Source organism: Triticum aestivum, chromosome 3B (genome assembly GCF_018294505.1).
Source record: "Triticum aestivum cultivar Chinese Spring chromosome 3B, IWGSC CS RefSeq v2.1, whole genome shotgun sequence".
In the NCBI taxonomy this organism is placed as follows: Eukaryota; Viridiplantae; Streptophyta; class Magnoliopsida; order Poales; family Poaceae; genus Triticum; species Triticum aestivum.
Window position 1 is genome coordinate 818589872 of NC_057801.1, and position 71549 is coordinate 818661420.

At 47.0% G+C, this 71549-nt stretch overlaps 4 protein-coding genes across 4 annotated transcripts; 2 read left to right on the top strand and 2 right to left on the bottom strand.

Annotated features, from left to right (window-relative positions):
* The first annotated feature begins 3396 nt into the window (after positions 1-3396).
* LOC123066838 (polyubiquitin-like) lies at positions 3397-4682 on the top strand. The gene is made up of 2 exons (XM_044489840.1): positions 3397-3515; positions 3806-4682. The coding sequence occupies exon 2, from the start codon at positions 3810-3812 to the stop codon at positions 4230-4232; it is 423 nt and encodes a 140-aa protein (XP_044345775.1). The 5' UTR covers positions 3397-3515; positions 3806-3809; the 3' UTR covers positions 4233-4682.
* Positions 4683-11297: 6615 nt separating this feature from the next.
* On the top strand, positions 11298-12326 carry LOC123066839 (polyubiquitin-like). The gene has a single exon (XM_044489841.1). The coding sequence runs from the start codon at positions 11618-11620 to the stop codon at positions 12290-12292; it is 675 nt and encodes a 224-aa protein (XP_044345776.1). The 5' UTR covers positions 11298-11617; the 3' UTR covers positions 12293-12326.
* A 12159-nt stretch (positions 12327-24485) lies between these two features.
* On the bottom strand, positions 24486-25723 carry LOC123066840 (uncharacterized). The gene is made up of 3 exons (XM_044489842.1): positions 25477-25723; positions 25293-25377; positions 24486-25192 (listed from the first exon to the last, which is right to left on the bottom strand). Exons 1-3 carry the CDS (start codon positions 25628-25630, stop codon positions 25054-25056), a joined length of 378 nt encoding a protein of 125 aa, XP_044345777.1. The 5' UTR covers positions 25631-25723; the 3' UTR covers positions 24486-25053.
* Positions 25724-27107: 1384 nt separating this feature from the next.
* LOC123068009 (receptor-like protein 7) lies at positions 27108-39927 on the bottom strand. The gene is made up of 3 exons (XM_044490540.1): positions 38685-39927; positions 38238-38615; positions 27108-28903 (listed from the first exon to the last, which is right to left on the bottom strand). The coding sequence occupies exons 1-3, from the start codon at positions 39925-39927 to the stop codon at positions 27108-27110; spliced, it is 3417 nt and encodes a 1138-aa protein (XP_044346475.1).
* Positions 39928-71549: the final 31622 nt, after the last annotated feature.

Sequence of the window (71549 nt, forward strand, 5' to 3'; positions counted from 1 at the left end):
AATTTTCTGTTGACTGATTAAAAGGAATAAAATGGCAGCACGTGATCTGATTCCTCTTCTATCTCTTGCCCCTGGGAAAACTGCCTATCCCTGTGCGACTCAGATAATAACGGGCGTGACCTGAGTCTTCTTCTGTACTTGACTGAAGAAAAGGAAAAAAATCAAGTCTATCTGAGATAATCACGGGCGTGACCGCGCGTTCTTTTATTTTCTCTGTTCTCCTCTACCTCAGGAGCGGGAGAAGGTTGGCAAGGTGTGCTCGTCCGTAGTGGCTGCGCGGATCTCACGGCCAGAGCAGGATGTGGCCAGTGGCCGCGCCGACGAGAAATGGTCTGCAGCTTCGGTCCGCTCGGTCGGACCGGTCAAAGACCGGACCGGACCGCGGAAATTTCGGGCCGAAGTTTGGTAACCGGACCGGCCAATTTCTGCAGCGAGCCAGGACCGATCGGTCGGTCCTGAACGGGCCACGAGCCGGCCGAAAAGCCCGCTCGCGCCGTCCAGCCTGAGCTGCACCGGCTGGTAGACCCCTGGGGCGAAGCCTGGAGCACCTCCCGACGGAGAAGGATCATGTGGCTGGACGGTGCTTGGAGTTGGGTGGGGCTGGTGACCGGTGGTGAGGCCGGGCGGCGCGGCCGGATCGCCTTGCGTCATAGCAGGAGAGCGGACGACGGCCGCGAAGGTTCGAGTGAAGTTAGGGTCCGGTGCTTGCCCTACCCGAAACCACAAGTGGCCAAGCCAACGACTGAGATTGACCATACGGAGTGGACGTGCAGGATTCGTCCGGACCCGAGTCTGACCTGGCCCTGCCGCAAACGTCGGATCGAAAGTTTGAATTGGCTCCGACAAGGTGGTCCGCGCTGACTGGCCTGAGGTCCGCGCCGGCGAACTGGACTGCGGCGAGGACTCCTTTTCGCCGAGGCACACCTGCGGCAGAAGATCACCGATTGTCCGTGAAGGCGAGCTCCAAGGTGGCGGGATCGGACCGATCCAAGGCCTGATGAGAGCCCTAGACCTAGCAGGAACCCCGAAGACGCCGCGAGTGGCCGTCGCAGGCGTCCTTGGTGGATCATCCGGAGTGATCGTGTTGGAAATCGCGGCCACCTCCGGCAAGACCGAGGACTCCGATTCCCTGTGCTCCTCCGACCCACACACACGAGAAACCTCACCTGTCTGTCGACATGACGGCCGCTCCCACACCCTTGACGCTCGGGTAGGATATCCAATGTCCGTCCAAAACTCCTTAGCCAACTCCTCGTCGGTCTTCCTCCGGCGAGTCGCACACGACAGGGAAGTATTGTCGTCGGCTGCGGAGACCTCACTCGCATGAAAAGCATCGCCTGGATCAATCGACAACGAAGTAATGTCTGTCAGTAACTGCTAGCATCATATTCATACCCTCCAAGTAGTTCACGTGGCCAGGCGAGTACGTCATGGTAGGCAGTAGAGATATAGGCGTACGTGACGATGAGGACCAGGATGTCATCCAGCAGGCCACGGTACCCCAGGAAAGCTGGAAACAAAACAAAAATCATCATAGAGAGACGCTCTTGGAATTCATGGAGATTTTTTGTCGGAAGGAGATGGTTGAATCAACAGGCCGCCTTACCTTCGAGAATAAGATCCATAGGGCTCACGAGGTACAACAGAGCCAGGGTTGCCTACAAGCCATCCATCAAAGTCGGTTCAGAACATCAGAATGATGTTATTGGCAATACTAAAACATTACTAACTGTTAAACCAGTGGCCGAAACTAAACAAGTACAAGGTTCATATTGAAGTAACCGGTGTAGCATCATCGGTGGGCGTGTGGAGGTGTGTCTCCGGCGGATCCGTCTTTGGTGGATTTGCTCGGATCTGTTCGTTGTTCGTCTTCGTTCGTGTGTCTTCAGTTTGGATCCTTTTGATCTACACTCTTCATCTGCGGCGGTTGCTATTCTGGTGCGTTGGTTCCATGGGGCCTTAGCACGACGACTTTCCGACTGTCTACTACAACAATGTTTGCCCGGCTCTGTCGAGGGAGGGGCGATGACAGCGGCGCGCCTTCGGCTCGCTTCAGTGTTTGTAGTCGTCGCTAGGTGGTCTACGGTTCTGGATGTAATTTTTATTATTTTTAGTGTCCGTTGTACTACCATGGTTGAAGATGAATAGATTGAAAGTTTTTCCGCAAAAAAAAAGAAGTAACCGGAGCACACAGTATAGCTATACTATCTAATCTGGGCATCTGGCTGATAAAACCAACATCCTACACTGTCCTAAGCAGACCAACACCTAGAAAATCCGGTAACGGTTGTTTGTATGATTCTTCAACCCTTCATCATCGTTCTTCTCATCTTCAAGACAGTCTAAACCTTCACAACAACATGCTATTCTATATTCAATTTCATAAGCTTTTCATGGCGGGTTTTCAATAGAGTGTATGATATTACCGGGTCGGGGGTCCTGTAGTTGCAGTCGAATTACATGCTTACCGTTCCATGTCTAGTGGTTGATATACAATTTGCCGACAACAGCCCTACCGGCACCATTGTAGTCATGTTGGGGGTCATGCAGTTGCAGTTGGGTTACAACACTTATAGTTGCAAGTCTAGTGATGGACATACAACTGGCCGACAACCATCTACCACTCCAATTGCAGTCATTTTAAAGGTCATGCGGTTGCAATAGGTTTAAAATAACAAAAGTTTCAACTTGGTTGTTAGGCATACATCTGGTCTACAACCCCAATTGCATGCATTTCATGATTTACCATGGTTACCGCATATTTCAATGCCCCCCGATAAATGGGCATTTCGAGCAAATAAATTCTTATCTAGAATCGAGTGCCCCTTCTTGCACTTTTTTACTTTTTTTATTACAATATGTAGGTACAAAAAGTCAAAAAATGCAAAACGTAAAAAATAAACGAGTAGTAGAACTCACGACCTCACAGCCTGCGCGTAGACAATGTTCTACTAAACTAGAAGCTCTTTTGTGATAAATATAAGTTCGACTGCTACCTATATCCATTTGAAATAATTTGAATTCAAAATTTAATTATAATTTTCCTTCGAAATTTGCTCGAAATTTTGTGGTAACCATGGTAACCACATTTACCGGTCCCCCTCGATAAAAATGCCCCTTTTGGTAACTAAAACACTGATTCTATGTCAACTCATCAAAATTGCCTAACTGGCATGCATGATAGTAACTATGATACTTTCACTACGTTCAGTCTTAATCATGTGATCCTAAGTTCATTGACGCCGGTGGGCCTTAGTGGACGTACTATTATTTTTGTGGCTGAAATAAGTTAAGGTGGATATGTTTGTAAAAAAAGATAAATAAAAATGAATTACCTCGTTTAATCGTTTGTATTGTAAAAGAAAACAGAGCCGATTAGACGGAGACCCTATAAATCCAAGGGTCGCCATCTATCCTTCCCGAAACCCTATTTCTTCTTCTACTACGTATACCCCGATCGATCTCCCACGGGCGGCGGAAGCAACAGGCATCGACGTCGATCCATCCACATCAAGGTACGTACGGAGCTGTTTTGCCTATCTATACTACTAGTACTAGCCTCGTTCATATTCCTCGTGTGATTCTCAGCTAGGTTAGATCTTAGGACAATATGATAAATTTTTCATCTTTGTCTTGCGGAAGAAACTATTGCTAGAATTTTTATGCATCTGACTACTAGATTTCTCTAAGTTACTTCTGCGGTCTGTTGGATTTGTGAATGTTTCTGTGCGATTGTTCTACAACGTACTTTATATACATATGTAAGTGTCTAACAGCTGGTGCTCTTTGGTTTTCGCACATTCAGAACAATGTATGTTTTGGTCAAGAACCCAGCCGGTAGGACAATCCGCCTAAAGGTCCATGAATCAGATACATTGGGTTCAATCAAGGCAATGGTCCAGGAGCGGCAATTCCTAGTCTCCAACGGGGTGCAGCTAGACGACAACCGTACGCTGGCTGATTACAACATCCAGCATGAATCCACACTCGAGCTCCAAGAGAAGATGCAGATCTGCGTGACGGAGACGCTGATGAATAGGACTTTCCCCCTCGACGTCGACAACCTGGATACCATCGACAACCTGAAGGCCAAGATCGAGGACCTTGAGGGCTTCCCCAAGGCTCAACAGTGCCTCATCTTCGACGGCAAGCGACTGGAGGATGGGACCAACACCTTGGCGAGTCAAAGATTCTCCTCATCCTTCTCCCGTGTATTCCTAGAGGAGACATGATGCAAATTATTATGAAGACGCTAGAAGGGAAGACCATCACTCTCGAGGTTGGGAGCTTTGATACAGTCGATAGTGTCATGGTGAAGATGTACGAGATGAAATACGCCCCTTACCTGAAGCAGCAGCGCCTCATCTTTGCAGGCAAGCAGCTGGAGAGAGGACGAACCCTAGCGGACTACAACATTCGTAAAGACTGTATCCTTCATTTGGTGTTTTGCCTTTGCGGTTGTTGAGATGCATGGCATGCGATTGAACAACCTGTTTTTATTTTGCCACAGTCTAAGTTCCAGTAGTGCTACCAGTTAAACTATCCTAGTAAGCAGTACCTTAGTATCGCTCCACTCATATTTCTTGCACTACCGTGTTATCAGTAAAACTGGGTATTATTTAGTAGTAGGTTTTCTTTTTGACAAAATTATTTAGTAGTAGGTTAATGTGTTGAGTGCTTCTTTTTACCTGTCAAGAGGAAATTTAGTTTAGCAGTCCCCGAGTCTTCCTTTTGCACATACTGTAGTTAATTTCTGTGTTTATCCATGTGTTTCCTCTATGCCATCCAAGTCCAAAGCATGACAACCTGGCGTGATTGCATGTCTTTTAAATATAGAAGATTAATATTACATCTTGTGAGCCACATGAAGGTGATTCCAAGTTGGGATTTAGGTTTGGAAATCAGTGTTGTAATCAAATCTAGTGAGTATCACCCTTAATTGCATTATGAAGAGGAGAGTTCATCCAGATAATGAAGAAAGCCGGATACAAAATCCAGACATCAATGCAACAAGCCTTGCTAAACTAGGCCTGAGTCGTCGTTAGACAATCCAAACGATCACTAGTGCACCTGATAACCACCATCTCTTCCCTTGCAATTTCATCGCCAAAGCAGCTAGGGATCACTGGGAGACCACACCAGGGCAGAGCATATCCAACTAATGTTTAAAAAATCTCCCTAAAAGTGATTATACGGGGTGTCCAGATAATTTATGGGATGTTTACATGTGATCATCTCCCGCATATCCCCATAAAAACTCCGCGTAAGTAGTTTTGGCTGTGGCGTGAAGGCGGCGGTGGGCACCAGTGGTTGGCGGTGCCAACTGAGTGGGCAGGTGGCGATGGTCGGCGATGGTTGGCGGTGGAGGGCGCCAGCGGCGGTGTGGTGGGTATGGCGGTGGCTGCCGACATGGCACTTTTAGGGAAAGGTTTACGACAAGACATTTTCCCCTTAGATAGACGGGAAGATGGAGTGATCATCATGGAACGCTTTAAAGAGCCAATCTCTATGTGGACCATCACAAGAACCAAGCACTTGAGTAATGTAATGCCATGAGAGTAATTGTTTTGTTTTGGCCACTACGAGGCTTGTGTGTAACAAACATCATATCAATTAATGAAAATGGCAAGTTTTTTTTGCCTTATTTCAAGAAAAGAAAAACGCTACGTTTGTACGTGTGCCTGTTTTGCTGAGTTCACAGCGATACAGTGCCATTGCCCGCTCAGCAGCCAATCGCCAACCGCCGGCTTCTCTCCCTACTCTCCCCAGCGCTAAACAATGGGAGGAATTAGGTATGATCACCAATCTTCTTCAAGCACGTGAACCTATCTTAATTTTAGCTGATTCTTGTTGTCTAATTGTATGACTGGGGTTTTCAAATTTAAGGGTAGTACATTTGGGAATCGAATTGCTGCGATTTGACAATTTCTCCTAGTGATTCACATCTATTTGAATTATTTATTGACCACGCTCGATAGAATGACGAGTAAGCTTAACTTCCTAATCATACGGTTCAATCATATGCTTTACTTAGTGTTTTGATTCTTATTTTGTTTTTATTGCTTGAGGTTTCTTAAGCTTTATTGTTCAACTTTACATGATCAACTAGTATTTCAAGTCTCTCGCCCCCCCCCCCCCCCCCCCGCCCCCCAAAACACTTCATTTCAATTAAATTTCTTACTACCGGACATTTTAAGTTGTTCAGTTTGTTAATTTCATGTATATTATGGGGGAGAGCTGTGTGAGATCTCACATTAGGTGTGATAAATGAGATCGATTTTTTTGAAAAAAAATTCAAACATTCTCAAACAAATTATACAGAAATAAATGTTTGATGTACAAGCTCAAAAAGTTTCAGCTCCTAATTCGACCTACATTAATAGGAACAAAACAGACAAAATCGGATGGAAATATTGTTAATGTACTATTCACCCAAAGCTGCCACTATTCACATTCAAAATTTCTTTTTTGAATCTCTAAATTACATCAAATTTCGAGCTGATATTTTTCGGAATTGTAAACATACCCCACAGGGATGTTGTCATATAATTCCATTTTAAAAAAATAAGTAAATATGAATTATTGATTCATCCATGTCTTCCCCTGTATATTAGTGCCTGGTACCCGTGTAATGTGTACACGTGGACACCGGTAGGTTTTGGTTCTGGGTCTGCCCCTTTGGAGGTGATATAAGTGATGCAGAACGAAGGAAATTCTATAGGACCAGCGGTGGCGATATATGAGGATTGTACTGTTCTTTGTGGCAACTTTACTTGTGTTACTTTTATCCATTGTCAACATGGCTGCTGATATCTTGGCTAGTAAGTCTGAGGGCTCAGAAACTACTGTTTTGGGAAACTGAAACGCCAGATTTCCTGGTCGATATAATTTCAGACAATATATATAGGCTTTCGCTAAAAAGAAAGGAGAAAACAAGTTGTAGGTAGCTAGCAAAATGCATCAAATTACATTCATATTCCAATTGCCAAAAAAAATAGATTACATGCATATTCCTGCAAAAATGATCTAGTTTCGACCTGTTTCAAACTTTGAAGATGTAGTAACTGTGTAACCTTTTTTTTTTCTCAGAAAGATAATATTTGTGTAGGCCACTCTGCCCTAGTTAGTTCTTGGGAGAACTGACATCCGAGGAGGCATATTGCTTTGCGTGCTGGTAAGCTCTGAACCCTGATTCTGACTTGTAACATGCAGACAGACCAGCCCCAGCCAATGCAACCGCTGCATAGGGAGCACATCTCCTGGCAGTCAATCAAGAAGAAGAAATTGTTTAGCTGAGAAAATGGAGAAGAACCAATCAAGGCAAATACTGTACAAAGTAGTAGGGAGCTGCAGAGTACGTACCTACCTGCAGGCGCGGAGGATTACTTGACCGGGCTTGATGCCAGGCCTCGAAAACAAATTGTACCACACCCCCGCCGCGCACAGGCCCCCTGGTTTCACATCACAGCTTGGATCAACCACGTATGGCGACGAACCCGGGAAATCATTAGAGCATCTCCAAGGGAAGATCAACCTCTGAAAGTTAAAGGAAAGCTGTAAGGTAGTACGTACCGGCGGCGGCAGGCTTGTGGTGCTCGACCCAATCCAGCGGCAGAAAAAAATAGCGCGCCACAGCAAAATAGCGGCGACCTCAAAATATGCTATTAGCGTGCTATATCGCGCTATAGCGTGCTATTAGCGAGACGTTGTACACAGATATATTTAGGGAGGCAATTCTCAATACGCTATAGCGTGCTATTAGCGACGCTACAGTGCGCTATTTTTTCAATGATATTCACACATATATAGTGATTCAACGCTGGTTTACCAAACGCCGAGAAAATGTGTGGTCAACTCAACTCGACACCGATTGTGGGTGTGTCTTTTAGGCAACATGTTTTGTTTCATGCTTCTGGTATGTTTCTTTTGTATCGCCCATGTAGCATTGTAGTCCTTTTTTCGTCCTTGTATTGTTAGGTTTGTGTTTTTTCTGTTAGTTTTCAAATTTTTTGTGACATAAAAAATATTTTGGATTTTAATTTTTTTTTCATGAATTTTGAAAAGATGATCGTGAATTTGAAAAATGTTCGGACCTGATAAACATTCGCAAATATGAAAAAAAGTTCGCAAATTGAAGAATGTTCATGAATTTGAAAATATCATGATTTTAAAAGGTTAACACATTTTCAGATAAAGTTCATGCTTTAAAAAAAAGATAACATAAAAAAACTAAAACCGGCCAAAACGTACTCTTGCCCCCCTAGTTGCAGTCGTGTTTGGGGTCATGTAGTTGCGGTCGAGTTAAACTTTACAGTTGCAAGTCTAGAGATGGATATGCAACTTGCCGACAACCCAACTACCGGCCCCATTGCAGTCATGTTGGGGGTCATGCCATTGCAGTCGGGTTACAACGCTTGCAATTGCAAGTCTAGCGGTGGGCATGCAACAGGCCGGCAACCGCCGTTGCAGTCGCATTGGGGTCATGTAGTTGCAGTCAGGTTGCAACACTTTCACTTGCATCTCTAGTGATGAACATGCAACTAGCCGGCAACCCTCCTACCGACCCCGTTGCAGTCTTGTTGGGGCCATGAAGTTGCGGTAGGGTTACAATGCTTGCTATTACAAGTCTAGTGGTGGACATGCAACTTGCAGACACCCCATTTGCAGTCATATTGGTGACCACGTAGCTGCAGTCGGGTTGCAACACTTGCAGTTGCATGTCTAGTGGTGGACATGCAACCGGCCGTCAAACCCTACATGTCTAATTGCAGTCATTTTAAGGGGCATATAGTTGCAATCGGTTTAAAATAATTAAAGTTGTAATTCAGGTGCTGGGCACGCAACTGGTCGACAACCCCGGTTGCAATTACATATTAAGGTCATGTAGTTGTACCCTCAAAAAAAAAAGGTCATGTAGTTGCAGTTGGTGTGCAACACTTTCAATAACATGTCTAATAGTAGACATGTAACTTGCCGATGTCCCCCTCACGACCAATTGGAATCGCATCGTGGGATGATATGGGACGTGACCGGGAGACACCTATAAAAAGGCTTCTTTGACTCTTCAGTTCATCCCCAATGCACACGCTTTTGCGAAATGGAAAAAAAATAGAATAGCAGGCCACAAACAAACACGAGAAAACAACGCACATGACATACAAGCAAAAAGAAAAATTGTGGTCCGTCAAATGACAAAGCACATAGGATTGAATCGGACAAAACAGAGAAATAACACCGTATCGAGAATTCCCCACCTGAATTGTATTCATTTTGCCTATAAGGCTTCGCAGCCCGTGGCAAGATAGGTTCAAGTGAACCAGAAGTACAGGGGGCACAAGGAGTAGAGATAAAGCAAAATAACACACACTGACCACACACATAACAGGGGAGAACAATGAGGGAGAGCTCAACACCACACAACACACCAAAGAGCACCGCCGGTGAAATCGAAGGGCATCAGCCAGCCGAGACCAAGCCACGACACTGCATCGTCGATGCAATCGAAAGGCTCCGCGCATCCGAGACTGCACAACGCCGCGACACCACCTGTGTCGAGGGGCGCATTCGAAGGGGCACGCGAGGCCGAGACGACGCCACGGTACCTGTGTGCCAGCAGCATAGTCGAAGGGCATCGCCAAGCAAACCAAACCACGGCACTGCACCGTCGACGCAATCGAAAGGCGCCGCACATTCGAGACTGCACAACGCCGCGACACCACCTGTGTTGGGGGCACATTCGAAAGGTCACGCGAGGCCAAGACGACGTCACGGCACCTGTGTGCCACCAGCGTAATCACTGGGCACCGTACTAGCAGAGACACACCAAGAATCACTCAGCGCGAACACCACCGAAGAAGAGCACAAAACTACCATCGACCCCAAGCCGGCCGCACCACCACCACCGAGCCACCACCACACAAACATCAACGACAGCCACCTCCAACCACTAGTCTCAGTAGCCAAGCCAAGCTCCAAGACGAGGCCCTCATGAGGGAATGTGACGTTGAGCGCCACCATTGTCTGACCCAGGAGACCTGGGCCGAAGTTTCCTTCAGAGCATCAAAGGCAAGGAGATGAGCACAGCAACACGACACCTTCAACAAGGGGACAGTGCAAAGCACTACCGTCGTTGGCTTCGACCGCAACCGAAGCCCGGCTTTCACCGTCTGTGTCACCACCCCCACCCAACAGCCTGGAATCCAGCAAGACACCCTCCGCCAGCAACACAGAAGAGGAAGCCACAGCCTGCCCACGAACAGAAGCTGCCACACCACACGGAGCCTCCAAATGCAGGCACCGAACCGAGCAGAGCTCGATCCAAGGCTAGGCAGACTAGTGCCTGCTTGGCGCCGTGGTCACCGCACACCTCGTGCGTCGACGCCGACGCGAACACGGACCCCATGCTAGGGCCTAGCTGGCCGAAATAGCCGAGTCGCGCCCAACTTGCAGCAGATGAACACCAACCTCCTGCATAGATGGCCCCGTCGCCGCCTTCACGTCCGAGGAAGGAGGCCAACCACCCAGCAGCCGCAGCCGCCATGCGCGTCGTGGGTGCCCCCAGCTTCTTGCGCCCGATTGGATCTGAGGCGCGGCAACAAATCGAACGGGAGCCGCAGGCCCGATTGGATCTGAGGGAGAAGGATGCCCGCCGTGCGCCGGCTGGCCGCAGGTGACAACCGGTGCACACAGAGGCAGAAGGCAGGGCGCCGAGGGCGGCCGCGGCGTGCCGGAGTGCCAGCCAGAGCACGAACGCGTCGGACATCAGGACTAAGCTCCGCCGTGCCCGAGAGCAGCCATGCGCCGCAGCAAGGTCTCCGCCGCCGCCGTCGGCCTCGTGTCTTTGTGTTACGGCGTCGTCCGGCGGTGGCGGAGAGGGGGACGGCCGGATTTTTAGCGGCGGCGGCTAGGTTTTGCAGGTTCCGCCCGAGTCGCCCACACGGGAGCGACGCGGACGGGGGGGGGGGGGGGGATGTTCTGTCTTGCAGAACTTAAACGTGTAATATTAATTTCTTATCTAGATGTGCCCCATTCCCATTTAATTCACACGACAGATTCACGTGTCCTTCACGATTAACACTGACATTGCGACAGTTAATTAGAGCCAGAGGTAGTATTTTTTTTTGTGGCTGAAATAAGTTAAGGAGGATATGTATGTCAAATAGATAAATAAAAATGAATTACCTCATTTAATCGTTTGTATTGTAATAAAACAGAACCGACTAGACGGAGACCCTATAAAAACAATGGTCGCCATCTATTCCTCCCGAATCCCTCAAAAAAAAAAATCTATTCTTCCCGAAACCCTACGTACTTCCGATCGATCTCCCACGGCGGCGGAAGCAACAGGCATCGACGTAGATCCATCCTCGTTCGTATTCCTCGTGTGGTGTCCACCTCGGCTAGATCTTAGGGCAGTGACAGTATGATAAATTGTTCATCTTTGTCTTGCGGAAGAAACTATTGTTGCTAGAATTTTTATGCATCGGACTACTAGGTTTCTCGTTGTTGCTTCTGCGGCCTGTTGGATTTAGTGAATGTTTCTGTGCGATTTCTACAACGTACTATATACATAAGTATCTAACAACTGGTGCTCTTTGGTTTTTGCACATTCAGAACAATGTATGTTTTGGTCAAGAACCCCGCCGGTAGGACGATCCGCCTCAAGGTCCGTGAATCAGATACATTGGGTTCTATCAAGGCAATGATACAGGAACGTCACTTCCTCTTCTCCAACGGGGTGCAGCTAGACGACAACCGTACTCTGGCTGATTACAACATTCAGCATGAGTCCATGCTCGAGCTTCAAGAGAAGATGCAGATCTGCGTGACGGAGACGCTGATGAATAGGACTTTCCCCCTCGACGTCGACCGCCTGGATACCATCGACAACCTGAAGGCCAAGATTGAGGACCTTGAGGGCTTCCCCAAGGCTCAACAGTGCCTCATCTTCGACGGCAAGCGACTGGAGGACGGGAACAAAACCTTGGCCGACCACAATATTCTCATGGAATCAAAGATTCTCCTCATCCTTCTCCCGTGTATTCCTAGAGGAGACATGATGCAGATTAGTATGAAGACGCTAGAAGGGAAGACCATCACTCTCGAGGTTGGGAGCTTTGATACCGTCGACAGTGTCATGGTGAAGATGTACGAGATGAAATACGCCCCTTACCCAAAGCAGCAGCGCCTCATCTTTGCAGGCAAACAGCTGGAGAGAGGACGAACCCTAGTGGACTACAACATTTGTAAAGACTGTATCCTTCATTTGGTGCTTTGCCTTTGCGGTTGTTGAGATGCATGGCCTGCCATTGAACAACCTGTTTTTATTTTGCCACAGTCTAAGTTCCAGTAGTGCTACCAGTTAAACTATCATTCTAGTAACCAGTACCTTAGTACCGCTCCACTCATATTCCTTGCACTGCCGTGTTATCAGTAAAACTGCATCTTATTTAATAGTAGGTTTTCTTTTTGACAAAATTATTTAGTAGTAGGTTAATGTGTTGAGTGCTTCTGTTTACCTGTCAAGAGGAAATTTAGTTTAAGAGTCTCTGAGTCTTTCCTTTGCACACACTGTAGTTAATTTCTGTGTTTATCCATGTGTTTCCTCTATGCCATCAAAGTCCAAAGCATGACAACCTGATGGGATTGCACGTCTTTTTAGATATAGAAGATTAATATTGCATCTTTTGAGCCACATGAAGGTGATTCCAAGTTGGGATTAGGTTTGGAAATCAGTGTTGCAATCAAATCTTGTGAGTATCACCCTTAATTGCATTAGGAAGAGGAGAGCTCATCCAGATAATGAAGAAGCCCGGATCCAAAATCCAGACATCAATGCAGCAAGCCTTGCTAAACTAGGCCTAAGACGTCGTTAAACAAGCCAAACGATCACCAGAGCACCTTATAACCACCATCTCTTCCCCTTGCAATTTCATCGCTGAAGCAACTAGGGATCACCGGGAGACCACACCAGGGCAGAGGATCTCCAACAAATGTTTAAAAAATCTCCCTTAATACGGGGTGTCCAGATAATTTATGGGACGTTTACATGTGAGCATCTCCCCAAAAAAACTCTGCGTAAGTGGTTTTGGCTGTGGCGCGAAGGCGCCGGTGGGCAGCAGTGGTCGGCGGTGCCAAATGAGCGGGCAGGTGGCGATGATCAGCGATGGTTGGCGGTGGAGGGGGCAGCGGCGGTGCGGTGGGTATGGCGGTGGCTGCCGACATGGCACGAAAGGTTTACGGCAAGACATTTTCCCCTTAGGTACACGGGAAGATGGAGTGATCATCATGGAACGCTTCAAAGAGCAAATGTCTATTTGGGCCATCGCAAGAACCAAGCACTTGAGTAATGTAATGCCATGAGAGTAATTGTTTTGTTTTGGCCACTTTGAGGCTTGTGTGTAACAAACATCTTCTCAATTAAATGAAAATGGCAACTCTTTTGCCTTCTTTCAAGAAAAGAAAAACGCTACGTTTATACGTGTGCCTGTTTTGTTGAGTTCACAGGGACACAGTGCTAAATAATGGAAGGAATTAGGTACAATCGCCAATCTTCTTCAAGCACGTGAACCTATCTTAATTTTAGCTGATTCTTGTTGTCTAATTGTATGACTGGGGTTTTCAAATTTAAGGGTATTACATTTGGGAATCGAATTGCTGCGATTTGACAATTTCTCCTAGTGATTCACATCTACTTGAATTATTTATTGACCACGCTCGATAGAATGATGAGTAAGCTTAACTTCCTAACCATATGGTTCAATCATATGCTTTATTTAGTGTTTCGATGCTTACATTGTTTAAGCATTATTACACGATATGGGTTTTGTTTCTTGGACAACGCTAATGCCCACACGTGTGGTGGGAGCCAAACCCGCACACACGTCCTTTTTTTAGGAGAACTTGCAGCTTTATTTAAATTCAAACAAAGGTTGGGACCTCGTCCGCTACAATACGCATAATGCAGTCTGGAGGAAAATCATAAAATAACGAGCTATCGTTGCACACCCCCTCTCTAGCTAAGCCATGCGCCGCTCCATTAGCAGAGCGCCTAACCCACGTGATTTTGATCTCTTGCCGCGTCCTCAGCATCTCCTTGATCTCCTCGACAACCGGGCCAAAAGTCGAAAGGTTCCTGCCATCACCCTGTAGCATGGCCACCACCTCCTGACTATCCAACTCGACATGTAGCCGTTGCACATCCATAGAGATCGCCATTTGCACTGCGCTTTTTGCCGCCAGAATCTCCGAGAGCTGGGGGATGCCGGCACTTGGGAAGCATATTGCAGCCCCTCCTCTAAAGGCACCATGGTGATCCCTAAGGACCACTCCTCCTCCCCCCTTGTCATCCGTTTGTGACGTCGCTCCATCCGCGTTAGCCTTGATCCAGCCCGGGTCCGGTGGAAGCCAAACCCGCACACACGTCCTATAACACATAGACTACATCATGTCACCGCACGCATGCATGTGGAAATCTTTTTGGATTTTCAGTTTACAAAATGTTTTATCTCTTAAATGAAAAATCAGATTGAAGATCCGTTTTCACCATTAAATCCCTCGCAACGAGATCTTCGAAACTAGATCTCATATCAATATATTTCGACGTAATTTTTTTGATTAAAAGGTGCCATGTCTATTGCACATGAATTGCCATGATGTTTACACTGAAGTTGACATGATATGTTTCAACTATTTCCTTCTACATTTAAAAGTAAATTTTGACATATTATAAAACGGAGAATTAAGAAACTAGACTTGCCATGCACCATAAACTAAATTTGCGATGATACATGCACTTAAAATTGCCATGCTTCGTACAAAAAAATATTTTCATGGTCAAAGTACTGAAATTGCCATCATCAAAAAACTAAAATTGCCATGCGCTACAAACTAAAATTGCCACATGGCAACTTTAGTTTAAGCACTATGGCAACTACAGTGTAAACACCATGGCAACTTTTGGGCGAAATTATTTATCGTCCAAACATATCAACATGGGGTCTAGTTTTGAAGATCTCGTCGAGACGGATTTAATGGTGAAAACGGATTTTTAATTCGATTTTTTAATTAGGAGATAAAAAAACTAAGCCAAAAACCAAAAAGATTTCTGCTGATGACCTGATGTCATCTGTTCATCGAACATATTAACGTACGCAGAAAGAGCGTCGTGTCACCTTCGCGATTGGTTCGTGCGCTGGAGAACGAAGAGAAAAAAAGAGAGAAACACATCAGCCAACCCTAGCCCGTCGGTTCCTCTCCCTCCAGCCGCCGCCACCAACGCCCTCCCCCACGGCCTGCACCCCACCCCTAGCTTCTCTCCTCCTCTCACCTTCTCCCCACCACCGGCGACCTCCTCCCCTCCCCCTCGCCCCAAATCAAGCAGCAGGTCCGGATCCCGGCCACGGCGGCGTGAGCACACCGATGCAGGGTCAAGACGTGTGAGGAGCTCGCTCGCTGCGACCTGATGCCGACGTAATGGAAAGGTGAACATCTCTGTCGTGACGCAACCCCAACCCTACCCTTTCCTTGGTGAGCGACGGTGTGGTGCACCCTCAGGATCCACATGTGCCCATCCTCGCCGGTCATCGCGCTCGCCGCCGCTGCCGTGCCTCCCTCGCAGTCTCCCGCCGCAGCCTCCTCGTGCCTCGCCTCGTCGTCACGCGTCAGGGTGGACACGGTCCGAGCCGGTCCGGTCCCGGTCCGAGCCGGCGTTTGGACCGGACGCCGGCGGTCCGGACCGGACCGGACCGAGCAGTGTCTCGGGCCTGTTTGCAGGGACCGGACCGGCAATGGCGGGCCACGAGCCGGACCGAGAGGACCGTCAGGACCGGCCAAGACATGGGCAGAGCGCGCTCTGGAGCTCCGGCGAGAGCTGTTCATCGGGGACGCAATGCTAGAGGAAGCGCAGCTCGTTGAAAAGATGTTTGGGAGCTTCAGAAGAACCAGAGAGAGCTATATGATGAAGAAGAACACCGGAGGGAGCTCATAGGCGACGAATCTGGCACGACGGCCGATGAACAGAGATAAAAAGGACGACGGCCGATGCGGCGTTGTAGGACCTCCCAGGTCGATTTCGTTGATGGGGACGACGGACCCGAGTGTGGTGCGTCTAATGGACATAGTTTCCTAGGCCATCGAGTCCAGTGGCCGCGCGGACGACGGCCCCGTGGCGGCGCACGTAGACGACGGCGGTTTCTTGCGCCCCCGCCACGCCTAAGCCGCCATGCCCTCGCCACGCCCCTGCCACGCCCCCGCCACGTCCCTGGCAAGCCGTCGGCACGCCCCCGCCACGCCCCAGCCACGCTCCAGCCATGTCGTAGAGTGCCGCCTTCGGTCCGCTCGATCGGCTCGGTTAAAGACCGGACCGGACCGAGGTTTTCTCGGGCCTGTTTGGAGGGACCGGACCGGCCATTTAAACTAGCGGGCCAGGACCGAGCCGGCCCGAGCCGAGCGGGCCACGAGCCGGACCGCCGGACCGGACCGTGCCGTCCACCCTGAGTCACGCGCACCTACCGCGCCTCCCCGGAAGTACGTGCTCTTCCTGGTTTGGTTTCCTTTTGATGTCTCGTGGATACTTAGTTTAAGGACTGGACTGAAGTTTTCCAACAGTTTGATGAATCAAAGATTCAACATGATATTCCTCAATTTCATAAGATGCACAAGCATATTTCTATGCTCTTTGTAGTATTATGTCTTTCAACTTGCGTACTATTGCAAAACTTGTATATAATCTTTGTCTCCTTTTTCTACATCATTAGAAGTTCAAAACTGAACCTGCATAAGAATATCATTTAAAGGAAATACAGTGTTGTAGAGGTTAGACTTTGTTGAGCCACATGTGTTCAAGTTTGTGTATAACTATGTCATGTAAAGGGAATAGTCTTAAGTAGAGGTTTACCCTCGATGAGCTACATGTATTCAGTATGCTGTACTGATTGTCTGTTTGCTTTGGTGCAGCGCTGACTAAGCCTATTGATATGTAACTTGAATCTAACGAAGAACTCTTTACTCTATAGAGTTGGTGCAACTACGTTAGGCTTATCAAGACATGGAACTAAAGATTGAGTCCTTTTTCTGCAGATACAGCAAATAGTCGACAAGTGCGAGCGCGTCAACACTGTCGGTGATGACGAGATGGTGGGTCGACTTGCAAACGAAATGGTTACTGTAATGCATTGGTGTTATGGCTGCCACCTTCAGCTACTATGGCATCCGCCGCTCTAAAATTTCCATGAGTGCGATATGATGAATGAGTATCCCGTGTCTGCGGCAACTCGCATGGCCTGATCCGGAAGTACGGGTGTGCTGCAGGCATTGCTTCCGCAGCAACGCCAAGGACGTTGGCTTCATCAAGGTATGAGCCACCCCACTGTTTATCGATTTCCTGAATCGTGTGCCCAAGTTTGATGACTTCTGAGTAGTAATATTTCACTCCATGCTTTGCTTCGAACAATATATATGCTTTGTCTACAAGGCCTCTTGGTATGGCGCACCAGTTTTATATTTTTGGAGACTTCCATCTCGTAGTGTGAGTTATTGCATAATGTAGTGTAATATATGACATGTTAGATTCAGTTATTCATAATATATCTGTGTTTTGCTCTCCTCTTTCCGAGAGTAACCTTGGTTAAGTTCTGCGATCATCACATCATATTCTACCTTGCATTATTTTGTATCTATTTGATGAATGTGTGATTTCTACACACCATAAGGCATCTTGGAATGGACGGAGTTGTGCATAACTACATGATATTAGCTCTGTTTGTTTGCTATTCACACCTATATAAGTCTTACTCTACTGCATCTATCTCCGGTCTCAGCTATTTTTACTAACCGTCAACTACCATGTTTTTTCTGAGCATATCAGTCCATTTCAAGGCATAACAAATTGAGTGTATTGCAATTGCTCATATATTTATTAAGTAGGTATTTATACATTGTATATATTTATTTCCTGAATAACAATGATTTATTAGAAATTGAGATGATTTTCCTTTTGAAGAATGTTGTTTTCATTTCCACTTTTATCTCATTAATTGTAGGTTTTATGCTTCAGTTTTTAGGTTTGGGTAAATTATTTTTCAGATGCATATGTTGTGTCTGAATACCTGAATGTCTGTGTGTAGCTAATTTAATTTCTTGTATTCCTGTTCTTTTGTATCATCCCAATCTTTTTATACTGATAGCTGCATTTGCGCACTTGTTTAACAGTACCATTAAGAATGGAAACCTCAAAGGAAGCAAGGACTAGGAAATTATCATCAACTGTGGTGTTTCATCGAGGACGACCTTTATCAACAATGAAGTAATTGTGCCTGGAAATTGCTTTGAAATTTTCGATGCTTTGGAGCTAACTCAAGTTATAATTTTGTAGGTAAACCACATGATATTGTTTTCCAGTCGCATGTTTTTCCTACACAAACCATACAAATTTTATGAGCTTGCTTCACTACTATATGCAAAGGTATCATCTAAAAGGAATTATGGGTTTCAGATATGCTCCAGCTTTATTGATTTTCAGTATATACATGCTAGGCGGCTGCACCCACATAAGGGACAAAACTTGTTTTTGGCTCACGCCTAGCTGTCCATTGTATGGATTATGCAACAATTCCATCTTCCAAATCATATTTCTGGGTTTTCCCTCTTGCTTACATTTCCATTCGTCTACTTTATGGATTATTCAATCTTATTTGTTTATGCTTGGTAGGAGATACACAATAAAGGAATTGAGGCAAAGCAGTTGAAATTTAAGAACGTCATGTGCTCCTATTACTTTGATCAATCTGCAGTACTGTTTAGCCTATGAGCCAATACGGTTGACCGGCGTGAGAAGATGGGGCAAGGATGAGGTCCCTTCGTTTGGCCAAGGTAAGATCCATGCGTCGACCTCAACCACCCGAATGACGAAGCCGTCGTCGACCAGATCGCGAGTTGTACTCGGTGGATGGCAACGGAAGACTTCCCTTTTCGATCAAGCACGCATGACTAATCCATGGTTGGATCACATACCTCTTTCTTTTTTCATGGATGCTCTAAATTTCAGATTATGCCAACATTTTTCTAGACATTGAATTAAATGACTATGCATGTGTTGTTGCACAAACTGACGCACATCAATGTTTACAGTCAATATGGTTCTGTCAGTAATTTTGTATGCCTACTCCTTTTTTAAAAAGTAGGTTCTTCAATTGTCGTTCAATAGTCTTTATATAATGGCGGTACGACGACAAGGATATGCTGATGTATTTGAGCTTCTTTTCCATAGTTCAAAGTGCGCATTCCAGACTATGCTTTATATATGTTCTTTTTGGCCTTGACAATCCAATAAAAAGTGTGCCCTAAATTATAGATCAGTTCATTCATCTCGCCTCTTTTTTTAGGTGGCAAAGTCTGATGGATTTTCGTGAGCTTCGCCATGGTTTTCTCTTCTATTAGTTTGTGCAGTGCTTGATGGAATTATGCTGAACTGTAATATTTTGGTAGTACAGAATGGATGGTTCTTTTATTATAGTTGTTCGTTGTAGTTTTAGAACCGTGTCATCCGATTATCTTGTTATATTCATTCTCCCCTCTGGTGGCATGTGTGGTCGATGTTTCAGGTTTGAATCTCCTCCCGCATCCCTCAAATCCTTTCTGTATTTTCCGTCCCGCCAAGGAAAGGGAGATAGAAGCATCTACTGGAATTAGTGGTCAAATCAACCTAAGAGAATCATGGTTAGCTACATCTAACTATGTGATTGCATTTGGAGCTAGGATGAAGTTAGGTTCGTCTCTTCCCTGGAAACTAATCAGCTATGTCATCTCCATGATTTGGGAGATTAAGTAAAGAGCTAGGTTGAGGTTTCATGGGTCAGCCTATCAATTTGTGTTAGGCTGATACAAACAATATTTGTTTAGTTTATACAAAGGTTACCTGACAAATTCATCTTGCTCTTTGCAAATAATAGATGATCTTGTTGGGAAACGTAGTAATTTCAAAAAAATTCCTACGCACACGCAAGATCATGGTGATGCATAGCAACGAGAGGGGAGAGTGTTGTCCATGTACCCTCGTAGACCGAAAACGGAAGCGTTAGAACAACGCGGTTGATGTAGTCGTACGTCTTCACGGCCCGACCGATCAAGCACCGAAACTATGGCACCTCCAAGTTCTAGCACACGTTCAGCTCGATGACGATCCCCGGACTACGATCCAGCAGAATGTCGGGGAAGAGTTTCGTTAGCACGACGGCGTGGTGACGATCTTGATGTTCTACCGTCGCAGGGCTTCACTTAAGCACCGCTACAATATTATCGAGGACTATGGTGGAGGGGGGCACCGCACGCGGCTAAGAGATCAAGAGATCAATTGTTGTGTCTTTGGGGTGCCCCCCTGCCCCCGTATATAAAGGAGCAAGGGGGAGGCCGGCCGGCCCTCTATGGCGCGCCCCCAAGAGGGCCCAGAGATACCTCTCCGACAATCGGAGTGACAAAACCTAATCTCGAAATACGCCAACTCAACATGTACCTTTGGAGACACCTGTAGAGCTCCTTTATAATCACCCAATAACGCTGTGACGTTTGGTAGCACACCAAGTGTTCCTCCGGTAAACGGGAGTTGCATAATCTCATAGTTATAGGAACTTGTATAAGTCATGAAGAAAGCAATAGCAACATACTAAACGATCAAGTGGTAAGCTAACGGAATGGGTCAAGTCAATTACATCATTCTCCTAATGAAGTGATCTCATTAATCAAATGACAACACATATCTATGGTTAGGAAACATAACCATCTTTGATTAATGAGCTAGTCAAGTAGAGGCATACTAGTGACATTAAGTTTGTCTATGTATTCACACATGTATCATGTTTCCGGTTAATACAATTTTAGCATGAATAATAAACATTTATCATGATATGAGGAAATAAATAATAACTTTATTATTGCCTCTAGGGCATATTTCCTTCAGATCTAAGTAATGGAACCACTATCTTTATGCAAACAAGAGCGCAAACCTCCACCTGAGACTTGGAGGCGTGCGTCATGTGTTTCAGTTTCTGATAGAAACACATAATTATTCCATCTTTCTCTTTAGACAATTGCATGCACATTGCACTCTTATGGCATGACCGGGAATGGAAATGCACAAAGCAAATGCATTATGACTCGACGCTTTAATTTATAGGAACATGTATAAATTGTGAGTTGCTTTTTGTTTGATCAGCATTGTTTCTCCGTATGCTTACATGGTTATTGATTTGGTGATTATTCATCATTTAATTTTTTCAGTACTTACATGATTAGTGCTTTTGTATATCCCTTGCAGTGAACAAACAGACTAGCAGAGAAAAGCTTGAAGGCACTTCAAATTTTATATAAGAGGATTTTGATGGCCGGATTTACAGGATGCTTCATATGTTGGATCAAATTCTCAGCATGATCTTTGTGTGCTCCTTTTTTTATACGACTATGGTCTAAAAAGAAGAATTAATATTTCCTCTATGACAGCAGTGGCACGATGGTTGAGAGGTGTGCTTTTTTCTTTGATACCTCCCCAATACTACTCTTTCATTCTCTCTCATGTTTCCAAACTCTGAAGTTACCATTCCGTGTTCTATTTCAGTACTTTCAACTCCTAATCTCAATAATCAGAACCTCCATGGCAGATGTGGAGACTGATCATTAACCTCTCCTTTCAGGGGCGGAGCCAGGATTTTGGTATAGGGGGGCGGGGGCAAGTCAAGTTCATAACTTTCTTACTCGACCAAATTTTTTTACCATCGTATTGTAGTATGCGCTACACGCTACAAAACATGGATACAGTTCTATGAGTTCAAATTTACCTCTACAATTACCAATAAGATGACAAATAATTAATGATTTCACAGGAAGAGAACTTACCTGCTAATATTGTTTTGACGGATATGATCATGCAATGCCGAAGTAAGTCTCATGTTTGGTTCATAAAAGATGTATTGATATTTAGAGTGTTCAGGGCTCTTCCCACCTGATATAGTCCCTTGGACATATAAAAATGTCGAGCTTTATCTTGCTTGTCCGGTGGCGGCTCCCAATTTGACATGCTTTTGCTTGTTCTGCAATATTTACCATGTCAGGCATATCGTGATCGTGAGTGTCAATTGTACCAGGGTTAATAAGTTACACATCAGCCTCATTAACAATTTTAGTAGGTTGAGAACTTGAAGCAATCGGCTTAAAAAAGAATCAATCTTAACAACGTTTGGTGGCGCTTTTCTCTTCACAGCTGCCGAATTGCAATCTGCAATTAGCAATATTTGACAAGTTGGACATAGGAAAATTTTGCATCAAAAATAAGAATTCATACAAGATAATGTGCATCACGATCACAATAATTTTTAGGACACCTGCAAGATAGGAATTGTTCACAGAATCATAGCTTCAGAAAGCATACAACCAAAACAAGTAAACGATGAAAGTCTGATGTATAAGTTCAGTATGATACAAGATGAGGATTGAGATTAGTAGATGCATGGTATGATGTACTGATGTGTTAAGCCTTGGGTTCTTGCGTACTTCCCGCTGGTTTGGATCCGGAAGATTTGACAAGTGAAGAAGGTTGCGTAGCGCCGTTGGCGTACGGATAGGATCGGCAACAGCGGGGCTGGGAGAGCGAGCAGAGGCGGCCGGGCATGCGAGGGCACGGAACGGCGGCGACTGATTTCACGCATAGGCTAATCAAATCACACGAGAATGAAATTCCTGCGCCAGGAGAACAAAGCCAATCGCCCAACCTGGCCGCTAGTGGGCTTCACATGGGCCTTTTCCCTTTTTTCTAAAATTAGCGTCCAGATAGGGGGGGTCGAGTATGTATAATCCGGAATACGTGCGTTCGTATCGTTAATTAGGTAGCATCGCTCGATCGTTAGGGGGGGGGGGCAGGCCCCTGCTCGCCCCCCCTTGTCTCCGCCACTGTCTCCTTTCAACATGGCAATGAGAGTCTCCTTTCACATCAGATTGTGTTTCATCTAAAAATATTAGGTATTCTTATTCCATCAATTTTCACTTAATACATATATCTAATAATTAAGCAAATAATTAACACGTATTTTGTTGAATGACTACAACTTTTTGAACTGAATCTACACATTTGAGAATGTACCTTTTGCGTTTTTCTGCAAGGAAGTGAATGTTGTGTTCATGAGTAATGATGAAGCTCTGACATTCAAAGTTTAACAACCATCTTGTGAGAAGAGAGATGGATGGAGCACACAAATTGTATTGATGTTGGAGGTATATGCTATTTTAAGGGGCTTTACAGATTCAGTATAGTATACTGCAATACGATTAACATGTAAAGCTAGATAGGTACGGACACTTGTTGTGAACTAATCTACTTCAATATATCTCAAATATTGATGAACTTCTCCTATGATTTTTGTCTTTTCAGATTCTCAATATCACTTCCAAAGGTTTATTTTAATAACCTTCACTTTTTTGATATTGAGTTGTTTCTTGAACACAGATCCTTGGAAGAGGAAGAGTTTCTATTGCGGGCAAGGAATCAGATCTTGAGGTGAGCACACATCCATTCAAACCAGGTGACCCATACTTCCTTTTATCTCCATTGCAATCTTTATTTGGCCCACCTCACTCCCATCCTAGCTTGCTCTTTTGGGTTCTTGTAGGTTCGTTGCAGGATAGTGAAGAACTGAAATTGCTGAAGAGAACATTAGGAGGTGATGCTAGAAGCATGCTTGTGTGCTACATGCTGGTGTGATTAGAAGGAATTTGCATGTTCTCAAAGAATGGAAAAAGAGGCACTATGATGAGACTTGACTAAATGTAGAGTTTTGAATCCCTTTACCATAGTAATTTAAATATTCTTTTCCTGAGCCAATGATTAATCAGTACTAAAGCTGCTCCGCATATTAGTAAAACAAAATTGTATTTTAGTTGGACAGTATAATTTCTTTACAAACCGATCAATGTTGAATTAGCTTTGAATATTTTGTTGGAGTTCATTGAAGCACTTGTCTGAATCTTTATGTACCAACTATGATTGTTTCAGTATAAACATGAGAGTGGAGAGGGCGCCTCCCACCTGGCACCGCCCCAACCTCCTCTCAGGCGGCGCCACCGGGTGGCGCCCCAACCGCTAGTACGTGGCAAAATGAATGGTGATGGAGGCGTGTGGGCGATGTGCAAACGCCCACACATGTGGGCGATGTGCAAATGCCCACACGTGTGGGCGTTAGTTTTTCCGTTGTTTCTTTTGTATGTAATCAGGATCTATTGTGTACTGTTCTGTTGTTGATCATATTTGTTTTTATTAGTTGAGGTTTCTTATGCTTTATTGTTCAATTTTACATAATCACCTAGTATTTCAAGCCCCCCCCCCCCCCCCCCCTCCTCCCCAAAAAAAGTATTTCAAGTGAAACACTTCGTTTCGATTAAATTTCATACTACCAGACATTTTAAGTTGTTGAGTTTGTTAATTTCATGTATATTATGGGGGAGAGCTGTGTGAGATCTCACATTAGGTGTGATAAATGAGATCGATTTTTCTGAAAAAAAATGTTCAAACATTCTAAAAAGATTATACACATATAAATGTTTGATGTACAAGCTCAAAAAGTTTTAGCTCCTAATTCGACCTACATTAATAGGAACAAAAAAGACAAGATCGGATGGAAATATTGGTAAAGTACTATTCACCCAAAGCTGCCACTATTCACGTTGAATTTTCTTTTTTCAATCTCTAAATTACATCAATTTTTGAGCTGATTTTTTTGGAATTGTAAACATACCCCACAGGGATGTTGTCAAATAATTCCAGTTTTTTTCGAAATATGTAAATATGAATTGTTGAGAAATTACAAGGGGTAGGTAGCTAGCCAAGTACATCAAATTACGTTCATATTCCAATTGTCAAAAAAATTAGAAATTACACGCATATTCCCGCAAAAACGATGTAGTTTCGACCTGTTTCAAACTTTGAAGATGTAGTGACTGTGTAACCCATTTTTTCCCCAGAAAGATAATATCTGTGTATAAGCTGTGATATTTGTGTAGGCCACTCTGGCCTAGCTACTTCTTGGGAGAACTGACATCTGAGGAGACATATCGCTTTGTGTACTGGTGGTAAGCTCTTAACCCTGATTCCGACTTGTAATATGCGGAAAGGCCAGCCCCAGCTAATGCAAGCGCTGCGTAGGGAGCACATCTCCTGGCAGTCAATCAAGAAGAAGAAGAAATTGTTTAGCTGAGAAAACAGAGAAGAACCAATCAAAGCAAATACAAGTAGTAGGGAGCTGCAGAGTACGTACCTGCAGGCGCGGAGGATTACTTGACCGGGCTTGATGCCAGGCCTCGAAAACAAATTGTACCAGACGCCCGCCGCGCACAGGCCCCCTGCATTCACATCACAGCTTGGATCAAACACGTATGACGCACCCCGGGAAATCATTAGAGCATCTCCAACGGAAAGGAAAGCTGTAAGGTAGTACGTACCGGCGGCGGCGGGCTTGTGGTGCTCGACCCAATCCAGCGCCGACTCGAGCGCCGTCTTCCTCACCACCCCGTTTCTTCGGTCTTCCTCACGTTCGTTTAGTTCACAGAGGTACGCCCCGTAGTCACCCAGGCCGTGCCGTTCGCTGCGCACCATCGCCGATCGATCTCTCTCTTGTTCGATTGATCTCTTCTTGTTTGATCTATTCAGCGCGATCTCTTGTTCGATTTTCTCGGCTGACAAGAGAGAGACGTCCGTCCCTTTATTGAGGGGGTGTGGTGAGAAGAGACGTCCTATATATTCAGCGCCCAAACTACGGCTATGCCTTGTCCGATTTTCATACGGTGCAACATCACGATTCGGACAAAGTTCACACCGGGAGAAACAACACGACTGGCCGTCGGACCGCCGTCCATGGGCTAAACATACTGGGCTGGAAACTTCCGTCGGTCCAGGCCCAGACCCATACCCATCAGTCATCTCGTCCGATAGCAATTTTCAGTAATGTTCGATGCCGCTAGTTCATCAATTTTGTGGTCGATTGATTTAGTTTAAGTCATTTACTGGAGGGGAGGAGGTGGATGTGGCAGGATGTGGAGCACAGCCAGGACTTTTTTTCAGGTACCGAAATTAAAGCTAGTGTTATACCGAATGAAGTCCACTCAGGATTGTAATGAAGCTCTGTGTTTGATCTTTCTTATTACTATGAGGATTTTTCAGAGCGCATACATCCACTTAACACCAAAAGACTGAAACAGAAGAATCCCATATCAGTTTCAGAGTTGCGACCCAAACCGTGTTTTACATTTGACCGGGAATGCTACTAATCTCTGTACTCTAGTCCAGAACACAAGCACAAAAGCTTCCATGACAGTCACAATTGCACCTTAAATCTAAGTATCTTAATTGATGGATCAAGCTGTGTTTGTTTCTGTTTGGTATTGCTATTATTATAATCAAGTAGAGCAACTTCCTGTTACGACCAATTAAGACGGTGCAGCAAGTCATCATAATTCAGACAAAATGGTCATCTTTGGCCAGTAAAAAATGTCTGTACAAAACAGGAGCTTCTTCCTTTTTTTAATGTGGGGAGGGTGAGGAATGACGGAGGCTAGATAAAGAGGCCACGACTCCATGGGCATCGCATCGACAAAACTGAGACTGGTACGGAGAATAGGGAGGAGTGATGAGACTGCAACGGAGACAGTGGTTATGGTTGTGGGAGATCCTCAAATGGACATCAGAGCTGCAAGATGCCGAAAAGGCGGATGCAGGCACTTCTGTGGCAGTATTGTCACAGGCAGGGAAGCAGGAATGATTATCAACCTTAATCTGAGAGGATCAGTGCATCTCTCTTCTAATTGATAGTATCAACTAATACTAGGAATTGAGCAATTATTGCAGTTTCTGTATAAGCATCACAATCCTGCTAGTCACAATTATTACAATTATTACAATTATTTCTGTATAAGCATCACAATTATTACATAAACATGACAATGCACGAGTCATGAACTCATGATAGATGTTAAAACAGAAGTGTGAGAAAATAGGGTGACATCTGACAAATTATAGCTCCCTCCAGTAATAGCATAACTGTACTGACAGTGAGTCTTGTGTATTTGGACCATTTTCACACAATTCGGAACCATTTGCCGATTTTACCCCATTTCAGCAGAATACCTGCTGTGAATCCAACGCCAAAGCCCACTCCAACAAAGAGAAACAAAATAATGTCAACATGATCTTTGGATATGCTTACTTGTGCCTCATTTGGGTTACTTGAATTGCCACATGGTTTGGACAAAGGTGGTCCACACAGCCCTGCATTCCCTTCATATGAAGTGTTCTCAAATGTTGCAAATTGACGTGACTGTGGTATCCTTCCATCCAGCCTATTTCCACACAAGTTTAGGGTGCCAAGAAATGTTAAATTTGTTAGCTCTTGTGGAATGTTCCCAGAAAGCCTGTTCCATGATAGGTCTAGTGATTCCAATTGACGCATCTCACCAATTTGTGGTGGAATTCTTCCTGTAAATGCATTATGTGACATGTTCAATATATGTAGTGAAACTAGACTTCCAACTGATTCGGGAATGTCACCCTCCAATGCATTATTTGAGAAGTCAATTGCGGTTAAGGTAGTGAAGACTTCTTCAAAAGTCGCATATTGCCCTTTGTATGTGATTGCAACAGTATTATGGTAGTCTCTGTAATATGTCCGATGCCTTAAGATATGTCCCGTGTCATTGAATTTTGCCATCATAGATGCGAACCTCTCAAACCATTGTGGATCCAAATTGCCAGAGAAATTATTTGAAGCTATATCAATTATTTGTAACTTTGGGAAGTATTCCCTGGATTTTCTATCTCTGGTAGGATAAGTAAGCGAGCCATAGAACAGGTTGGATCCCAGAACGATGATACGAAGATCAGAGAGCCTACCCAACCAAGATGGGAAAGTATCAACCATATGATTGTTTCCAATGTCTAGAACCTCCAACGCAGCGCAGTTGGAAAGAGACCTAGGCAGTTGCCCTTGAATTTTATTGCCATGTAAATCTATTGTCTTCAGATTACAGTGCTTACTAACATGGTAAGGCAATGTTCCCTCTAGGTGATTTTCCCTCAAATTTAATACACACAAATTGCTCTCTTTTACCAGACAAGATGGTATTATGCCACTGAAGTTGTTATATGAAAGGTCAAGGACTTCAAGGTTGCTTAAGTCACAAACTGAATGGGGTATATGCCCACTTATGTCATTTCGTGACAATTTGAGATAGCCAGTTCGGCGAAGATAAGCGGTGAAGTTAGACATAACAGAAGAGAATCTGTTATTTGAATAATCCAAGAATTGAGGGTAAAAGTTAGTTGTTGTCAACAGGTTTGGCATTGGTATCTGGCCTTGAAGCCTATTGGAACTTAGATCAAGAGATACCAAATGATTGTATGGGAGAACATATGAAGTGAGTTGCATATATGTAAATATGTTGTGTGAAAGATTTAAACTTGTAAGACTGTCATCCCATCTTTGCCATATCCATTTGGGTATAGTCCCATGTATATTGTTGCTCGAAAGGTCTAACATTTTGATATGATTTACATGCATCAACAATCTAGGAATTCTTGTCATGTTGCAAGACGCAAGCCCTAGTATCACTAGTTTAGGAAGTAATGGTACCATGGGTTTACTGCCTTCTCCATCCAAAACAGACAACCTGTTGTTTGATAGAACCAAGTGAACAAGCTTTCTTAATTTCCAAAGGGAACTCAGATGTACTAAACTTGTTAAGTTGTTTGAGCTAAGATCCAGTGACACTAGATCTTTTAGTCCCCCAAATTCTTTTATCGGTCCAGAAAGTTGGTTTGATGCAAGATCCAACGACAACATTGCTGGAGAAGCGAATAGAGATGTTGGAATCTCTCCTGAAGTAAAGTCAAAATGAATCTATGTTAAGATGGTAATGAGGACAACACAATGCATTTATTACAGTATAAAAGTATGAATCGCAAGTAGAAATATTTTGAAGAACAAGATAATCTTGTTATAATATAGTACATAACGTGCGACCTTGAATGTTGGTATCTAAGACCTATAACTGAAGTCTTATATCTTATCTTATACATTCACTAATTGGAGGCACCATAAAAGGCTCCATATTAATTCACATCAACAAAATTAATTTAGCCATCAGATTTTATATTTGATGGTCAAGATCTATTAGAAGACGTTGCTTCATTTTAAAGGGAAACTATGTACATAGATAAGATTTGAGCTGACACATACAACAATTTCTGAAAAAAATAGGGAAGGCGTGTGCCTTCTTTCCTGGAAAGGCCAAACAAATAATAAGAAGTCCTCATGCCCCACGTCTCACATGCCTTTCCCCCAAAAAAAAGTATGCACGTACAAGAAAGAGACTTTAAACCTCACATTCTTGAAAAAGGAGAGTCTACTTGATTTTGAAAATGAAATCTAAGGAAAGCCGAGGAAGTTAATTTAGCCATCCAGTTTAAAATTGATTGCTCGAGATCTACTCCCTCCGTCCGAAAATACTTGTCATCAAAATGAATAAAAATGGATGTATCTAGAACTAATATATATCTAGATGCATCCCTTTTATTCATTTTGATGACAAATATTTCCGGACGGAGGAAGTATTAAAATATGTTGCCTCATTTAAAAAAATAAAATATCACTTACATAGACAGGATAACACTTCGGCCTCCCCTAAGAAACAAAAATGTATCCCATACGACCACGTCCAATTTATGAAAAAAAAGACAGGTTCCTTGAAAGGGCAAATAACGATATGTACAAATAAGGGTCAGTTCTTTTGGCAGCTTAAAAAAAATAAGCCACCCTTTTCCAAGCTTTCCTCGTAAACCGCCTCTCTTATTCACTGGGGCTTCTAAACTAGTTAGAGGATAACTAATTTAGAAATCTCAACAAACTTAGATGATGGCTTATTTTTTAAGCTGGGGAGAGGTAGCTTAATTTTTAAGCCGCCCAAAAGAACTGACCCTAAGTCCTCTAGCCCAACGTTTCAGATGCCACTCCAAAAAAAATCCACGCACGTACAGGAAAGAGACCTCAAGCCTTACGTTTTGAAAAAAAAGACTCTTCCTGATTTTGAAAAAGAAATTTCAATCGTGGGACTCGAGAAAAGCTGGACGTGTTGCCGGCGCCGGTGAAGTCCTTTCTGTGTACCCGGAGTTAAACCAAAGAATCATACACTGGGCAGTATGGGTGGCCCAGCCGACCTTGACAATTGAATCAAAGTAGCTGCGCAGGAACGTGTGCGTCTTCAGAGGAGTGCGCTTGATTATCACACTACACCTAGACGAGCTCGCTGGTGATGTACATGGCCAGTCGCGGGGAGGCTGAGTTGGGAGTTGCCAACCGAGATGTTTACGATGATGGCGCCGAAACTATTAGCTATTGTGCTACCCATCTAATGGCCGGAGTGCCATGTTAGGCCGTAGTACTTTGGCCATGAAGTTGCCATCTTTGAATTTTGGCCGGATGGTCGAGACAGGCGCCGGAACCAGAGGAAGAAGGAAAAGAAGTTAAGATGCCATTACAAGCATCACGGTGGCAACCATACATGTGTATATGAAAGTATCTCAGTGTCAGCCAGTTGCACAAGTTTTGCTTGCTAAGGATACTCAATCTGGGACCTGCTCCCTCCCGCTAGGGTTGCCGCCGCTGGCGCCGGTGCCCTAGACCCCTCCCGCCGCCGCCGGCCGCCGTCGCGCGCGCCCGGCCCTTCCCGCCCCCTCTTCCCCCTCCCCCTCCCGTTCCCGCCTGCCCGGGCCGGCGCACCCCATCCCCTTCTTCTAGCCCCTCCGTTGGATCCCCCCCCTAGCCGCCCTCAGCGGATGCCCTCGGCGCTGGCCTGGGTGGTGCCGGTGGCGGCGGGCTCTTCTCTCTCCGCGCGCTCGTCCCCTTCCCGGGGCTGGTGATGGCAGCAGTGCTGCTTGGCTGGGTAGCGGCCCGGCGACCCGGCGGCGGTCGCCGGCGGTGGGCGAGGTGGCGGTGCTGCCCTTGGCGGCAGGGCGGCGTGGTGTCGTTCGGTGGCTGGCGACGCGCCCCCGGCCCAGATCCGGGCCCTCCCGGCCCCATCTGGGTCCTAGCGGGCTGGCCATTGGCGTGGCTTCGACGTCCTCTGCATGGCGCGAAGGAGGAGCGGCTTGGACTCGCGGTGGTGGCGCCGATGGCAATGCCCTCTGCAGCGTGAAGGCGGGAGCTTTACGGGCATCTGCAGACCCGGCCGGACCTATGGGCCCACGAGACCGGTATGCTCCTGCTGTCACGTCCAGTCGGTTACTGTCGTTGACGGTGGAGGTTGAGCCCTCCCGCGTGCCGACGTTGCTGCTGTCCCGAGTCCCGGCTCCGCTTCTTCGTTGTGCAGGCCCCTTTAGCGGTACCGTGGTGAGACGGCGCGGAAGCTTCTAGACCGTTTTGGCGCAGCGTGGTGGTTTGTTTGGTGGCGTGCTCCTGATCGCCCGAGGTGAAGGTTTGGGATCGGGAGAAATCCCTGTCGGCCGAGCCGACTCCGACGTGGTGGTACCTAAGGGTGCCACCGAACCTTCCTGAAGGGCGTCGGGGCTACCCTTCCTCTCTCCTCGTCGAGTACCGGGGGAGACCCTTGGCAGCAGCGTCGTCATCGTCGCTCCGGAGTATAGGTGCTTAGTGGAGGATCCCGGTGGGCGCGGCGGTCGCGAAGCTTCTTCGTTTTTGTTGATCTGCCGGTGTCGGCATTTGTTTCTTTTCTTTTTTCTCTTTCGTTTCTTTTGGGCGTGCCTGTGCTACTTCCGTCCCAGCACCTATCTGGTTGGATCGGTGATGTTTGCTTTGAAATACAAAGCGGGGGAAACCCTATTTCGAGGGACCATACATGTGTATATCGCTTCCCATACGTTCCTTCCATGCAAGAAACATGGCTCCAGGTTGGCCCTCACGTCCAGGTCCAACTTCCAGCAGTAAAGCACTTTTTTCACCAGGTTGGCCATCGGGTTCAGTTAAGGACATAAAGGAATTTGTTTACCAGCTAAGCATACTAGAATTTCAATACGTATTTCTTTTTCTATTGCAAAGTTGTTATAAAATAAAATTTGTCAGAGGTACCGTCATGGAGTATGTATGCTGCTAGAGGGTCCCTGCCCTTGACGTTAATCCCAGAGTCAATAATACTTACCTAAAATGGCATGACAATCCCAGCCGTACACTTGGGCATGTCTATACATTCCCATTCCTCTACTAGGTGACAATAGTATAATGAGCAACCCATGCATATATATGCATGCGTGCGTGCGTGCGTGCGTGCGTGTGCGCGCGCGCGTGTGTTTGTCCGCACACGCATGGACAAACACGCATACACCTTAAGACTCATATTCACCAGTGCACATTCCAATGTTTCCGTACTGTTCCATGCTTACTTTAGTCATGGATCAGAAGGATGTATGGCCTTTAATACCTAATTTTCACTCTTAACTCCCTCCAACATGTTGATCATATACTTCGCTTTCTATCAAACTTATCTATTATGATAATCTAACAACACTCCACGAAGTACAAGGCGACCAGCCTATGGAGCCAATGTACAAAGTTACTAACCATAGTACCAGTCATTCATTTCAGTTTCTTAGTTGCATTTGGTACCGCGGAGATTTCTAAGAGTTGGTATTGAGTGTATTGGATAAAATAGTATATGTGAACAATAATTGAAACACTTTTGGGGTATGCCATAGCACGAGGTGATTCGAATGATTTTATCCAGTAAAGGTATTTTGCAATCGGCACTCATCATGGCATAATTTATTTCAGAAAATGAATACACAGTAAAAAAAATGCCTACAACATCATGTTTAGGATAGAGGGAGATGAATATCGCCAATATTGTCGAAACTCTTGAAACTATATTTTTAATTCAGTTTATTAATTATTTTAATAAACAATGGTGCATTAATGAAGCGAGAGAGAAGGTAGACTCGTATAAAATATTCGACCGAGGAGGAGGCCGGTGTTGCTCTCCTTCTGAAAATCAATTTCATTTATACATACTCTAAAGCAAGGTGAACTAATGGTTTAAATATAAACAATAATTCTGAAAAAGTAGTTCCTAGCCCGTGCGGGTGCACGGGTTGAGAACTAGTTATGGCTAATCTTAAAAGGCCAAAACCTTTAGGTAGTACGACTTGGACTCTGTTGCAGGGGAACTAAATGGATGATATCCATACATGTCATATCATAGCAAATGGAAATAAGTTCAATTTTTGGTGAAGTTGTTTTGAAGTCATGGCAAGCATCAACTAAATAGCTCTCCATCTAAAGTAGAAATTTTAGCACATTCACTTCATTTTGAGTTGCTTGGTAATTGTATTTTGTAATTAATTTCAATTCCTATGTCACCGAATTTTGCTTGATGATTGTATTTTATAAAAATACTTCATATAGGAATAATTATCCTACCATCAGGTGTCACGCGTGTTTCATACACTGGAGAGGTAGTATCAATCATATCAAAGAATATGTATGTGTGGTATGCAGTGATAAAATATTTAGATAGTATATATACTACTTTTTAGGTAGTATGCACAATATATTTTAGCATACTCTCCTTTTTATCTACAAATATGTATGTATTTTTAAAATACACTAACAACTATTGGCTTAGTTGCAATTTCCCTTTCCAGCTAATAGTAGATTTTGATCGTACCATTTGCATTCCCAAAAAGTGTTTTAAACAATAACATGGACACATTTAAATAATTTTCTCCATGATAGTTCCGTGTTCGGTATTTGATCCTTTGATGGTTCAGTGTAGCTTAGGAGTTCTAAAGTTGGTGAGGACTGTCATTTACTAGTAATATCATGATATAGTTCTAGGGAACACTATTGGCCAAATGGTCAAATGCTTAGCTTAGCACGCGACTTTTCAGGTGTTGTCCATCGACGTGGATGCAGGAAGCCTGAATGTGGTGTCGACCGGTGCCCAAACTTGATGCTAGCACGACAGCAAGTGCGACAACCAGATCCAGGAGGAGGCAGCTTTGCAAGAGGAGCATGAGGAGAGGAGCCGTTACGGGAGAAGAAGGCTCAAGGGGGTGGAGGAAGAGAATGGGGCAAGGACACTAGAGATGGTAGACGGCTAAGTTGCACTGTAGCGGGTACAGTCGACCCCTACTCACTTCCTTCTTAGATATGTATAGTAAGTTAACACATTCTGGTAAGAGTTTGGTCGTATTTGTCATTGATACTCTTAATTCATCGCAAGTCTACCATTTGTTAGGAGTAAATATTATAGTTCTTATCCATAACAAAAGATGCATGGCTTGATTTTTTTATGTTTTTTGTTTGCTTCCTGAATGTAGCCAACAATGACAATGAACAAGCTCATAGACAAAGGTTATGCATAGCTGAAATTGTCTTGCTGCTTTTCTGCTCTTTCTCTTCTTTTATTCCTTGACTAAAGCAAATCACACCGCGGCCCCCGCACTCATACCGGATCAAGCCATCCCATGATAAAGTGCACACCCACGGCAGCCTACAAACTCGCCACGGCCCGCACAGCCTACAAACGCTAACTACCAGAAAATGCTGCCATGGCAGCCAAAAACCACTGCAAGGACCTTCACCAGTACCTTTTTTTGAATTTTCAACCGGGGGGGGGGGGGGGGGGGCTCCCCCTCCTGAATCTATTGATATATCATGAACAGCGGCAAAGCCGCGCAGACATCGTCAGGGGCAACAGCAATACATGGGGAGGGGGGGGGGGGTTAGATTACAAGCGGAGCACATGCAGCCAGGCATCGCCATGGTCTTGTTCACCGGGGCGAAACTGCCCACGCCAGAGCACGGCGTCGTCGCAGCAAGCCTTCAATGTCGCGGCGAGGGACGGGGATTCCCTTCGAAACACCACTGCATTTTGTCTTTTCCAAAGGTGCCAGCAGCAGAGTGGAGAGAAGGCGCGGGGGGACGCAGGCCCGACCGCACCCCGAGGTGTCGAAGAGGTGGAGATCCCGAGTAGAGCAGGTACCGTGTCCACCCCAAGCACAGCCTAGAAGGCGCACGCGAACCGGGAGGTGAAAATGAGGTGGTTCGGCATTTCCAACCCCACCCCGCAGTCCGGGCACCCGGCCCCGGACAGATCAACGATGTGCTTCTTCAACAAGGTGTCACGGGTATGGATTCTGCCCATGGAGAGGCGCCCGACGAAAAACTTGACCCGGGACGGTGATGCGGACCCCCAGAGGAAGGCCACGTTTGACTCCGCCTCACCTCCAAGGCGTGACAGCTTGTACACAGCTGAGGAGTCAAGCCCGCCGCCCTTTCTCCCACACAGAGGTAGGGTTTGAACATCCGGGGCAGCCATAGATGTGGTGCCGACCATCGGCACGACCACAAGACGCTCACTAGCTGCAATAGAGGAGAGACGCGGGACCAAGACCGTGTCGAGGCCCGGGCATGCACCACAAACACCGAAACCTCGGGGCAGGTGGTGTGGGTGGCAAGGGCGGGAAAGGCGAGGCGGAGAGGGCCACAAAGGAGCCAGTTATCCTCCTAGAAGGCCGTCATTCTCCCATCGCCCACCACAACCCGGTAGAGAGATAAGTAGAGCGGCATAAGACCATGAAGGCATGCCCAGTGCTCACCGACAGGCACGGAGCCCCGTGATACAAGGAGGAGCCGCCCATCCAGCGTGCCCCAAACCCAGGCAGCCCATCATGACGGGGTAGCCGAGTGAAGAGACGGTGGAGAGTCTTCAACATCACAGCATCGTTTTGCGAGGCAAGGTCATGGACCCCGAGCCCACCCTCCTCCTTAGCACGACACAGGCGAGCCCAAGCCACAAGGCATTGCGCCCCGGACGCGCGCTCCGCGGCGTTCCAGAGGAAGGCACGGCGGAGGGAGTCCAGAGCACGGACCACCTTGGGGGGAAGCTTGAACGCGCCCATGGCATATGAAAAGATGGCGTCGAGGACAACTTTGATGAGGACCAAGCGGCCAGCGGGGGAGAGAAGGAGGACGTGCCAGCCAGCCAGATACCGGTCGACTTTCGCGATGATGAAGTGGAAGTGGGCGAACCCCAGCTTCAAGCACGACAGCGGGAGACCCAGATAGGTCTGGGGGAAGCTCTCCACCCTGCAGCCACCGATCAGCCACCCCCGCAAGAGTGGGGGCTTCAACGTGCATGGGGACGAGCGTGCTCTTGGCGTAGTTGATGACGAGCCCAGTGTCGGAAGCGAAGGCATCAAGGCTATCTCGGAGACGGGCCGCAGCACGGGGGCACGCACGCATGATGATGAGCGTGTCGTTTGCGTACTGCAACACCAGGGAGGATGCCCCGTCCACCAGGTCATGGTTCATCTGGTCGCTGGCGAGGATGAGCCGCTGGAGCACGTCCGCGACCAGGAGGAAGAGGTAGGGAGAGATCGGGTCCCCCCTAACGAAGCCCACATCGAATGGGGAACCACCTCCCGGGGATGCCATTGAGAAGCACATCAGAGCGGGAGGATCGCGTCCATCCAATCGCACCACACCACCGAAAATCCCCGAGCCAGCATGATCATGCGCAAGCTTGCTCAGTTGATGAAGTCGAAGGCTTTAGAGAAGTCAAGCTTGAAGACCAGCGTGGGGGCTTTTCTCTTGAAGCAGCATTGGACCATCTCCGAAGCATAGATGAAATTCTCAGCAATGCTGCGCCCGGGGATGAACCCGGGCTGATCTGCGTCGATAGTCGCGCTGATTTTCTGCTGCAGTTGAGGTGAGCCCTCAATAGAGAGTTTTGAAGTCCGTGTTCTGGAGAGAGACGGGCCGGAAAGCGCCTGGAGTGGGCACCCCGGCACCCTTCGGGAGCAGAGCGATGTAGGCGCGGTTGATCCCGTCGAGGGGAGCGACGCCGGCGTGGAAGTCGTTGAACAGGCGGCAAACGTCCCGGCTGACCGTCGACCAGGCGGCCTGGTAGAACGCCGGACCGATCCCGTCAGGGCCGGGGGCGCTGTTCCGATCGAGAGCACGCATGGCGCTCACAACCTCGTCTGTTGTGAAGGGGCCCACCAGCGATGGCCCGTGGACCCGCGGCACGCCCGCGTAGGGAGCTGCCAGGTCAAAGGCCCAGGCGGGCTCCGTGTCCGGGCCAGCAGACCGGAGTAGAAGCTCAGCAGGGCGTCGACCTTCGCTGCATGCCCCACGACGTGGGAGCCATCGACGTCGAGGATGCGGATGGGAAAGAGAAGAACGCTGGGCGGAGGAGTTCTTGAGGAGGAGGAGGAGGCTGGAAGGACGTGGAGCGCTCGAGGAGGAGGAGGTTGGGCGGAGGGGGCGCTTCCTCGCCTCGATGGGTCGGCTGCAGCCGCCGCACATGAGTGGAGATGGGGAAAACGAAATTTACAGCGTGTTTGGTTGGGGGGAGTTGAAGACAGGGAATGGGAGTTTAAGGTAAGTGGCACTTTAAATCCTTTGATTGACTCACGGACATGGGAATTAAGAAGGGAAGGGGAAGTGGATTTAAGAGGCTCAACTCCTTCAAATCTGTTCCCTAGGGGGACCCTGGTAATTTAACCGGGGATTGGGAATTGACAGAGAAAGAAACATTTTGTTAGTTGGGACGTGGTGAAGGGTGGCATTTCATGTTGAAAGTTGGTTATTTCTCTGCCTAATCCCACCAACTAAATAGGGGCAGTTAATTATCTCTTAAGGTCCCACCTTCAATTGCCTTCACATGCCAAACAGAGGAATGGACTTCAAATCAACTTCCCATGTATAATCCATTGGCAAATTCCCATCGGTAAACTCCCATGCCCTCTCCCTGTCATTACCAAACACGCTGTTAGGGTTAGGGAAGCCTCGCTGGTAGTTTTTACGCTACTGGGAGACGTCTGTGGGCTATTTTGGACCTTGGGCTGTGCTGAAACATCATAAATGGGCGAATTTTTTGACCGATTGGCCCAATTACCGGGCCTAAACGGGATGGACGAATTTCGGACGGATATCATTTTTCGGACGAAATCCAAAACTCTGGTGCTCACCCACGACAACCTACAAACACGTCAAGGCCCGCACGGACCGTGTCCTATGGCGTTTGCTAACAGAAAAACGAAAAAAAAAACGCTAACCACCATAAAACGCTGGCATGGCAGCCAAAAACCACTGCCATGGAATGCTAAAATAACTACGCGCCTAATGCGTTTATTTAGCTAAGTGACGGCTTGATTGTGCTAACAGTGAATACTCGAGTTATGAATTGAATCTTACCTCTAAAGTCATTCTTCGACAGATCCACATATATCAACTGAGTCAAATTGGCAACTGCAATTGGTATTTTTCCAGAAAACCTGCAGCCCGTCAAGGTTAATAAAATGATCTGGCTGAGATGTCCAATATCTGTTGCTATTTGACCTGATAGACCACTCCAACGGATGTCCAAGCTTCTTAGTTTAGTGAGATTGCCGATCGAAGATGGTATTGCCCCAGAGAAGCCACAATCAGAGATTGTCAAGGAAGTTAACTTGTTGAGGTTGCCAATTGATGGTGGTATTTGCCCAGTGAAGCCAAAAGTTATTTCCAAAGTTGACAAGTTGGTGAGGTTGCCAATCATGTTTGGCATTATCTTGAATGAAGAGAAATAGGAGAGTCGTAAGCTTGCCAAGTTCTTGAGGCTACTAATATATGATAAAAATGGCCCTAACTCACAAAAATAATATGAGAGCCCTAAGCTTGTCAAGTTCTTAAGGCTACTAATCCACAAGAAAAATGGCCTTAATTCCCCTGAAAATTGTGCAAAAGAGAGCTGCAAGTGTTGCAAAGAGTTGAGCTTTTTGAACATTAAATCTGCAGGCTCCACAAAAATTGACCTTGCATCAAAACCTATCTCCCTCAGATATAAGATGTTGCTAAATGAGGTCATCTTCATACCAGAGAAATTAGTAGACAGTAGGTTCAAAGTCTCGAAAGAAGACCCATTTGGAAATTCTGGTAAATGTCCTGTGAGTTGACGGTTGCGAGACACATCAAGCACTCTTATATTCTTGAGTTGAAAGATTGTCAGAGGAAACCAGCCACTGAAACTGTTATACTTCAGCTGAAGAACACTTAAATTGAGAAAGTCTGAGAAGAATTCAGGAACCACACCAGAAATATCATTACCCTCGAGGTTGATTACTGTAAGGGATCGAAGACTTGACATGGAGGAGTGAATTGAACCACGAAGACCGCAACGTACCATGCTAAGAACCTCAAGATGGGGGACAGCTTTACCTAGAACAACGCACCACTCTTCTGCGCTAGCAGTTATGTCCACTCCATCAAGGTAGAGTTCCCTCATATTGGTGAGGTTTGCCACTAAGATCTCAAAGCTGGGCTCTTGTAGCAGCAGGTAGTCATACCCACCCAAGAGAGTATAGTAACTCGTGGTTGTATAGGAAATATCAACACCATGTCTTGTAGATAGGTCCAATGATATGAGGCTTGTGAGCTTCCCGATGGCGACCGGAATCTGACCATAGAAGCCTGAGTGAGAAAGGTTGAGATGGGTGAGCCTGGATAGCCTCTCGAAGCCAGCTGCCGGAATGCGAGTTCCACCAAAGTCATTCATGCTAAGGTCGAGGTATCGCAGGGAGGTGAGGTTGAAGATTGCAGGATGGCATCCATTGCTGTAGAGGCCACGAGCACTGAGGTCGAGAACACTGACATGGCCGCCATCATCACAGCCGACACCCTCCCAGAGGCAACAATCCGTGCCGGTGCCAGTCTGCCATGATGGCAGTATAGTGGTGGAGTAGTCGAAGATGAATGACTGCTTTAACTGGAGAAGTGCCGCAGCCTGGTCTGGATGACAGAAAGAAGAAGCTGCTGTATTACCATGGCCATGGCCATGAGAAAATGTGGCTAGCGAGTATAGTTGTATCAGTATGAATAAAGGAAGTAGGTGAGTAGCATGAGCCATTGGTTCCTTGCCGAACTGCAACCGGACTCTTGAGAACGATATATAACATAGCATTGTCTCTTGTTTGCGACAAATGTCATCGCCTAGCTCTTTCACTAGCAAGGAGCCAGACGTGTTTGTTTTCTTGTTCTCAGAAGGACGTGTTTGTTTTTCTTAACGAGAGCCAATAATGGTGTCATGGTGGAAGAACACTCCTAAGTCCTAACGACCAAATCTGATGACTTTGAAGCCAAGCCACTACAGCCAAGTCTTGAGTCTCGCGCTTCAGAGATCAAGTCAGAATTTCTGACGGGCTAAGAGGGCGTACAGGTCAGTACATATTTTTCTTATGAGAGCTCAGTCCAATGTTGAGTGACAGATAATTATAATAAAGCGCCTGTGAAGAATTTAGGGGATCTCTTGCATTATTTTCTTGGCCTCAACATCAAGTTGTTGGTTTGCATATATATAAAAATACCTACATCATCTCATTTCCTTGACATCGTTGATGCTTCCTCTGTTTTCTCTGCCAAGAATCACTAGCTTTCAGACCTATGGCATTTTCAACTAGCAGCCCATGATTTCGATATGTGAACTTGCAATAAGAAATAGGAAAACGTGACACTGCCATTCAAAATCAGGGTAAATTGCATGTTCATTTCTGTTAACCAATATTGTGCAGGTTATTTTTTAAGTCAAGTAGAACAACTTCTTAGAATCACACCCAGCATAACTCAATCAGAATGGTATGTTTGGCTGCATCAACCATTAGATCAGACACTTGAATGCAAATTACACTATGTCCCCATGTTTTGTCGTGATTATGGTAATTATGGATTTATGGTAGTTCCTTGGCCTGATGAGCCTTCAACTGGAGACAGAAGCTCCCGTTATAGGCATTCTTGTCAAGCATCTATCATACTTCCGAAAAATACAAAAACAGAGAGATGCAGCATCAGTCTTTTATGTAAAGCAATCTCCATTGGCGTGATTTTGATATAGAATGAAGAGATAACAATTGGCATGATGCTGACATGATTTGTACCGCTGGCATGATGCTCTGAGGAATGTTTATAAACTAGCCTTGTACCCTGTGTGCGATGGCGGAAACGTCTTGCCCTGTCCCGGGCGACGTGCTACGTGTTATATAGCAGGGGCGCAATAACCCTGAGGCGCATACATGAGTTGGTTACATGAGAAGATAAGAGAGAATCGACATATAACTTGAGGAGAAAGAAAAGCAAGAGATAGACTTGGTTACAACCGAATAGACATCATATCTAGCTAAACTACTTCCTGAACTATCTCTCTGAAGATCCTCTTCTGTCACATATGCGCACCAATGCCGTGTCACTACTAGGGAAAACCCTAACAGTAGCGCGTGTTTTGTGCCTACTAGTAGCGCGGGAGGCCGCGCTACTAATAAGGCGCTACAGCTATTGCTTAGCAGTAACGCGTGCCATCACGCGCTACTGCTAGTACAAATAGCTGCAGCGCTTGTTCTGTACCGCGCTACTGCTAAGTTATCTACTTGCAGCGTGTTTCCTTTCCATCGCTACTAGTATCTTTTTTATAATTTTTTTATTTTTAGTGTATTTATGCGCCATCATACAAATATTGGTACAATACCAACTGTTATGAGGTTTACATCATTATATCCATAACAGTGTATTAAATGAAGGTGGATTAGGTTCAAGTGGAGGCAATATGTGGTGCATGTCAAAAGTATACTACTAATCCAAACTTGATCTACTTTGGATTAGTAGTACTTTCGATGTGCACCACATGTTGCCTCCACTTGAATCTAATCCGCCAGCACAAGATATTTAATCGTCATCATGGTCATTACCATCAACATTATTTATTTAATCACCACTAACACTAGCTAATAATAATCATCATAGTCATTACCACCAACACTAGCTATTTTATCATCATAGTAATAGTGTAGCACATCATCATCCTGAAACTCATTTCTAGCCAGCTATTCACTCCTGCTACTCACTCCTGCTGCTCTCTCTTAGGTAAAAGAACATAAAACATGTATAGCTCTCCTCCTTGATCAAGTTGGAGCATGCAGATGAACCTGTCTCCTAATCGTGGAAGGCGTCTCTGGTTGCTGCTCCCTAGTACTTCTCTGCGCTCCCCCAACACATATTTGGTCCAGTCTTGCACTATTAAGCATCCGTCGCTAATCTTGAATGCACTAAAGTAAGCTGTAGGATATCTTGGCCGTAAGTTGATAATACTCATGATACCTTTAGTCTCGATCCCATAAGGCACAACATTCATCGGGAGTCCCTGTTGAAGAACATCGTATGGTAACATACTTAGCAATGAAGTTTAGCTTCAAAAATAATGTATGGAAAAGATGCAATGAGGATAAAAAGTAAAAATCTTACCATCCTTCCTAAATGGATGTGACCGTAGTTCATTACGAACACTATTGGTCGCACATTTTCAGTACTAAGATTTCTAAATGCAGGAAGAAAATTTGTCTTGACAGTATCAAGATCCTCAAGCCATGAAACATAATGACTGAGCTCCTCGCAGTTGAGTTCAGCCCCAGGACAGTATACGGTCCTGTCTACCAAGCGCTGGACATGTTTGCTTGCACGGAAATAAGCTGACAATACAAATTAGTTGTCAACTATTTTTGAATAAACAATATCAAAGACATAAATATGGTTGAGAAACTTACATAATGGTATAACTGGAGGCATTTGCACATTGACCCAGATGTCGGTATTACCTTCAATATCATCTTCCGGACGAATATCAAAGGTGATAACCATATCAGGCTCAAATGCATAAGTCTTGCATAGTGCTCGCCATGTTTTGCATCCAAAATAGGTGTAGTCGTCTGAATTGTATAACTTCGCATGGAAAATATAACCATGCTCGGTCTTCAAGTAAACTTTCTTTTCCTCCATACTATGACTGAAACCTATCTTATCCAATACAAAAACTCTTGCATGGCAGGGGATACGCTAGTAGAATAGTAAAAAAAATATAAGTTGAAGCAAATGAAGCAGATGTCATGCTTAATTACGAAAAAAGACTTGTCGTTGTGACTTACTGTATCCACTTCGAAGTTCTCGTCCAGCTTGATGCTGAAGCGCCTATCATCATCTAGGAAGATTCCGTCGCACAGGCCGCGCTCGTCTTCGCAGTATTTGCAAATACCGAAATCCTTCTCGTCGTCAGACATTTCCTATGTTCATAGTTAAAACATTAATTGAAAATCGATCGAAGACAACTACCAAGATACTCAACACACAAATCCGGGGCACTCGATATTTCCTACATATTCTAGCACAAGTCATGCCAAAATTCACGGAAAAATCCGGCATGACCTTTGCTAAAATAGGACATATCGAGCGCCTGAAATTTGCCGGAACGGAAATGAATCAACACTCCGGCAAAACATAGGCCACTCGAAGGTATAACCTGCAAACATGACCGGCCACTTGGATATTGAGCAACACAAGATATACATTTCAAAATATCTTATAGGACTCAAATTAGCATGCATTCAATAAGCAAAAGTAGATCATCTCATGCGTCAGTACATCGTCGAATATTATCACTAATACATCACGAATAGTGTCATACATATAACATCACTAATACAACTAAAACTCTAGCACGACGGGTATCGGCGCGGGCGGTGGACACCCACAGAGAAGGCACCATCACGGGATCATAGCTCCAGTGAGATCCCCGGAGAACCTGCCAGGTATTGGAGAACGGCCTGTGCTCCAACGCAAACAAGTAGCGACGGACGTGCGCGTCCTCCTCACTGACACGGTGACGCACCACCTCCGCGGAGTCCTCGAGCCTCTGGATCGTCACTGGCCCACGCGACCGCCACCAAAGAAGGTTCGGGTCAACGACAGGCTGGCTCCTCACCAACCTGCGCCCCCCGGTAGGTAGCGCCTCCCAGTACCACCCCGGCGGAGCCCAGTCCCGGACATGGCCGATCTGGTCAAGCAGGTGTCGTCCTCCGCCGACTCGACGACGAGGATGCGGGATAGGCATCGTCCACGTCGAGGCGGGAAAAATTGCTTTAACTAAAAAATAGAAACAAGTTCTTACTAACTAGTTCTATTAATTCAACTAGTTCTTACTAAAAATAATTACTATAAATAAAAATATTCTAGTACCTAATTAGTACCTAATTCTTACTAACTAATTAGTACCTAGGAACTACTGCCCTAATTACCATCTAAGTAATTAACTAACTAGCACTAAAAATAGCCTAGGGTTCATACTAACTAGCACTAAATACCTAGGGTTCATACTAAGCAGAGAAGAGGGATCAGAAGGGGAGAGAGGGATCGGAAGGGGAGAGTGCTTACAGAGGGCGGGGAGAGAGATGGGGTCGGGGGAGACGGCGGCACCGAGGCGCGGCGAGGCGGCCGGGTCGGGGGAGACGGCGGCGAGGCGGGGTCGGGGGAGACGGCGGCGAGGCGGGGTCGGGGGAGACGGCGGCACCGAGGCGCGGCGAGGCGGGGTCGGGGGAGACGGCGGCGAGGCGGGGTCGGGGGAGACGGCGGTGGCGAGGCGGGGTCGGGAATTGGGGGAGGAAGCAGAGGAGAGGGAATCAGGCCGCGCGGGGGGTTAGGTGAAAATAGCTTTAACTGTAGCGTGGGAAGGAAAAACGCGCTGCTGCTAAAATCCATAGTAGTAGCGCTGTCCGTAGAAGGGCGCTACTACTATACCTAGCACGCCGGGAACGGTGTGGCAATTATAGTAGTAGCGCTTTCTGCAAGGACAGCGCTACTGCTAATCTGCTAACTGTAGCGCGGTTCTGCCGAACGCGCTACTACAAAGTAGCAGTAGCGCCTCATTTTAAGAAGCGCTACTGGTAACATTCTGTGTATAAGGTTTTCCCTAGTAGTGTGTATGTTTAACACTCCCCCTTAATCACAACTTCATCAAGTTGAGATTATGTTTAAAATTTTCAAAGCTTCTCACAGGCAAAGCCTTTGTAAATCCATCTGCAAGCTGATCTTTGGAGTGGATAAAGCGAATATCAAGTTGCTTTTGAGCAACCCTCTTACGAACAAAGTGAAAATCTATTTCAATATGTTTCGTCCTTGCATGAAAAACTGGATTGGCAGATAGATAGGTTGCACCGAGGTTATCACACCACAGACATGGAGCTGTGTGTTCTTTATGCCTAGTTCTTTCAGCATGGACTGAACCCATATAATCTCAGCTGTAGCATTTGCCAGTGCTTTATACTCTGCCTCTGTACTGGATCTAGAAACAGTGGCCTGTTTTCGAGCACACCATGATATTAAATTTGGTCCAAAAAAGATTGTAAAACCTCCAGTGAAGCGTCTATCATCCAGACATCCTGCCCAATCTGAGTCAGAGAAAGCACTAACAAGATTTGAAGATGACTTGCTGAAATCCAGACCAATGTTCATAGTCCCTTTGACATATCTCACTATGCGTTTTGCAGCAGTAAAATGGACATTAGTAGGTGCATGAAGAAATTGGCACACTTTGTTAACAGCAAAGGATATATCAGGACTGGTCAAAGTGAGATACTGAAGTGCTCCTACCAAGTTTCTGTATTTTGTGCTATCTTCTGAACTCAAGAGATTACCTTCTGTGAGAGACAGCTTTTCTGAGCTAGATAATGGAGTAGGTGTTGGCTTACAACCTTGCAACCCAGCCTTTTTTTACCAAATCAGCTGCATATTTTTCTTGAGAGAGATGAAGCCCACTTGCATGTTTCTTCACCTCAATTCCAAGGAAATAGTGCAAGTCACCAAGATCCTTTAGAGCAAAATCTGCACTCAGGTCTTTCAACAGTCCTGTGATTGCTTCATTTGATGAGCTTGTCACAATAATGTCATCAACATATATCAAAACAAATATGCATGTGTTGGACTTGTTGTAAATGAATAAAGAAGTGTTAGATTTGGATGGAATAAAACCAAGTGCTTGCATTTTATGACAGAGACGAGAGAACCATGCTCTCGATGCTTGCTTCAATCCATAAAGTGCCTTGTCCAGTTTACACACATAAGAGGGGGAATTTTTGCTTTCAAACCCAGGAGGTTGCTTCATGTACACTTCCTCTTCTAGAACACCGTGAAGAAACGCGTTCTAAACGTCTAACTGTCTGAGACTCCAGCCCCTAGAAACAGCAATAGACAGAACAAGACGGATGGTTGCAGCTTTAACAACTGGACTAAAAGTATCCTCATAGTCAATACCATACCGTTGTTTAAACCCTTTTGCAATGAGTCTAGCTTTGTAACGATCAATAGTTCCATCAGATTTTCTCTTGATCCTAAATACCCACTTGCAATCAATTAAATTTTTACCTTGCTGTGGAGGAACTAAGTGCCATGTCTTATTTTTCTTTAAGGCTATGTACTCTTCATTCATCGCTTTCTTCCATTTCTCATCACCAAGTGCCTCTTCTAGAGTATGAGGTTCACCTGGTTCACCTGTAGAACAAACCATGCCATATTTTGTTATACGTTTGTAATTAACAGGTTGTATTACTCCCTTTTGTAGTCGTGTGCGCCGAGGAGAGGTGCCCAGATTTTCAGCCACAGATGATCCTGCAGCTTGAACAGGAGTTTGTGTAGGAGTCGATCCCGAGGTGGATCCGCGCACAGCAGCAGCAGTTTCTGTCCCGCCTGGATTTTCTGTGGCAAGTGGCAGCGGCGGCCCATGTGCAGAAAGCCGCAGAAGATCCCACCACAGTGACCGGCTCATCATTGCCGCATGATGGCGGATCGGCCTCGGGTCCGACGCCGGTCGGATGCGTGCGCGGATCAGCGCTGGATCCCGCGCCAGATTCGGGCCCCGCACCGGTCGGGCGAACCGGATGGCGCCGCTTGTAGCACACCGGGTGGCCGGTAAAGCGTGCGCCGCCCGCGCCAATCGCAGGCTGACAAGTGGCGGACGACGGTTGGTGTGGAGGTGACGACGCGCCGCATCCCGTGGAGAGCACCTGGTTCGAGGCGGGCGTGCGCGCTGCTGGCGCCCCTGACGCGTCTGCCGCCGCTGATCCCGAGGCTGATCCGATACGCTGCAAGCGCAGGTGGACGGATCCCGAGGGGGATTTGTCCCCAGATTCCGGGCACATAGAATATGGCGCAGATGAAGGGTTTTTGTCACCATTTTCTTCCCTGATTTCGCTATTTTCCTCGCTGTTTTCACCTGTAACACCACAAGGCTCATGCATATCATCTGTAAGAGGGTTAGTCAGTAGTTGATCATCACTGTTATTTCCCCCTTGATCAACACCGGAGAGATGATGAGGCAAAAGAAGAATCTCTTGGTGAAGAAGAGCACCGGCGTTGGGATGAAGATTGGCAAAAGGAAATTTGGTTTCATCAAATATAACATCGCGTGAGATATACACACGGCCAGTGGCAACGTCGAGGCACTTGACACCTTTATGTTGGGTGCTATAGCCTAGGAAAAGACATTTGTCTGGAGCGGAACATGAGTTTTCTAGTGTTATATGGGCGAAGATTGGGCCAACAGGCACACCCAAACACACGGAGAGACTTATAGTCGGGTTTGACATGGAAGAGTCGTTCTAGTGGTGTTTCATTGTTAATGACACGACTAGGAAGCATGTTGATGATGTGAACTGCTGTGAGGAAAGCCTCATCGCAGAACTTGAGGGGCATAGATGCGCCAGCTAGGAGAGCTAAACTAACCTCAACTATGTGTCGGTGCTTGCGTTCAGCAGAGCCATTCTGTTGATGAGCGTGAGGGCATGACACATGATGTGATATGCCAAGGTTTTGGAAGAAGGAATTTAATTTTTCATATTCCCCTCCCCAGTCTGACTGGACAGCAATGATTTTACTATCAAATTTTCGTTCAACGAGAGCTTGAAAGTTTTGGAAGACTTGAAAAACATCGGATCTTTTCTTGAGAAGATAAATCCAAGAAAATTTGCTGTAGTCATCTATGAAGCTCACATAATAAGTGTGTCTACCAACTGAACTAGGAGCAGGGCCCCAAACATCAGAGAAGATTAATTGTAAGGGTTTTGTAGAAACACTAGTAGATATGGGATAAGGTAATTGATGACTTTTTGCACGTTGACAAGAATCACAAATCATTTCAAGATCACGCTCACCAACAAACGGGAGCTTATTTTTCCTAAGCAGTTTTTCAACTAAAGAGAAAGCAGCATGTCCTAATCTATCGTGCCACCTTGCTGATGAGAGTTTGGCGGCACCATAGGCTTGTTTATTTGATCTCCTACGCTCCGGAAGCAATGGGTAGAGTCCTCGAACGCATCTACCTCGATATAGCACTTTCTTCGTTGCCTGATCCTTGATCAAGAAAAAATAAGGATGAAACTCAAGGAAGACATGGTTGTCAATGGCAATTCTATGAACAGAAAGGAGATTCTTGTCGGCACTAGGAACTAGCAAAATTTTCTTTAGATGAAGTTTACGACGAGGGGTACTAAACAATGAGTGACCAACATGACTAATCCTCATACCTTCGCCGTTGGCAGTGTAGATGTGATCTTTGCCCCGGTATTTTTCCTTCATGGTGACCTTCTCGAGCTCGTTGGTGATGTGGTTGGTAGCCCCACTATCAACGTACCAATTTGTGTCGATGCCGTAGGAGCCATCCGCAGCCGCAGCAACTTTGTCCTCGTCTTGGGAGGAGTCCTCGTCTTCATCATAGAGGTACCAGCAGTCCTTGGCTGTGTGCCCAAGCTTGCCACAGATCTGGCAGCGGGGCGCATCAGGATGGGACCGGCTGGAGGCGCTGCCGCGGCGAGGTTTGGAGTTGATGGAGCGGCCGTTGCGGGAGTTGGAGGAGCCGCCAGTGTTGCTGTTCCCTCCTGACCGCCCCTTGTTGCGGGGAGATCCACGCGGGCGAGAGCCACCACCACGACCGCGAGACGCGACGTTGGCCGAAGACTTGAAGCCGCCGGAGGAGCCGTTGAACTGTGCCATGCGCTGATCAAAGTTACTCGGCATGGCAAAGAGCTCGCGAGGGTGACGGGTGTGACGCGGGCGTCGAGTGCAGAGACAAGCGGCTGGTAGTCGACGTCGAGGCCATGGAGGATGTACGAGATCAACTCGTCGTCCTGGATTGGTTTTCCGGTGGCGGCGAGTTCATCGGCAAGGCCGCGCAGGGAGGCGAAGTAGGAGGCGACCGATTGGTTGCCCTTCTGCGCGTTGATGAGCGCAGTCCTAATGTTGTTGACGCGGCTGAGGGACTGAGACGAGAACATGCTCGCCACGGCCACCCAGAGTTCACGCGCCGTGGTGATCGCGGTGACCGCGACCAGCACCTCCTTGGACAGAGTACTCAGCAGATAGCCAAGCACTTGTTGATCCTCCCGGACCCAAATTGGGTGGAGAGGGTTGGGCACAGAGGACTCCTTGCCGTCCTTGTCCTTGGTGACGTGGAGTCGGGCCGGCTCCGGCGTGGTGCCGTCGACGTAGCCGAAGACACCGGCGCCCCGCAGGTGGGGTGTGACCTGCGTGCGCCACAGCACGTAATTCGTGCGATTGAGCTTCTCGGTGACCTGGCCATTGAGGCTAGGCTGAGCGGCGCCGGAGGATGAAGACATGGCTATGCACTAGATGTAATCGGGAGGCTAGATTGGAAGAGGAAGGCTCTGATTACCATGTGCGATGGCGGAAACGTCTTGCCCTGTCCCGGGCGACGTGCTACGTGTTATATAGCAGGGGCGCAATAACCCTGAGGCGCATACATGAGTTGGTTACATGAGAAGATAAGAGAGAATCGGCATATAACTTGAGGAGAAAGAAAAGCAAGAGATAGACTTGGTTACAACCGAATAGACATCATATCTAGCTAAACTACTTCCTAAACTATCTCTCTGAAGATCCTCTTCTGTCACATATGCGCACCAATGCCGTGTATGTTTAACACCCTGTGCATAAACCTTTTATGGAGTAGGTTACTCTTGACACAGGAACTAAAATTCTATCGCCTCATTTTCTATTTCATCGAACATGTTTTTTTTCTGATCTCGTTAATTCCTTACCATGATAAATTATACCTGTACTCTAGGCAAGCTCCTCTTCAAACATCAACCTAAATTCCGTCACTTTGTTTTTCTAGTTCATTGAACATGTTATTTCGATTTTGACTTTTTAGTTCCTTCCATCAGATTAGATGACGAAGCTCGTTTGCTAACGAAAGAGGCAGTTAGAAACGTTGGTGGTTCATTCATTTCCTTCCAGCAATAAAAATGCCAAGTATTGTATCTGGTAATGTTTTTGCACCATGTCTTGCTTTTATTGGCAGGTACTGAAGTCAACAATCTAGGTGTTTTATTGTAAGACGTAGGGTTTTGGGGAACTGGCTCAACCCTCTATGGGGTGGCCTATCACATATATATAATGGTGATACACAAGTCATATACCAATACGGTATGGATTTTACAGTTGGGCTACACTACGAAGTCTAACATTTATGACGGAGGGAAGCTGGAGGTTGCAACAGAGATAGGCACATGATTCCCTTGAGATGAATCGCTACATGGATAACTATCCAGTTTACTACGTGTTGTATAGTTTTGAGGTAGTTATATGGTCAGATACCCAGAAAACAGACGGGGTTCTGGGGTCTCTCATCCAAAATGTTGTACAGAACCATGGTTCAGCCGAACCTACGCTCGACATCGTTGAGTTCTAGACACTATTCATGTGGATCCATGCATGGTTGATTAAAAAATGCAGTTGGCATGCATGTCTATTCATGAAGATCCATGCATTGTCGATTAAAAAATGCAATTGGCATGCATGTCACAGATCCACATGTAGTAGGATGTTAAATCGTACGGCACAGACCATAAGTTCGGCTGAACCATGGTCGTGAATCACGTCTCTCCTCATCCAAAATCTCTCGAGCTCGTTGCAGTGACCGAATCAAATAAGTAGCAGAGGGCTGTACAAGGTCAGAGCATTGATACGTGGACTAAACTCACATCTTCAGTCAGGGGATGTATGAAGATGCTGGACGCCGTCATTAATTGGGAAGGCGCTTGCAGCTCTGGAATTGGAACCTGAAGCACGCAGTGGTGCTGCGTTACATGAACAAATGTACAGTACAGAGTATAAATAGGCAGTGGCCAGAGCAGTAATCTGTACATGAACAGGATGGCTCATTCTATATTTTCTCCGTAGAAAATCACTGAATAATTCCGTGTTGGATTGTATTGATCTGACTAGACTACAACACAAGGGGGGAGACTTGGAGTACAAGAATCATATGTTTATAAACTAATTCCATCTCTCCTTTCTCTAACTAACATGCTCAAGTTCAGCTGACTGATCATATCCATCTTGACTCCAGCAAGAGAGAGAGAAGAAGATCGCGGTCATGCATGTCTAGTACTGCCTACATCAATCTCAACTATCTGAATTCAGTTTTACTCCCTCTGTTCCGAAATATAGGTCGCTGGGGAGTTGGTTCCGACCAGGTGAAAAACTGCCAAATGACTTTAATACCATCGGTTCTAAATTTGAATCCTCATTGTCTTCTACCTCAGCCCGTCTTCCACCTCCGCCCTCCCCCTCCACCTCCACCTCCTCCCCCTCCACCTCCGTCCCTGCCTCCACCTCCGCCCCCACCTCCACTCCATCTCCGGCGTCCAGGAACTGCACTTCACCTCCTCTCCCACGCCCAGGCATCCAGGCGCTCCACTCCACATCCTCTCCCACGCCCAGGCATCCAGGCGCTCCTCCTGGCCCGCGCGTGCCTAGGTGTAGGCGAGCTGGTGTTGGGCTCTTCACCCGCGCCCAGGTTGAGGCACAAAGTTTCTTTGTAGCTCGTCCTACGCGGTGCCTCTTATCTGTGCCGTTGGTCACCGTATCGAGATGTGTGCTAGCACAGTATTATCACAGCAGCCACAGAGTGATTAGTCTGAAAAGTGAAGGCTATATAAACAGTGGATTGATTCCTAGTAGGTATTGAATGCCACACACATAGCTGTCCCCGTCACGTCACCACTAGCTGCCAGCACTGTTGCAGTCTCGGTCTCCACTGGCGCATGAGCATCTGTACCGTGTTGATAAATCACTGACGCATGATTTGAATACTCATCGCTGGCATTTTACATTTTAGTGGCCGGAGGGGGGCGGTTGTGTCAGTACATGAAGAGAATCCACGCCCCGCAAAGAACGACCCATGGGCACAGCAAGCTCAAAATGCGAACGCACTAAACAAATTGATTCTGCTCTGCATAGTAGCGTACAAAACAGATCCCATCACGAAATACGTACAGAAGGTCTAGATAGACAGTACAACAAAAGGAGACACAGCACACGACCATCTTCACTGCATAATGCAACCAACGTCAGTGTATAGTAACCTCACACCGCGCTCGTCCCACCCACTGGTGCCTAGTCTACAGCAATCTATCGGCGATCATCATGGCAAGTACTGACACAACCATCATGGCCGCACGCAGGAACAACTCGTACTTCTCAACTTTATTCTTGAGAGCTTCTTTCTCCTGAGCCACGGCAGACATGTCCTGCTCGCCCCGTGCAATGATCTGACGCATGCAAATGAGATGACCCCATGTCAATTCATGTCGTGAACAGTGGCCTACCAGGGCCCGCCCAGAGTTAGGCATTCGTAGACTTCTAGCCAGAATATTAAGGATTAAGCGTTCAGAGCTAACTGCTGTGTGCATGTATCTCAATAAAACATGGGTGTGAATGAAAGGCTGAGATAGAGGGTACCGTGTAGCCCCAGCTACGAAAAACCGCTCTCAGGTTGAGGCGAGCTGGTACTGGGCTCGGCTGCTGCCACGCAGGTTCATCCTCTCACTGATCAAGTTTCTCCTTGGTTGAGTATAGTACATCTCTCTGTCGCTGGAACAAACTGCAAACATAAACAATTTGATGAGCATTTGATTCAACAGGCTAATAATTTGATCTAACCATTTGACAGAATCTGAATGTACTGATGCAGCAATACTGTCAAAATCAGTTTGCATAAGTCAAATGGAAATAAATGCAGTAATACAGTCAAATTATTGCAGTGAAGATCATCGACAGAATAAATTACAAAAACTTCATTGAAATGGAGTAAATGACAGAATTTGGTCAAATTATTGCTAGGAAGCTTCATTCTAGCTACTCCTAACTCAATGGAGTACTCAAAATAAGTAATGATGCATACTCCTAACTCAATGGAGTGTGTCTTCAAATATTCCTTGCTGCTGCTGCTAGTAGGAATCATGATTAATTACTGTTGGAGTACAATTCAGATTACATCATCATTTTCATTTCATCTATGGCCAACCAATAAGTTTCAACTGACAACAATTGGTTAATTTTGTTAACCAAAAATAAGAAATGGAGTACAAGCCCATCAAAATAAATGGAGCAGTATCACATTAATAAAGTACTCGAAACTGAATCACTAAATCAGCAGGAATACAAGCCCTACAAGCAGCAGTACAAAAACATGTGCTCATCTAAATTTACATGCTCCAAAGAGACCACTGAACCACTAAATAATGAATATACTCCAACAATGTGAGTAAAGATGACTTAAGAAAGTGATACTTGTAGGAGGAAGAAGAGAACAAAGGTACTGTAGGCGTACTATAGCATTTCAGGCAAATGGCTAGGAGTATACTTCAATGTCACTATAGCATTTCAAGCAAAAATTCTAAAAAAAAATAACTCAGAAATTCTACTCCAAAAAGTAGAAAGAAGGGCTAGGCAGTGATACTCCTACATTACGTTAACAACATCACTTTAATTTAGGAGTATTAATTTGGAAACAAACAATAAATGATACTCCTACATTACTTTAACAACATTACTTCAATGATACTGAAATTGGAGTATTAATTTGGAAAGGATCAATACTCCACTTGCTACACTTGCTACTAATGAACCATTTCTGGAGTAGCTACACTTGCTACTATAGTACTGCACTCCAAAAGTTCAAGGAGAGGAGAGGAGAGAATAGGTTTGACAGTTAAAGTTTGCCAGACCTCAGCTAGAACCTGCTGGATATTTGGCTATTAAAGGTCCAGTTAATTTCAGTTAAATGAAAAGTTTCATGTACTACTCCAAGTCCTACACTAAACTACTCCAAGATCATTTTCATTTCCATTTGATCATTTAATGTTAAACAAACAGTGCAAGCAAGAGAATGGTGCAAACAAAGCATGGAAGAATGTTGTACTACTCCATTTGATCATTTTCATTTCCAAAATGTATTTGTTGTGCATCTTGAAAGTTCAACCTCTTACCTTGAAAGTTCTTTTCAGTTGCCTGGAGAACATGGATCTCCCAGAGCTCAACTACACTCCACCTACAGAAGATGGAGGTGAAATGGACAAAAATTTAAGAGATGAAATGGACGGAGATATAGGAGATGAAATTGTTCAACATGCAGGTAAATGACTCAAATGATAATGAGTAGAGAGTAAACGACTCAAATGACTCGTGTAAATGCATTGTTGTACTTCATTTGATCATATTTTCTCTTTGTGCAGGTGTTGAGCAAGCAGTTCAGAAAAGCGATAGCCTAGATGACAAGCAAAAATATGTTGCTTATGTTGCAATGCATACATTGTGCATGAGTAGAGGGGGAAAGTTTAAGAGAGATGACAAGAAAAATATTGCTGATTTCTTTGGAGTGGGTGACTGGAATATACAAGGTCTAGCGGTAGATGTTTCAAGTCAGAGGAAAGGAAATTGTGGAAGAAAGCCAAAATGCATCAATCTAGAGCAAATCCCTACCATAACACTGAATAAGAGGTCTACTATCAGGTCACTGGCTTGGCAACTCGGGTGCAACCCTACGACACTCCACCGGAAGTTCATGCTAAAGTTGATAAAGAGGCACGCAAACTGTTTGAAGACAGTTCTGAATGAAAAGAACAAGAAGGATAGAATGAAATTTTGCTTGTCAATGCTTGATGAGACAACAACACAAACTGAAAGGCCAAAATTCAAGACCATGCACAACAATATTCATATTGATGATAAATGGTTCTATATGACCAAGAAAAAAAGGAACTATTATCTGCTGTATGGGGAGGAAGAGCCTATGAGAACTCTGCAAAATGGCAGTTGTATTGGAAAGGTTATGTTCTTGACAGCTGTTGCTAGGCCGAGGTGGGATAATGAAGGAAATGTGACCTTCTCTGGAAAAAATTGGAATTTGGCCATTTGTGAAAGAAGTTCCGGCTCGGAGGAGAAGCGACAATAGGCTCAGAGAAACATTGGAGGCAAAGTCAATAACAGGCAAGTAATGAGAGAGTTCATGATAGAGAACCTGCTGCCAGCAACACAAGCATCTTGGCCTGAGAATGATGCTGGGCAAACCATCTATATACAACAAGACAACGCTAAGCCTCATATCTTGCCTAACGACCCAGAATTTGTAGCAGCTGTGGAAGGAACTGGACTCGATATCAGACTAATTCAACAAACTGGCAATAGCCCAGATCTGAATGGCCTTGACCTTGGGTTCTTCAACTCGTTGTAATCTCTAACAGATTGTCTAAGCCCTAGAACGCTTCAGGATCTAACCCAAGGGTGTGCTAGATGAATTTAAAAACTATGAGGTTTACAAGCTGAATAGAGTTTTCCTATCTCTACAAGCTTGCATGATTGAAATCTTGAACCGTGAAGGGGGCAATGGGTATAAAATACCCCATGCAAACAAGGAAAGGCTAGAGAACTTTGGGATGCTACCTCCAAGGCTTACATGCCCTCAAGAGGTATATGCAAATGCCTGCACAATCTTGGGATAATGGAGAGAGTTGCTTGTTGAGATGCTTGTCGAGATGCTTGAGGAGTTGCTTGTTGAGATGCTAGTTGAGATGATTGAGGAGTTGCTTGTTGAGATGCTTGTCGAGATGCTTGAGGAGCTGCTTTTTGAGATGCTAGTTGAGATGCTTGAGGAGTTGCTTGTCGAGATGCTTGTCGAGATGCTTGTGATTATTTGTGTGGAGTATGTGTAACTCCTTGTTTGTGTGGAGTATATGTAAACCCTAGAGATGAGGCTTGTGTGGAGTATATGTAACTCCTTGAGAAGAGACTTGTGTGGAGTGCATCATTTGTATGATCATTTTTCGAAAACCCCATGTGAAATTACTCCATATGTTTGCAAGTCTTGTACGGACTGGATTTTACTCCATATATATGATCATTTTTGTTTGAAAAGTTTCATTTAATTTTGTGTGGAGTGCATAATTTGTGTGATCATTTTTGTTTAATTTAGAGAGAAGAGGAGAGGGCATTGGAAGAGAGAGAGAGAGCAAGAAGAGAGGGAAACACACAAACACAAACACACACACACACACACAGAGAGGGAGAGAGAGGAGAGGGAACTGGAAGATAATCAAGCACTCCAAGAAGAAAGAAAGAAGAGAAAAGAAGAGAGAAAGAGGAGTACTCCATTAGTGAAAGTTTCATTTGGTTTTGTTTGATTTAGGTCTCATATTGTTGCACTATTGTAAGTGGGCAAAAGAGAAAGAGAAGACAGGAGAAAGAGAAGAGAGGAAGTTTAGTTTAGTTTTAATTAAATGAAAAGGTTTAATTAACCAAGAACTACTCCTACTCCTACTCATACTCCAAGAACTGCTCGTGCTCCTACTCCAAGAACTACTCCTACTCCTAATTTTAATTAAAACTAAGCAAGTCCACATTATTTTAATTTTAATTTAAGAAAAAATCCAAACGATTTTACTTGTATGGCCTATCACGATTTTACTGAAACTACCCCTGAGTTTCATTAGCTTGTATGGCATGTCATGATTTTACAGAAACTACTCCTATCATGATTTTGCTGTCATTAATATGCAAGCAACAATTAAGTTCACAATATTATGCAAGTTAAAAAGCTTCAGTATCCCAAGTTTCAGTAGACAAGTTAACAGAAGCTACATACGACAACTTCTAAAAGAAGTTTCAGTAGACAAATTGTCGGTGTACAAAAAGAGAGGTACACTTTTTGTACCCCTATAACTGTGCATGGGCAGTCTGAGCCACGGGTACCACCACACTAAGCAAGGCAAGGGAGGTGAAACCAAGGTAAGGCCGAAGCCGAAGAGGAACGACGCCAAGACCAAGACCACAAAGAGAAAGGGGGCAAAGCGGACTCCACCGGCAAGGTCCTTGCCGGGGAGCGATTCTAGCAGGCCTGACAAGACCCTTGCCGGGGCAGCTCACCCCACGCCTACGGAGCGAGTCACCCTTGAGTCCACTACCCCCATGGGGCAAGGATTCGGGAGACATCCCCGTGGTGGTATGCAGATCTTTGTGAAGACATTCAAGATCAGATACATACTTGAGGAGATGATGATCCTTGGCGGGATCCTAGCCAAGGGGGACCACAAGGCCCCCGGCAAGAGCCTTGCCGGGGATGACAGCAAGCGCCACGGCAAGACCCTTGCCGGGGCCCGGGCAAGGCCCTTGCTGAGGACACCTGTGGGGTCACCATCAGGCCCGCACCAGTCATGCCTCCACCGCCGTTCGCATGCAGCTGCTGACCCAACTAGTTGGGCAGGCACCTGCGTGGCGGCATGCAGATCTTCGTGGAGACCCACCACTACGCCACCTTAGCTGCGTACCTGCCTACATGGCACCACAAGCACCGGTGGCCAGGGCGCGTGTCAATTCAAGAGGGAGCGGCGACGGACGGGACAGAGCTCTCCCCCGTCCCCGATAAAGTAAGGACACCTAAGCAGGGCGCATTAAATGCGCCTTGTCATGTGATGCGAGGGATAAACTCGCATTACTATACCTTTTCCACCTCCTGTGTGCCACTGTGGTGACCCCTTTTCCTATAAAAGGAGGCCCGAGGCGACCAGAGAGAGGATTCAGCTTTTTGGAGCTCCTCACGCCCCATAGCTAGCTCAAGAACACATATATACAATCCATCAAAGCAGGAGTAGGGTTTTACGCATCCTCGCGGCCCAAACCTGGATAAACGAACCGCGTCCTACCTGTTTGATCCATTCTTCTCACGACCCCCGCGCCCCGCAACCGCAGTAGGGATTCTTGTGATCCCATAGGTGTCGTTTCCCACCGACATCTTTGGCGCGCCAGGTAGGGGGCGCAGTGGTGAGAATCTGCTCTAGCAGTTGGCCCGGCCCTCCTTCATCTTCGTGACCCTCGAAGAAGAAAGGAGGCCAGAAGATCAACGCTCGAGCAATCGCAAGCAGAAGCTAAGTTGCACTAAACCCTTGTTTGTGCTACCTTTCTTATTTGAGGTTATTCCCCCCCCCCCCCGGAGATGTTCGCTTTGTATGAAAAAAACCTGCACACCAGGGGGCTCTACCACGATCGACAACTCAAGAATGGCAGAGTAGCCTCCCGTGATCGGCAACGCCCTCGATTTTGACTCGAGTCAAGCTCGACAGGTCGAGCGGCCGCGTTCGGAACGGGGAGGTGGCTCGTCCGGTCGCACGCGTACCCGGCAGGCCATGGGGATCCGTCCCCAAACGCCGCTTGGGGCTTTCGCGCCGGCAAGCCTTCCCGATCGGCGTATGGTACACATACAAAGAGGAATCAAACGGGGAAATAACATGCATGAAATTAAGAGTACTTTAAAGTTATATTACATCACGTCATGGTTGTGGTTCTAACTAAAGATAAAATTTGTCTTGGTCAAGAACTCGCAGCGGCAAAGACGAATGGGATGCCTAATCCCGGCGCTGGCCTTCCACCCTCTTGATTTCGTCGATGCTGTCGGTGATGGGCTTGATGCGCTCCTTGAGCCCCGTGAGGTTAACACCATCTGGCAAGCTCTTCATGGCGGCCGCGAAGTCGAGGTCGGGATTCCAGTACGCCACCTTGGTGAGGACCTTGGTCACGACCCTCTGGCAAAGTCGCCGGGCCTCTTCGGCCAGCGTGGCCGACCTGTTGGAGTGAAGATAGGCCAAGGCCCCGAGGACGCCCTCGAAGAACTGGGTCAGCTTGGCGTTGACGGTCCCGCTGCGCTCAGGGGCGTACCTCACGTTTGGCAGCCCCATGGTGGCCAATTGCGAGGTGACCCTGCCGGCGACAACCTCCAGATGGCTGATCCACTTGTTCTCACCCACCACATATTCCTGGTGGGAGGCAGCCTCGTTTGCCCGCAGCTGCTTCTCCTCCTCGAGGCTCTTGGTCAAGGTCTCCTCCCGAGCCCTGCTCTCCGACAGCATCTTCTCGAGATCCTCCAGCTTCCGCCTGAGGTCTCGGATGGAGTTCCGCGCGTCAGAGAGCTCCTCAGTCCTGCTGATGACCGCTCCCTGCACCTCCGCCAAGGCTTGGTTGAGCGTGTCCTTCTTGCTGGACAGCTTGGAGGCCTGCTCCTTCAGCTCGTCCCGCTCCTTCAGCTCGTCCCGCTCCGCTTCCAGCTCCTTCACCTTGCTAGCGTGAGCCAAAGCTTGGGCATCGAGTGCCTCTTTGTGCCTCTGCTCTAACTCGTGGGTCCGCCGCACGACAAGGGTCTCGAGCTCCTCGTCCTTGCCGCGGAGCGTGGCGGCAAGCTTCGCCTCACGCGCAGAGAGATCCTCCTCCTGGTAGTTCAAGGTGGCCTGATGCTGATTCCGGATGGCTTTGGCCGCGGCAGCCAAGTTCGCCTCCTCCTCCTGGGCCTTCTCGATGTCAGCCAGCTTCATGGCGAGCTCCACATCGCGCTGGGCCAATTTGTCCTGGAAGGCCCTCTGCTCCTCGCGAGACTGGTGGAACCAAGCCTGCATTTCGGCAACGCGCGCCTTGAAGTCCGCCTCCGCGTTGTCCACCGCTGCCGCCCTGGACTCGACTTTATCCAGGCAGGCGCGGTAGAGCGCTTGGACCTTCCGGAAAGTGGCCCCCATGGTGCGGAAGAGTTGCTCTTCTGGAGAACCATCGCCGCCAGCACCTGGCGCGTCGACAACCTCGAACCCGGTGGCGGCAAGCACCTCGCCATCAAAGACTTCTCCTTCGGCGGGCGCTCGGCTTGACGCCCCTGGAAGGTGGACGAAAAGATAATCACCCACCTTCAGATACCTGCCGGGGCCCGAGGTTGAGGAGGAAGGAGGCTGATCGTCCATCGCCTCTTCCTTGGCGGGGGGCCTTGCCGGCTCCCCCGGCAGGACCACTGCTGGCGCCTTCGGTGGAAGCCTCGTCGGTGGCCTTGGCGGCCCCCGCGGCGGCGTCCTCAGCCACGCCCTTGGCGGCCTCATCGGCAGCGGCCTCACCAGCGGCGGCCTCGTCTACATTCTTGGCGGCCTCCTCGGCGGCAACATTGTCGGCCTCAGCCGCGGCCTCCTCGGCAATGTCCCTGACAACGTTGTCCACGTCCTCTGTGTCTGTTGAAAGAGGGCCTGGGCGGCAGTAAGAGCAATGAAACCAAGAGAAGCATAAGGGAAAGGAATAAGAGACGAAGGACGGGCAACTCACCAGTACCGGGCTGTGAAGCAGAAGTCCCCTCTCCGCCAGTCTTTAGCGTCGAGGTAGAGCCACCAGCGCCCAAGTCCCTCTCTTCCTCCATGGGTGTGGGCTCTGTGCCTGATGCCCTTGCCGGGGATGCCTCCTGCGGCGGTGTAGTCGACGGGGGTGGTGTGTTAGGAGTAGCCCTCGGCGGCTCCTCCTGCTGCCGCTCCCCTCCTGCAAACCCGGCAAGGTCAGCGTCGTGGCATTGAGCGCCTACCCCATGTCGAGTAAGAAGAAGGGTGACGAACTTACGCTGGGGGCTGCGCCGGGGGCTGCTGTCCGGGCTGCTCAGCACCACTAGCGGTGTCTTCGAAGCCCCAGCCGAGGACTGACCGCTCGCCAAGGTCCTCGCCCTCTTCGCCCTCTGGGCCAACGTCTCTGTCTCCCTGCGAGAGCAAAAATGGATCAAGATAAGTGACCCAATTCGGGGAGATGGAAATGACAGTAAGGAACAGAGTACTTACTCGTCATCCGTCTCCTCCTCCTCCACTAGTTTTCTCTTCCTCTTCGGGCAGAGAGGTCCGAGATCAAAAGGGAGCTCTGCGTCATCATCCGAGTCGACGCCTGCCGGAGCAGGCGAAGGAGGCCGCGGGGTTTGTGCGTGCCTAGATGAGGGAGGGGCTGACGCCTTCTTCTTCTCGGCGGCCCTCGTCGGCCCCTTCGCTGACGTGGCCCTTGTGTGGTGCCCGGACCCATCCAGGGTCAATTGAGGCCGCGTAGCCCTGCCAGGACGGACCGGCTCGCCAGAGGCGGCCCGCCGCAGGACTCGCCCTCTTCCCCTAGTTGGCGTCGAGCCCGCCGCCATGTCCTCCTCCTTCGAAGACTCATCGGCCGCATCCTCAACAAGCGAAGCCCCAGCGTTGACGCCGCTGGCCCCCGTGGCGGCGGCCGCCCACAGGGAGAACTGCTCCTCCTCTGCGGCCGCGGCGACCTCGTCCACCACGCCCCCGGCGCTGCCGGCCTCCGGCGCAAGCTGTGCCTCCTTCGCCCTGGTGGCGATGTAATATAGCTCCTCCTGAGTGGTGTCCATGATAAGCCACTGCTCGACGTCAGCATTGACATACACCTCAGACAAGGTGTTGAAGAACTGCTGCACGTCCGCAGCCGTCGGCTCCCTCCATCTTGGGACAGGACCGTGCGCATTACAGTCCGGCATCATGGCGATGATCTCAGACCGGCGCAAATTATTGCACAGCGGGACTACCCCCGCTGGCAATTTGAAAAGCGGCCCCTTGACGGCCTTGCCAGTCTTTACAGCAACCCTTGCGGCCTTGCCGGTCAGCTCGACCTCGCCATTGCTGTCCACATCCAGCTGGAAGAGCCGCTGGCAGAAGTGGGCATGCCCCATCACCGTGAAGTTGTGGTCGAGGCCGGGGCGAAGCCGCATGATGTCGGCCGGATTCGTGAAGAGCCAAGCTGGCCTCCCCTTATTGTGTAGTGGGGCGATCCGGCGGCGGACGAAATCCGCCCCGATCATCTCGAGGGTGAGCCCAGCCCGGGTCAGCCGGAGAATCCTGGTGGTGGCGACAGTGAGCCTCCCGTCAGCGGCATCGATGTCACCCCAATCGTTGCCACGGACCGGCGGCACTCGGCGGACCTTGCAAAACTCCGGCGGGTCTTCATCTTCAATCCAGCACCACCAGTCGCGACCTTCATCCCACCTCTCCCAAATAGCACCTTCCGGGTACGCCCCCTTGGATCTTGGGATCCAGGCGATGCAACCAGCGACGGCGCCTCCCGTTAGGATTCGAGGGTAGAAATAGTGGCGGAAGAGCGCCGTGTTGGGCAGCACTCCGACAGAGCCCTCGCAAAGATGCGCAAAGCAAGCCATGCATGCCACCGCATTTGGAGTGAAATCAAGAAGGCGAAAACCGAAGGTGTGCATGATATCGCAGAAGAACTCGGAGAAAGGAGGGCATAGCCCGCAAGAAAAATAGTCGACAAAGAAGGGGTACCGATTTGGGGCAGGATCAGCGCAAGCGGCGGGGATAGCGCGCATCGCCGGATGCCCCGAGTTCTCTCCCCCCATCTTCACCCCCCACAAGGGCTTGAAAGAGGCCCGGAGCTCGTGGACGTCGACCAACGAGGGGAAGAAGAAGGCGGACTTCGTTTTGTCCCCCAACAGCACGCTCTCCGGCGGCGCCACGGTCCTAGAGCCCGTAGCCACCCGCTTGCCCTTGGCGGACTTGGGCGCCATGGCAACCAAGGAGTCTGGAGGGTCGAAGAAGGGGGGTGGCAGAGCAGCAACGGCAAGCGACGACAAGAGCTTGCAAGAGAAGGAAGAAAGGGAGCAACGACTCTCAGATTGGAAAAGGCACGAAGGGGAGGGGAAAGTGAGCAGCGCGCTCGCGGTTATTTCTTCTTATGGGGGAGAACGCGGGCCGCCTCCTTTCACATTAACAGTGATGTGACGCATGCCCGCGGGAAGCAACCCCACGCATGCCGCCCACGTCACACACGCTTCCCACACCGCGCCACGTGCGGGAAGCATGGGGAGCGCAGCGCGTGAAGAAACTTACCGCGGTAAAAACCGCCCTGCCTACCCGCGCACCCTTTTTTGGGCCTAGCCCAACGACGCGATTGTGCTTACGTGTGGCCCAGGCCCGGGAGCTCCTGTCAGTGTACAAAAAGAGGGGTACACTTTTTGTACCCCTATAACTGTGCATGGGCAGTCTGAGCCATGGGCACCACCACACTAAGCAAGGCAAGGGAGGTGAAACCAAGGTAAGGCCGAAGCCGAAGAGGAACGACGCCAAGACCAAGACCACAAAGAGCAAGGGGGCGAAGCGGACTCCCCCGGCAAGGTCCTTGCCGGGGAGCGGTTCTAGCAGGCCCGGCAAGACCCTTGCCGGGGCAGCTCCCCCATGCCTACGGAGCGAGTCACCCTTGAGTCCACTACCCCCATGGGGCTAGGATTCGGGAGACATCCCCGTGGTGGTATGCAGATCTTTGTGAAGACATTCAAGATTAGATACATACTTGAGGAGATGATGATCCTTGGCGGGATCCCAGCCAAGGAGGACCACAAGGCCCCCGGCAAGAGCCTTGCCGGGGATGACAGCAAGCGCCACGGCAAGACCCTTGCCGAAGACACCCGTGGGGCCACCATCAGGCCCGCACCAGTCGCGCCTCCACCGCCATTCGCATGCAGCTTCCGACCCAACCAGTTGGGCAGGCACCTGCGTGGCGGCATGCAGATCTTCGTGGAGACCCACCACTACGCCACCTCATCTGCGTACCTGCCTACATGGCACCACAAGCACCGGGGGCCAGGGCGCGTGTCAACGCAAGAGGGAGCGGCGACGGACAGGACGGAGCTCTCCCCCATCCCCGATAAAGTAAGGACACCTAAGCAGGGCGCATTAAATGCGCCTTGTCATGTGATGCAAGGGATAAACTCGCATTACTATACCTTTTCCACCTCCTGTGTGCCACTGTGGCAACCCCTTTTCCTATAAAAGGAGGCCCAAGGCAACCAGAGAGAGGATTCAGCTTTTTGGAGCTCCTCACGCCCCATAGCTAGCTCAAGAACACAGATATACAATCCACCAAAGCAGGAGTAGGGTTTTACGCATCCTCGCGGCCCGAACCTGGATAAACGAACCGCGTGCTACCTGTTTGATCCGCTCTTCTCACGACCCCCGCGCCCCACAACCGCAGTAGGGATTCTTGTGATCCATAGGTGTCGTTTCCCACCGACACAAATTAACTTGGTGATGCATGCTAAACTTGAGAACCATCATCACTTGGTACACACACCAGTTCAGATTACACATGATAATTAATTAGGTGCAGTACCTAATTAACCCCATCAACTATCTTAGTTAGGTGCACTAAAAACTCCTACTGCTACTGTATCTTTACCAACCAAATTCAGTGACAGAGCTACTCCATTTTACTCCAAATTCAGTATACAAATTTAACAGTAATCCATATAGCTGCTTCATAATCCAAATTCAGCATACAAAATTCAGTATGCTGCTACTCCAAATTCAGTTTGCAAATTAACAGTAACAGTACTTCAATGGAGTACAATTGCTACTCCAAATTAACAGTAGGTTCTTGCTCGCATATTGTACTCAGATTAACAATAGAACTGAAATTGAACTCAAATTGAAATAGCAGCAGCTCGAAGGAGAGCTCAGCAGTGACAGAGAGCATAGCTAGCGATGTCTACTGTCTATAGCTGCTACTGGTGTACCTTCGTAACATTTGCCAACTTGATGTCGGTGTCTCTAAGATCAGTGTCAGAGAGATCAACACCTGAATTCACCATCAAATAGCCAAGAATAATAATACCACCCATTTTATCACAACTGAGCACTTGAGAGCAGATAAGCATCACAACAGCTAGTGTCTGTCTGCTGGTTAGAATCACCGAGGAGGTTAAGAACAGATGTGAATCAGTAGGCTATCTGTGAGATCTGCATCGAAAGCTGGCTCCAAGCAGGTTTGCACCTTTGAAGTTGGTCTGCTGCAGGATTGACTGCAGAAAGAAACGCAAATCAAGATAAATCATCAGAATTCAGAAATACTTTGAACATTCAGATGTTCTGTTCTACTCCAAGAAAGTTCAGTCAGAACTTGCTATTGATATAACTGCAAGAAGAAATCTGAGGCATGATCACATCATCAGGTGTTTGTTTGAGTAGAGGTAGGAGGGGGGCACGAGCTAATGGATAGATGCCCCCGCTCCCGCAACCACGGCGACTCCACGCCTCCCGCTCGCCATTGCCCCCATCGCAGATCTAGCCGTGCCGACCCCGCGAGATGCCTCTGCGGCGGCGAAGATGAGATCCAGAGTCCGCGGCCGCGCCACCTCCCCCTTTCCCTTCCCCAACCCGAGTCCAGTAGTCCTGCACCGAGCTGGTGAAACTGATTTCGCCGCTCCCGCAAGCGATACTCATGGCGACGGGGAATAAGGAGTGGGTGGGACGGGCGAGGAGAATCCGTGCCTCCACGGCGGCGTGGATTTGTCGGATCCAGGAGTTGAAAGCAGCGGATCGGGCGGTGGAGGCGGCGAGAGATCCAGCCACCAGAGCGGCAGGAATAGGGCAAGCAGACGCTTGCCGTTCGCGCGCGGAAGGGGAACAGAGAGCTCTAGCGAAGCGGATCTTCGACGAGGCGACAGCGGCAGAGAGGCTGAGGATGCCTCCCTTCCCTTACTCCACATCGACGGCGTTCGTGCAGTGCGCGAGGGAGGAGGCAAAATCAGAAGACCTGCGCAGATCGATGAGGTGGGATGCCTTGCTGGGGGTGGTGCCATCCGGTGCGCCGCTGCAAGGCATCTCGACTTGGCCGCCATCGTTGATTCGAGACTGAGCTCGGAGGAGGGATGCGGATCGGGTCAGAGACGGGACTTGGAGAAAACAAGGCCGATGAGCGCTGCGGATTTTGGTAAGCTTCGTGCCTCTGATGTTACTCTTGATAGTAGTTCTGTCCAGTTCCCTAGTCGCCGGCGGGCTACGTCGCCGCCGCCGTTTGTGGTCTCCTCTCCGGTGAGAAGTGAAATTCAGAGTAGAAGGATTTGGGGGCGGGGCCTGGGTGTCAGCCTCACTAGTCTAGATAGCTGTCCGATGCACGCCAGCTCGATCCTGACCACTGAGTTGCGCGTTTTTGTTGACTTTGAGACCTATATCTCTCCCCTGACGGCAGAACTGATCCCCACCCCCCTAGGGTTCGCCACCATCCCCCCCGCCGCTGCCATGGCAATCTAAACTTAGTTTGGATTCCGCGAGATCTTTTCATCTCTGGTAATTTTTCGGCTGATGATTGTTTTCCTACTGGTCCTTCCGATCATCTCTTTGAACCCAAGCATTTTAGCTTCTCGCGTGATTTCTGGTCGAAGAAGACTGGCAAAATTCCTTTCGCTGCGGTAGCTAGGAAGATGGCTGGATCTGGTCAAATCAGGCCCAAAGGGGGGCGGGGTGGAGGCGGCCGTGGTCGCAATGATGCTGCCCGGCCTCCTGTTCCTCCTCCCGCTCCTCCTCCAGTGGCTGTGCCCCCGCCGCGTGCTCCTGCGCCAAATCCAAACCCCACTACCATGCAGCAAGGACCGCCTCTATCGATCTTCGCCAAACCCCCTATTATCCCTATCGGGTCCAGCTCTGCTAATATGATGCACCCAGCTATGGGCCAAATGTACCCTATTATCCCTATTGGGTCCCTATTATCCCTATCGGGTCCAGCTCTGCTAATATGATGCACCCAGCTATGGGCCAGATGTCCTGGTTTTTCTACTCCCAACTACCAGTACCCTCAAATGTCCCCCTGGTTGCAACAACCCCAATTCCAATTCCGATACATGCAGCAGAATCTTCCTGTCCAGTTTCAACAACCTCAACAGCCTGTTAGTACTGGGAGTGCTTCTGGAGGGAGTAGTCAGGTTGGAACTGGGAAAAGCAAGAAGAAGAATAGAGCAGGTGCCAAAAAACAAACTAACTCTGCTGCTACTGGGACCATGGATGGTGTTGTTGGACAAGGTGCTACAGATGCTGAGGAGTTCATGGTAGATCCTAAGTATATTGTCACAATTTGCTACAACTGTGGCCTCCCTGGCCACTTTGTTGGCATGTGCTATGTCCCAAAGGTGTGTTTTATCTGCAAAACCCCAGGCCATCACACGGATGCTTGCCCCAGGTGGTATGATCCATACCCAGCTGCTCAATTCTAGGGGAGTGCCAACAATGGGCTAGGATTTTTCCACATTGAAGTTGGAGACAAGAGTGACAGTAACTGGCTCAATTTTGGTAATGTTAGTCTTGTTGTTGTGGAAGAAGGTAACATCACTGCTGATGAATTGGGAAGTTGTTTTGCTAGCATGTGGAAAACCAACTGGCCTTGGCAGATCAGAGCTTATGATGATACGCAATTCCTGGTCAGATTTCCCCCCAATAAAAAGATTGTTGATCTAGTTGCTTTTAAATCCATCAATCTGAAAAAAGCTGGTGTTACTATTTCCTTCAAAGATTGGCATGGTGAACTTCCTCCATTTGACTCTCTTAAAGAAGTTTGGGTTAATATCATTGGCATTCCTCCTGTCTGGTGTTCTTGGCCAGTGATTGCCCAAATTGCTTCCTCTCTAGGTGTCATTGTCAATGTTGATTGGCATGAGATCTTCAGGAGTTTCTATGAGGTTGTCAGAATCCAAGTGGCAGTGAGGAATCCTCTTGAGATCCCTAAGGATAGACTGGTTGAGATCCAACAGGAGTTATATTGACTCAACTTTGAGGTTGATGATGATGTAACTGCTGATTCTCCCTCTCACAACCACCCTAAGGGGCCCCCTGGTCCCCCTAGTGGGAGCAATGGAGACAAGAATGCTGACAGGAACAGTGAGGGGGATAAGGATAGTGATGATGATCTTCTGGGAGAAGAAATGGAGCAAGATGCCAGTAATCAGCTTACTAGGAATACCACTCCTGCTCCCAGTGGATCTAAGTCCAGAGTCAACTATCTCCTTCCTTGTACTCCTGTTGGGCGATCCCCCCTGGGCTCTTCTGCTCTGTCTAACTGCCAGGTGGCTCCTATCACCAAAAGCTATGTAGATGCTGTCGAGAAAACCAACTTAGTGGACTGTGGCAACAGTTTGTTGGTGCAGTTCGATTCTGTGGTTAATGGCACTACCAGCATTGGTTTCAACCCCCTGGCGCCATCTGCTACTACCCTCTCTTGCCCAGCTCCCCAGCCTCTGGCCAATAGGCCTGACAAAGGGAAGTGGGGCCCTATGGTTGCCACTAGGATGAGCAACAGGATAAAGAGAGATGGTAAAAATGCTATAGCTAAGGCTCAAGATATTAAAAAAGTGCAAAACCTGGAAGTTCCCAAAGGTAGAACTGCAGCCTTTTCTGTTAATTCCTTTGCTTGCTTAGATAATGATCTGCTCTTACATAATGCTAATTTGTCTGGTTTAAGACTTGGGAATGATCCTAGTAGTTGTAATAATAATATTGACTTCATTAAAAAAATTGAACTTGAGAGGTTGTCTAATTTCCATAAAGATAACCCTGATATGTTTCTTCCTCCTGGCACTGATGCTGATAGGGAGGTTTCTTTAAGTAATATTATTGACACTGAGAAGCATCCTTCCCCTAGCACTGAAAATAAATCAGACAGGGAAGAGGGTGAACTCCCTTGGTTGGAAGTATCCCACCAAAGGAACAAAGAAGTTTCATCTAGAAGTAGATCTAATAATAATAATCATTTCCTATGATTGGCGCCTTCTAGAATATTAGAGGCCTTAATGGATCTATTAAGAGTTCTAGAGTGCAAGAGCTTATAAAAGCTTGTAGCCCTGACTTTATTTGTTTATCTGAGACAAAAAAAGCCAACTTCACCATCCCACAGCTAGAGGCTATAGACTCTAGAAATGGTTTCGTGTGGAATTGGCTACCTGCTTCAGGTACTGCAGATGGTATGCTAGTAGGTGTTAAAGAGGATTACTTTGACATCCTTCAGTGTGATATAGGCACCTTTTGTATTTCTTATATTTTGAAGTTTAAGCATAATAATACCAGATGGAGTTTGATATGTGTGTATGGTTCTGCTTATAATCAGTTCAAGATTGATTTTCTCAATGAGCTTCACAGTGTTCTTGCTAGTTGGTCAGGCCTACTCTGGTAGGGGGTGATTTCAACCTGGTAAGGGATACTAGTGACAAAAATACTGGTAATATAAACCAGCATTGGGCTGATCTGTTCAATGATTGGATAAATAACTTTGGCCTAATTGAAATCAAAAATGCTGGGAGGAGATATACTTGGGCCAATAATCAAGACAACCTGATTATGGCCACCCTAGACAGAGTATTTGTTTCTGTAGATTGGGATGGTATTTTTCCTGGGGCCTCTTTAAAAGCCCTACCCAGAGTGGGGAGTGATCATACTCCTCTGGTTTTAAATACTACTTCTGGGACCCCGAATGCTACTTCTAAATTCTTTAGATTTGAAAAATGGTGGCTTAATATTCCTGGGTTTGATGATGTTATTCATAAAGCCTGGAACACTAAGTGCAAAGCCACCAAAGCCATTGATATCTGGCAATTTAAGATTAGGACCAACAGGAAAGCTCTGAAAGGCTGGTGTGCGAATTATGAAGCTGACCAGAACAGGAATAAGCAAGCCTTGGTGGCTGAGTATAATTGCTTAGATATACTAGCTGAATCTCAACCTTTATCTCCTAACTCTAAAAACAAAATGAAAAAAAAATAAAAGTGAGCTAAATGAAATTTGGAGAAAAGAGGAGATTAAAGCTAGACAAAGGTCCAGAGAGAAGGAGATCTTGGAGGGGGAGTATAACAGTGGTTATTTCAAAGCAGTGGCAAATCAGAAGAGGAGGAAGAAACAGATTGCTATGCTGGAAACCCCTACAGGTCCTGTTGAAGACACCCAAGGTATCCTTCAAATAGCTGTTGATTACTACAAAAATTTATTTGGCTATGTTCCTACTATTGACATTGATCTCAAAGATGACTTTTGGGATCATGATAGCATATTATCTACTGAGCACTTTAATTTACTTGAAAAACCCTTCTCTGAGGAGGAGATTAAGGCTGCTGTTTTTGGCTCTTATGCTGAAGGAGCACCTGGTCCTGATGGCTTTCCTTTCCTATTTAATCAAAAGTACTGGGATTTAATTAAAGATGATTTGTTTGCTCTGTTCAGAGATTGGGAGGCTGGAGAACTTGATTTATATAGGCTCAATTTCTCCCTCCTTACTCTGGTCCCTAAAGAGCCTAATGCTGTTAAACTAGATAGATTCAGGCCTTTAACCATGATTAACTGCAGTTTTAAAATCTTTGCCAAATGTGCCACCAATAGGTTTGGCCCTGTTTGCAATTTTTTAATTTCTCCCAACCAGACTGCTTTCCTAAAAGGAAGATTTATCCTTGAAAGCATAGTGGCGGCTCATGAGGTGGTTCATGCAGTTGCCACTAATAAAATGTCTGGTTTCTGCTTTAAACTTGACTATGAAAAAGCCTATGACATGATCAGTAGAGAATTCCTGCTGAAAATGCTTAAGAAGAGAGGATTTGGCCCTATTTGGATGCATAAGATTGAATCCTTGCTCTGGAAAGGTTCTGTTGGTGTTAGGATAAATGACACCAACAGTGAGTATTTCATAGCTAGTAAAGGAGCTAGGCAGGGAGACCCTATTTCCCCTCTCCTGTTTAATTTAGTTGCTGACGTTTTCACTAGAATTTTGATCAAAGCTGCTGGTGAAAAATTGATTGCTGGTGTTTTTCCCCCCTCAAACCCTGCTGGAGTTGTTAGCATGCAATATACTGATGACACCCTGCTCTTCCTAGATAATAATCTAGAGCATGCCAAAAACCTTAAGTGGCTTTTGTCTTGTTTTGAGCAGATCTCTGGTATGAGGATTAATTTTCACAAATGTGATTTAGTTCCTATTAACATTGATAGCAGGGAGGCCTTAGTTTTTGCCCAAACCCTGGGCTGTAAAATTAGCACGTTTCCTATTAAGTACTTGGGTGCCCCCTTGCATTTTAGTAAAATTCGAAAAGAGGATCTACAACCTATTGTTGATAAGATCATCAAGAAAGCTGCTGGGTGGAGAGGGAGATTGCTCTCTTTTGGCAAGAGACTAATTTTAGTCCAAGCCTGCCTAGCTAGTATACCTACTTACCTCATGGGCTATATTAAATTTCCTAAATGGGCCATTAAGCTCATTAACTCCCAATTAGCTCATTGCTTTTGGGATGATTATGAGGGCCATCACAAGTACCACTTAACGGCTTGGAACTCTATTAATATGAGAAAAGAGTTTGGTTGTTTTGGTATTACTGACTTAGGAGATTTAAATTTAGCTTTACTAGCTTCTTGGATTAACAAATACTACAACTCTGATGGCAAAATTTGGAAGAATATTATTGACTCCAAATGTAATCCTCAGAATAGTAATATTTTTGCTTGCTCTGCTACGGGAGCCTCCCCTTTCTGGAAAGGAGTGATTTGGGCAGCTCAAGCTGCCAAAGTTGGCTTCTCCTGGAAAGTGGGCAACGCTAAGAGAACTAGATTCTGGGAGGACCATTGGTTTGGCAATGCTACCTTGGCTACCCAATATTGGGATTTGTACAACCTAGCTAATGAACATAATGTCACTATTAATAATATTTGGGATGGCCGTAACCTTAAACTTACGTTTAGAAGATGTTTTACGCATGAGCAGATAGCTCTTTGGTTTGAACTTGTA

Excerpts from the sequence above, each read along its gene's own strand:
- LOC123066838 (XM_044489840.1), top strand. The coding sequence starts at position 3,810 with ATGTATGTTTTGGTCAAGAACCCAGCCGGTAGGACAATCCGCCTAAAG.
- LOC123066839 (XM_044489841.1), top strand. The coding sequence starts at position 11,618 with ATGTATGTTTTGGTCAAGAACCCCGCCGGTAGGACGATCCGCCTCAAG.
- LOC123066840 (XM_044489842.1), bottom strand. The coding sequence starts at position 25,630 with ATGGTGCGCAGCGAACGGCACGGCCTGGGTGACTACGGGGCGTACCTC. Across the intron at positions 25,378-25,476 it reads CCACAAGCCCGCCGCCGCCG|GGGGCCTGTGCGCGGCGGGC; the intron begins GTACGTACTACC and ends ATGTGAATGCAG. Across the intron at positions 25,193-25,292 it reads GTAATCCTCCGCGCCTGCAG|GAGATGTGCTCCCTACGCAG; the intron begins GTACGTACTCTG and ends ATTGACTGCCAG.
- LOC123068009 (XM_044490540.1), bottom strand. The coding sequence starts at position 39,927 with ATGGCTCATGCTACTCACCTACTTCCTTTATTCATACTGATACAACTA. Across the intron at positions 38,616-38,684 it reads GACAAGCTTAGGGCTCTCAT|TCTCCTATTTCTCTTCATTC; the intron begins ATTATTTTTGTG and ends CAAGCTTACGAC. Across the intron at positions 28,904-38,237 it reads GTCGAAGAATGACTTTAGAG|GAGAGATTCCAACATCTCTA; the intron begins GTAAGATTCAAT and ends ACTTTACTTCAG.